General features: G+C 34.7%; 4 protein-coding genes across 4 annotated transcripts; all 4 read right to left on the reverse strand.

Annotated features, from left to right (window-relative positions):
• Positions 1 to 8,972: 8,972 nt before the first annotated feature.
• Positions 8,973 to 9,916, reverse strand: LOC115996316. Its single transcript, XM_031235521.1, has one exon. It carries the CDS (start codon positions 9,647 to 9,649, stop codon positions 9,188 to 9,190), a length of 462 nt encoding a protein of 153 aa, XP_031091381.1. The 5' UTR covers positions 9,650 to 9,916; the 3' UTR covers positions 8,973 to 9,187.
• Positions 9,917 to 17,905: 7,989 nt separating this feature from the next.
• Positions 17,906 to 24,744, reverse strand: LOC116016748. The gene is made up of 6 exons (XM_031257134.1): positions 24,538 to 24,744; positions 24,221 to 24,326; positions 23,567 to 23,611; positions 19,426 to 19,534; positions 19,004 to 19,295; positions 17,906 to 18,404 (listed from the first exon to the last, which is right to left on the reverse strand). The coding sequence occupies exons 1-6, from the start codon at positions 24,577 to 24,579 to the stop codon at positions 18,207 to 18,209; spliced, it is 792 nt and encodes a 263-aa protein (XP_031112994.1). The 5' UTR covers positions 24,580 to 24,744; the 3' UTR covers positions 17,906 to 18,206.
• Positions 24,745 to 30,251: 5,507 nt separating this feature from the next.
• LOC116000411 lies at positions 30,252 to 32,613 on the reverse strand. The gene is made up of 3 exons (XM_031240496.1): positions 31,900 to 32,613; positions 31,302 to 31,451; positions 30,252 to 30,751 (listed from the first exon to the last, which is right to left on the reverse strand). The coding sequence occupies exons 1-3, from the start codon at positions 32,521 to 32,523 to the stop codon at positions 30,470 to 30,472; spliced, it is 1,056 nt and encodes a 351-aa protein (XP_031096356.1). The 5' UTR covers positions 32,524 to 32,613; the 3' UTR covers positions 30,252 to 30,469.
• A 7,305-nt stretch (positions 32,614 to 39,918) lies between these two features.
• Positions 39,919 to 41,178, reverse strand: LOC116010498. The gene has a single exon (XM_031249934.1). It carries the CDS (start codon positions 41,176 to 41,178, stop codon positions 39,919 to 39,921), a length of 1,260 nt encoding a protein of 419 aa, XP_031105794.1.
• Positions 41,179 to 53,457: the final 12,279 nt, after the last annotated feature.

Raw genomic sequence — 53,457 nt, forward strand, 5'->3', positions numbered from 1 at the left:
GTAATTAAGCTAAATATTGGTCGTTGAATTTATTTTTATACTCCGTAATAATTAAAGTTAAATTATTTCTCATTTTTCCATATTTATTTTTGTAATAATATAATACTTAAGTTATATTAAATATAGATCTTTTTAAGATAATTGTAAACAAACAAGTCATATATTATTCAATTAATTAAGTGATACTTTTGCACTAATCTTATAATCAAATAAATGTACATATTCAATATTATATTTTTTTAAAAAAATAATTTTATCTTTAATTTTATTATCTAAATAAATAATACAAAAATTTATCCGTGAATCAAATATGCTTTGATTCAAGCAAAGAAAACATCAGAAAACATAATCAATCCAACTAATTTCATCAATTGCACTATATAATATTCGATGTTATAATTTATATAATTGTATATCGATCCAAATATTCTTAAAATATTATAACAAATTCATTCCGTGCAACGCACGGGCGAAAATACTAGTATTACTAATATTAATAATGTGTGTAATATATATATATATATATATATATATATATATATATATATATATATATATATATAAACAAAAGTGTTGTTTTCCCGCCCATCTTAAAAAAATACTTTTGTTTTGAAATTTCAAACTAGTATTTTCGCCCGTGCGTTGCACGAAATCAATTTGTTATAATATTTTAAGAATATTTGGATCGATATACAATTATATAAATTATAACATCGAATATAATATAGCGCAATTGATGAAATTGGTTGGATCGATTATGTTTTCTGATATTTTACTTGCTTGAATTATAGCAAATAATTGTCCAATTACTTGTGCGATACACGGATAAATTTTTTATTATTTATTTAGATAATAAAAATAAAGATAAAATTATAAAAAAATTCTAATATTGAACGTGTACATTTATTTGATTATAAGATTAGTGCAAACGTATTACTCAATTAATTGAATAACATATATATGACTTATTTGCCTACAATTATCTTAAAAAGATCGATATGTAGGCTGTGTTTGGCAGAGCTTATTTAGGAGCTTATAGCTTATTTTAAGCTACTAATAAGCTATAAGCTTTGTTTGGTAATGCTCTCAAAATAAGCTAGTAGCTTAAAATAAGAGTTTATTTTGAAACGCTACTTCAAGTAGCTTTTCAAAATAAGCTAGTAGCTTCTTAACTTTTTTCCATCTTTATCCTTATTATTTTAAATAAATGACATCATTTATCCTTCCCAATAAAACTCTTTTGGCATTTTTTCTTCAATATGTTTCGTTGTAATTTTAATTTGATATTTGTGTTTGAACAATAATTTTTGTATGAACTAATTTTATGAATTATAAACATTTTTTTTACTTTATATATTTTTAAATATATGTTCTTACTTTATATTTTATTAAATTATATTGATTTCATTATTTATATGTTAATATATAAACAAACCTATTTAAATTTAAAATTATTTAACTTTTATGTAAATGTTCTTTTTAGTCTTTTTACATTTATCAACTTATCAAAAAACTAATTTTACCAAACACTTTTAAGCATAACAGCTAGCTTGACAGCTCTTCAGATTTCAGCTTCGAGCTTAAAGCTTTTCAGCTTTCAGCTACCATTTCAGCTAGGTTTGCCAAACATAGCCGTAATATGACTTATGTAATTATATTAATACTAAAATAAATACGGAAACAATGAGAAATAATTTAATTATAATTTATAATTATTATAAATATAAATTAAACGACTAATGTTTAGCTCAATTACTTAATAATTATTAGACAATTATTATTAAGCAATTACACTAATATATGTGCAATTATACTTTTATACCTTAAGTATATTCATTTTCACCATATTGCATTTAGTTTTTCTTCCTCCTCCATATTTGAATGAATTAATTGTAATTATTAAAAAAAAAAATCTAACAACACATGTTTAATTAATTTTTTTAAAGTTTTCAAAAAGAAGTGTAATTTTTTTTAAAGTTTTTAAATAATTTCTAGTCAATTAGTAATATCCTTTCATAAATCATGCGTTCTCATATTTGAAGTAAAATCGTTTGGTTGATTTAAGAATGTAGATTCACCTAAGGATAAGGCTTTAAATAGGGTAAAACTATGAAGAGATGTATTTACTTTAGGTGTTTTGAAATCTTTTATAAAAAGGATGAACGGTCTATTAACTGAAAGAATGCATAATCTATTCTTAAAAGGCACTAAATTCACCTAAAAGGCACTAAAACATGAATAATAAACATACAATTCAGACCTAAAAGGCAATGCCATCCCAAATAGGTTGAGCCTGGAATGGGCTTCGTGCGAACTCGTCTGTTTGACATTTCTAATCTAGCATAACTATAGACATAGATTTAGTTTTGTTGGGAAAATGGCTAAATGACATTTTAAGTGGTCATTTTGTGGTATAAATATATATGGGGTCCACTTTCGATTTGGGTCGGGTCAAAGTGGATTCGGGTTCTTAGTAGTTAGACGAAGAGATCGATATATTATACGCTCAAAATGGATAATGGGTGAATGAGAAATTGGTTCTCAAAGTAAACGCATTTGAGATGGAATTTGTGTGGAAAAAACTTTGAGTAAGCTTTTGTCCCACCTTGGTTGAGAAAGTGACCTTGCACCACTATATATACAAGGGTTCTTTTATGACTAGTTAACTTGTGTTCATCCCACGTTCTCGTTCGCGGGGTTCCAAGTTTGTGTGCTCAAACGCAAGAATTGTAGTATGTTTTATCCTAGGAAACCTAGACTGCAACGCTCCTATTTGTTTTCCAAGTTTATTCTAACTTTTTGTAGGTTAATTTTCCTGGTTTATTTCTTATTGTGGATTTTTCCATTTTCTCGATTTTCTTGGGTTTTCGAGAATTATATCCAACAGGTTTTTTACTGAAATGGTACCTACTATAGTGAAATTATCAATTCCACCCCGAGTTAACGCATATCTAACGGCAAAACAAACGGAGGACCAAATTAATTAAGATTTTTAATTTAGTCAAGGAGTAAATTGGTAATTTAGCTATAGTCAAGGGATCATTCGATAATTAACTATATATAAAATTATTATATATGTTTCCTGAATTTTGAAGGAAAAATAAAATGTTTATTTTATTTTAATTTTTTTGAAAAATCCAATTTATATGGCAAAAATATTTTTTATGGTAACGTTATATTTAAAAAAAAAATAAAATTGGTGTAATCTGACTCCACCCGACTAATCCTCCATTCACTCCGGAAGACATGTGAGTTGGCATGGGACTAAATCCGGGTTATCCCAAGGATTGCCCCCACAAATAAGCTCATTTGTCACCTGAGCTACCCCTGTTATAGTTATATTTTAAAATTGATTCTTATACATATGAACATAATTATATATTATTACATACCTAATTTAGTAAGTTAACTTTTATTACCTTTAAAATCATCTTTTATATGGTTATATCATTAAGTAATTTCCAAATAAGTTTCCAACATATGCGGTTATATATGCCCAATTGACTCCGAAAAGATTTCTATATAAACATATATATTATTCTTTTTCATTCTAACTTTTAAAATTTATACTGACAAAATAATTGGACAAAGTATTAGACTAGTTGTTATGCCATGGACGCGGGTCCACCTTACAAGGTGGACTCAGGTCGATGTTCACAATTTCATAACTCTATATTCACAATTTCATAACTCTACGTTCACAATTTCATAATTCTATATTCACAATTTCATAACTCTATGTTCAACAGTATCAAAACTTTATGTTCAACCGTATAACACAACTTTTGAATCTATATAATAAAATTATGAATATAGAGTTAAAAAATTGTAAATATTGAGTAATATAATTTTGTATATATTGAGATATAAAATTGTGAATATAGAATTTAAAAAATTGTGAACCTAGAGTTCTAAATTTGTGAACATAGACGCGGATTCACCTTGTAAGGTGAACCGGGTCCCTAGCATAATTTGCTCCAACCCAAACCTTATTGGTCTAACATGAAGGAGTCAAACCCATTAACACAGTTAGATAGTAACAATCCGGAGTCAAGCTGAGATAAGGTGGAACGATGCACTTATCGCAAAGCCCAATGCATGAGAGGAACCATTGAGATAGTTTCCTAATTGTTTATTATAATGTGCGAAAGGCCGAAAGTTATAACCATTTAAGGAAATGTAATTATGGAGAAAACCCATTTGTAACGTACGTCAAACAACACAACCACATACACTTATAAAAATCTGCAATCCTTTGAATTATTTGTGATCGTAAAAATCTGCAATCCTTTGATAACAAGATGGATTATTCTAGTAGAGTTTGCTTTTTCATGCTTCTTGCTGTCATTGGTCTCTATATTGCGTCTAACATAGGTATCAATATGTTCTCTCATCTCTTAAATTTTAAATAAAAATGCCTAGCTTTAACATAGGTCGGCCATGACCCGAGGATCAGGCAGAAGCCTCAAGGTCGGCCGTAGCACCACGGCCTTGACTAGCGCCCTGAGGTCGGCCAAGACACGGGTATCTTCTTTTGTCATTTACTATTTTGTATTCTATTTTCTATCTTTGCTTTTGTCCTTGTTATTTGCTTTTTCAAGTTGGCGTTAGGTCCGGGTACCTCAACCCTTGACCCTTAGCACACCCGTTTGATGATAGGCGAGATTAAGCCCTAGAGGTTAAACCCCATACCCTCCCTAGGGTGTAAGTCATTCTAAGGATGATAAGCGATGTCGGACCCCGTACCGCCCCTAGGGTGTTTAGTCGTCCTAAGTCGAGGCCCTTTGGCCTTCCGTCTAGGGACTCTTCCGTTCAGCAATAGGCAAGGTTGGACCTTGTATTGTCCCAAGGGTGTTTGGTCGTTTTAAGTTAAGGCCTTTTGGCATTTGAACTTAAAGACTCGTCCATTCGACGATAGGTGAGGTTGGACCTCGTATCTTTCCTAGGAGTTTAGTCGCTTAAATGAGGTAGACTAATGTATCGGTTAGGAGGTCGACCTTACAGTAACCGAGAGGTCGGCCGAGAGGTGACTCGGAGGTCGACTGAAAGGTGACCATGAGGTCGGTCGTTAGTTTTCGCAATTTCATCACTTCGCAACAATGTCCCTAGATTTGTTTGAGAGGTCGGCTCGCCGACCCTCCTCTCCTTCCCACGAACAATAATAAAATAAGTATAACGGAATTTTGCTTATTTTATTACAGAATGCAACTTAAGGGGTCGGACCACCTTACAACAGAGCATTTATTGGTAATAGTTGAGCAAGTGTCGGACTTCCTCTCTACGTCTTTACCCTTCGGGGTCTCCAACTTGTAGCTGCCGGGGCGGAACATGGCTGAGAGTATATATGGACCCTCCCACCTCTTAGCTAGCTTGCCTCTATCTAAAGGTTTGCTTGCCTCGCGCCTTCTTAGCACGTAGTGGCCGACCTGGAAGTAACGGGGTCGGGCTCTTTTGTCGTGATACACCTTGACTTGCCTCTGGTAATTCTCGACGCGGAATATGGCAGCTTCTTGCTTCTCGTCAATTAGATGGAGATCAGCCCGATGGTGTTCCTCGTTGCGATCGGGGTTGTACTCCTCGCCTCGACGGGTCGAAATGATGACTTCCGCGGGAGTTCGAGCCTCGAAGCCGTAGCATAGTGTGAATGGGGTTTTGCCCGTTGCCTTTCGCGGTGTGGTGCAATATGCCCATAGGATTGCTTCTAAGTTTTCGACACACGCTCCTCCTGCAACTTCGAGGGTCTTCTTCAGTCTGTCCACTATCGTGCGGTTGGCATTTTCCACTTGGTCGTTCGCCTAGGGGTAAGCCACAGCCACTCCGCTATCGGTAGTGTGCCATTCTTGACAAAACTGTTTGAACTGCCTGCCCTCGAATTGGCAGCCATTGTTGGAGACGATCTGCATCGGTGGGGATCCGTGGCTCCCTGATTCTAGTAATCCTTATATCTCAACTCCGGAATATACCCACTTAAACAATCCTTTTGTGGTTTCTTTGTTTTACCCGGGCACAAATGTTTGGGATTCTGATCTGTTGAGGGACATTTTTTGCCAACGGGATATCCAGCTTATTCTTAGTTTACCTAGTCCTCCTTTGGATATTGACAATTCAATGTTCTGGGCAAGTGAGGAAAGTGGGGTGTATACTGTGAAGAGCGGGTATAGGGTTGCCATGGGGGGTGAGATGAGGGAGAATGGCAATAGTTGGTCGGGTGTGTGGAAGCTGAATAAACCACCCAAAATGAAATGTTTTTTTGGGCAATGTGCACGTCCCGCCTCCTTACTAAGGATGCTTTACTTGTTAAGTAGGTTCATTGTGATTTAGTTTGTGTATTGTGCGAAAAGGAAAGTGAATTTGTTGTTCATCTCTTAGCAAATTGTGACTTTGCACGTGAATGTTGGCATGCATTAAATGATAGTTGGAGTTTGAGCTATGTTGACTCTATTGCTGCTTGGATTGAAGAAATGTGGGATGTTTTGTCTACTGAGATGCTTGTGAAAGTTGTTATGATATGCTGGGCAATCTGGGAAAATAGAAATGGAATGGTTTGGAGGAATGAATGTGTGGACTCCAGTACAATGGTCAGACATGCCTTAGTCTATGCTCAAAATTGGAGCTCCATTCGCGATGGTCTGTCTTCTCTTACCCAATGTACGCAGCTGCTGCCTACCACTTGGGAGCCACCGCCTGTGACTTTTGTTAAGGTAAATATCGACGTAGCCATGCATCAAGGACAACGCCAAATAGGGTTTGGGTGGAGTGTTCAAGATGCTGTTGGCGCGGTCTTGGGGGTTGTGTTGTTTTCTCTTGATGGTCTGTATTCTGTTCGTGAAGCTGAGGCCATAGGGGCAAGGGAAGCTCTGAGTTGGATAAAGTGGAAGGGTTGGCAGCGGATGATTCTTGAAACTGGTGCTCAGGTTGTGACGAACACGGTCGCTCTTGGAGAAAATTTGACGCAATTCGGGGGCATTGTTTGTGAGATTCGACAACTTTTGCAAGAGTTACCGTTGGTTCAGTTTCGCTTTGTGCAGCGGGAGGGTAATCAGACTGCCCATATTTTAGCAAAGCAGGCTTTATGTCATATGGATAATAGTAGGGTCGAATGTCTTGATTATATTCCTCGCATTCTTTCGGCTTCGGTCTGTATGAACACTATGGTTTGAGTAATTTATGAAAGTGTGTTTCTGGTTTTCAAAAAAAAAAATCTTAGTTTTTAATTTGGGAAAAAATACACTTTTGGTCCCTCAATTATTAACAGATATGCAATGCAGCCCTTGGTTTTCAATTTGAACAAATTTAACCCCTCAATCTTTCTAACTTTAGCAAATTTAGTCATTCTTTGATTTTTTTTATTAACAACCATTTAAGTCATGGATATTTTGGAAATTTCACACCCCCTTAATATTTTCCCCAAATTTCTTCCCTCCTCTACCATTGTTCAAGCCTCAGCCTCCACCGAATAACGAATAAAGTGTTGTCTTTCTTAGATCTCTATCTATCTATCATCATACTTACCATTAATTTTACTTTGTTGTGCTAATGTTGTACCTAGTACAGTTAAGTTCTTAGATGAGGTGCCTAGCTAGGGTATGGTAGAAGATGCAGCTCAAGAAAGTAGAAAGTAGAAAGTAGAAACCAAAAACCCTTCCTAGGGACGCTGTTAAGTACGCTTGCAGATGTTCTACAGAATAGAAATTCATTGATCGCAATAGAAATTGATCAGAATCTTCATCAAACAACAACAACATTGAATCAAAAGCCAACTTCTAGAGATTCTCAAACTAGTTCAATACATCATGGTAAGGCGATTGTGAATATTACGGAAGTAGAGTGGAGAAATTTGGCAGAAACGAAGTAGAAAGTTACCGTACGTGAAAACTTTGTGAATGAGAGACCTCATTTAGATGTGATTAGGGTGAAATTTCAGAAGGACTTCCCTATCACAAGCTTGCACACGTCGGTTCGATCAATACAAGGAAAATTCTAATTTGATTCTCATTGGAAGACGATGGCAAGAAGATTTTAGCAAGAGGTTAGGTGCTGATTGAGAACAAGATGGTTTAATTCTCGAGGTAGTCGTCGGAGTGGAATGCAAGAAAAGACCTACCTTCAATTCACAATTCAACACCGCAATGGTAAACGAAAATCCTTGTACGGGCGGCTCAACAATTTATCATCACGGATTGGGAACAAAAGAAGCAGCTCCGGCACCCAATAGTGTCAGTGCAATCGGTACTCTCAGAAGCAACGCAGTAGCGCACGATGGAGGTGAGGCTGAGCAATACCATGGAGGCGAGGCTAAACAATGGCAAATGAGGGAAGAAATTAGGGGAAAATATTAAGTGGGGTGTGGAATTTCTAAAATATCCATGGTTTAAACAGTTGTTAATGGGAAATATCACAGGACGACTAAATTGGCTAAAGTTAGAAAGATTGAATGATCGAATTTGTACAAATTGAAAATCAGGGATTACATTGCATATCTGCTAATAATTGAGGGACCAAAAGTGTTATTTCCCCTTTTAAATTAATTTTTTATATATTTTGATTGAGTTTGAGGACGTATGTTGTTGTCACTACCTACACACATGTTGTGGATTACGGCGAGGATTACGGCGACTACAACTATTCGTCTATTATTTTTATATATATTAGGCTTAATTTTTTTCTAACAAATATGTAGACCTTATGAAGCATATAGTGTGTACATCTTAAATAGACTCAAAGCCTATTTAAAGTTTACAATAAAATATTTTTAATGACATACATATTAAAAAGGTTCTAAGTCATACCAAACTTATTGTAGACTTGGACTTCAACCTAAAAAACATCTACTTACAAACTCAAACGTAGACTCAGATATTAAGTTCTTATAAGCCTAACTAGCTTTTTCCATCCTTAGTAACAATTCATTGTGAACTTCTAACAAAAGTAATAAGTTTAGACAAGCAACTATGAATAATCACATCCCAAGATGATTAATTTATCCAAATTTTATTCATTGTAGCAACACAACACCACATTTCAAATATACATGTGTATATATATATGCACATTTCACATTATTAGTAAACAAGATTCGAAACCTTAATTATTGCGCGCCATAAGAAATAATAATAATAAGGTTTGAATTGTTTTCCTGATCAATTTGGAGCTCGCGAATTCAATTCCATCCAAAAATTATTATTTATTATTGCACTCTAATAGTCCGGCTGCCTCCCCAACCCCAAGCGTGCCTTCCGTTCGCCAACTCTCCACGGCCGCCGCCGTCGGGGCCGCCTTTGGGTACCGTCACGATGAGCTTCCCGTCAACGAACGCCGCCCTAGTTAGCTCCGGCTGCGTGAACGCCGGCAGCCTAAACCGCCACGTGTCCAGCATCATTTGCTCCAAAAACAATGCAACCGATGATCCCTCCTGATGACGACTGTTATTCCTCACCACAATCTTGGTTATTCCGGGATGGATCTCCACCGCGTGGGCCCTCAATCCGCCGCCGTGCTCGGCGCCGTCGCCGATCTCCGCCACGAACCGGAACCGCTCGGCGTTTTCCTCCACAATCACGTCGTCATCGGAGCGGAAAGGCAACTCCAGAACCTTCCCGAACACGTGGGGTAACCTCCTCAGCCTCATCGCGGCGGCGCTGCCATCCATGAAACTCGCCGATCGAACCGTTAAATTAAACAACGAAATTAAAAGGAAATGTTATATATGTTTCAGACGATATGATGAACCCTCGTAGCTTTAATTTATATAGATATGGAGGCGAGAAGAATAATATATATAAGAATTCAGGAGAATCCAAATCTCATCATCAATAAAGGGTTTTCAAAGAATAATAACTTTTTCATATTCTGAAACTAACGATGCCCTGCGTAGCTTCTTCTTCAAGCTAAGCTATTATTCATCAATTCCAAATTGAATACAAAATTGATATGAACATACATATACTTATATAATTCCTATATCTATGATATGAACATAGATATTATTTATAGGAAAATAATGTTTTCCTTATAAATTGTTTCTGACATTTCTGAAATCATGGTGTTTAAGAAGGAGCGGGTTGGGGTGGGGTGAGTGGTGAGGCCGGAGGGCTCTGCAAAGGCATCAGCAAAATTTCAATCTTTATCTAACGCTTTTTGATGGACCAAATTAAAACCTTTTGGGAGAATATTAATTAATTTGCAAGTTTCTTAGTTGGGTACATTAGAGCCGCACACCAATGTTGCTCATTTCTTACTTTTAGCGTGGAAATGATGAGAATGTAATGGAGTGTTTGGTTGGCATGAATTGTAATTTAATATCTATGTAATTGCAAGGAGAAATTATATATTGTTTAGTTGGAGGAATTGCAATTCATCCATACAAAGAAAAGGGAAAAAGAAAAAAATAACATATTTACCTTTGAATATTGTTATCAATATTAGAGTTTATTAACAAAATGGTCTCTCGACTATTGCAAAATTATCAATTTGGTTCTCGATAATTTTTCGTGCCCAATTAAGTCCCTCGACTTTGAAAATTTTAACCAATTTGATCCTCCGTTTATTTTGCCGTTAAACATCCGTTAAATCAGGACCAAATTGGTAATTTTGGTATAGTCATGAGACCAAATTGGTAATTTTACTATAGTCAAGGGACCAAATTGATAATTAAATTTTCACTGAAATGGTCTCTTAACTATAGCAAAATTATCAATTTAGTCCCTTGACTAAAGTAAAATTACCAATTTGGTCCCGATTTTAACGGATGTTTAACGGCAAAATAAACGGAGGACCAAATTGGTTAAAATTTTCAAAGTCGAAGGACTTAATTGAGCACGAAAAATTGTCGAGAACCAAATTGGTAATTCCACAATAGTTGAGGGAACATTTCGGTAATATACTCTGAATATTATTACACAATGACATTTTAGTATTGAGAAAATACTCAAAATGGTCCTCCGACTACGGCCTTTTCTTAATTTGGTGCTTTGACTTTTAATTACACCCAATGTGGTCCCCAGACTATTCAATTTTAAGCCAAACTGGTCTCCGTTTGCTTTGTCGTCAACCTGGCGTTAAACACAAGGGCAAAATGGACAATCCAAGTGCTTTGTCGTTCAAACCAGTTGACCAGTCCATTTCATCCCCAAATTAGCGAAACACTATGCGATTTCTTCCCCAAATTATGCCCTATTTTTTATTTCTTCCTCGTATCCATAGCATCAACGAATTTCTCTAGCCATCAACGATTATCCATTGCCATCGACGAATATCCACAGCCATTGACGATTTTCCCCAACCAAAGACAATATGGTCCGGGTTCCGAACTGCCAAATTACGGTTAGTCCTTGTGTGCTACTTTATATGTTGCTTTATAGGTTAGATATGCTTTCTATGTTTGTTTATTTGTTGCTTCTAGCTTTATATATGTTCTTTTGATGCTTTATATATGTTTGTATATTAAAATGCAAGTGGATGTCCATGTGTTCCTGGTGTGTGCTTTTGTTGAGCAGTGTGTGTTCCCAGATGGATTGGGGACCATTATGTCTGTTTGTTTTATGTGTTTTTGTTCCATTGTGTTGGTATGTATTACATACAAAATTGTTGGTATGTATTACTGTAAGGGGACCACTATCTGGGAACACACACTATCTTTGGGCTGTAAGGGAACCACTGTCTTTATTAAAGTTGTTGGTTTTGGATTGCATTAAGCATTAAACAACTGTCTTTATTAAAGTTCCTTGCATTACTGCCCATTTTACTGCTTGCTTAATACTGCCCATTTTACTGCCTATTCATTTAGTTTTTTTTTGTCTTCTTTCATGTAAAAAATCAGATGACCATGACGAAAGTGACCTATTTACACTTAAAATAAGACATGGTGGTAAAGTACAACAAACTGAATCTCTAACCTATATTGGAGGGCAGTTAGAATATTTTGATTATGTTGATGTTGATGTTGATGAATGGGGTTATATAATTTTGCAAGAAAAAGTTGAAGAATTAGGGTATAATAGAAATGAAAATAGGTTATATGGCCTAGGGGGGAAATGGATTGATTGAGATTCTGTCAGATCTTGAAGCATGGGATTTAATTGATTTGAAGGTAAGTCAAGGGAAATAGAGGTTTGGATAGATAATGGTGAAAACGGGAGGTAAGTTAGTGGTGGGGAAGTTAGTGACAGGGAATTGAGTGGTGAAGAAATTGATGGAGAATTTGATTGTGATTATGAGTTAGAAGAAGAGGGAAGGATTGATGATATTGCATTTGATAAGGCAGTAGATCTTACTGTAGAGTTTTAGGGGGTTGGATCAAGTGCAAATGTGCAAGATAAGGAAAATGAGTGTGCAGTGAATGAGGAAGTGAACTTTTCTAATGAAGGGACTCCACATGGTAGTGATGAGGAAGTTGAAGATGACATTTGGCCACAGTTTAGGGCTTGTGATATGGAATGTCCTAAATTTACTATGGGTATGACATCTGGGACTAAATCTGAGTTTAAAGAAGCCATTGTAAAGTATGCATTCAAAGATGGTAAGGATTTAAAATTTGTAAGGAATGATAAAATCAAATTAGTAGCCAAGTGCAAGCAAAGTGACTATCCATGGTACATAACCCTTAGGAAGAATGAGAATGATAACTGTTGGAGAATTTCTATTTTTAATGATAACCATGATGGGTGTTCTCGGGTGTATGAGAACACAATGGTTAGCTCAAGAAGAATTACAAAGAAGTGGAAGAAAGAAATTGGTAGCAATTCTGAATGGAAAGTAAGTGAGTTTAGAAACAGAGTGGCAACAGATCAAGGGTTCCATATATCTCAAAAGGTGACTTATAAGGCTATGAAATTTGCTAGGGCTAACCTAACTGGAGAAATGGAGGACTACTTTAAAAAGTTTTAGAGCTACTACCTTGAAATCCAAAGATCAAATCCTAACACTACTTCTATTGTAAAGATGAGTGAATTTATAGAAGAGGGAGGACAGAAAAGATTCTTAAGATGGTACATATGTTGGGAGGCTTGCAGAATTGGATTTGCACATTGTAGGAATATTATTGGTGTTGATGGTTGCCACTTGAGGTCTACATATTGGGGTTACTTGCTTACAGCAACAACAATGGACCCAAATGATGGAATTTTTCCTATAGCTTATGCACTTGCTGAGGGTGAGAATAAGGAGTCATGGTCTTGGTTTTTAGCACTGCTTAAACATGATCTAGGTATTTGTGACAGTGAAGAACATAGGTACACATTTGTGTCTGACAAGCAGAAGGGTTTGATTCCAGCATTTCATAGTATTCTCCCCCGTGTTAGTCACAGATTTTGTGTCAGACACTTGTATTTCAACATGAAGGTTGCTGGATTCCATGGAAAGGTAATTAAGGAGACTTTGTGGGCTGCAGCTCGAGCCACAACAGTTAACTCTTTTACAGAAGCAATGAGGAAGATGAAAGACTTGGATGTGAATGCATTTGATTGGCTTGGAGACAAACACCCCTCTGAATGGTCTAGGTCACACTTTGGCACTGATGCTTTATGTGACATTTTAGTGAACAATGTGTCTGAGTGCTTTAATGCCATGATTCTTGATGCTAGGTATTATCCACTGATTAGTTGTTTGGAAAAGATGAGGACAATTCTTATGGTAAGACTGTTTAAGAATAAAGAAGCAGCAACCAAATGGTCTGGCAGAATATGTCCTAGAATCCTATGGAAACTGGCAGTTGAGGAGAAATATGCAGGATCTTATTTGCCTATTCAATGTGATTTAATGCTGTTTGAGATCACTGGAATGCACACTGGAGAGCATCATAAGATTGATTTGGTAAGGAGAAGTTGTTCTTGCAGAAAATGGGATCTTACAGGAGTTCCCTGTAAGCATGCTATATGTGTCATTTGGATGAAGAAACATAATGTCCTGGATTATGTTGACAACTGCTACTCTATTGAGACATATTTGAAGGTGTATGAAGCTTCAATCAAGCCAATGGCTGGGCCAAATGAATGGCCTATAACTCATAGGGAACCACTTTTGCCTCCTTTGTTCAAAACAAGGCCTGATAGGCCTAAGAAATTAAGGAAGACAGGTTTAGATGAAAATTCAAAGGGAAAAACAGTTGCTGAACAAATTTCAAAAGATGGGATCCATATTTCAAGAACACATGTTCCTCTTCACTGCACATTGTGTAAAAAATCATGCCATAACAAAAGAAGGTGCCCTTTGCAACCAAAACAGACTGTGAGTTTTAAATCCTTTATTTCATACTTCAATACATATCATGTTACTTTATTAACCATGATTGCAGACTATGAGTTTTAACTCCTTTATTACATACTTCAATACATATCATGTTACTTTATTAACCATGATTGTTTATTATTACTAGGCAAATGTAAGAGGCAATACACAACAGCAAAGAGAAGTTCCCATCACAAATCAATTATTGGCAGGGCTATTTGAGGTAATTGCATACTTGTATGATGTAATAGGTTTTAGTTGGAGTACTTTGAGTAAATGCATGTCTTATTTATGTAATAGGTTGAAGTTGGAGTTGACAACTCATTCCAAGGACTGCACACTTTAGTAGGCATTCCAGTAGACATTCCAATTGAGGTAAAAATTGGTCTAATGCATTATTTAAATCTGATTACATTGTAATGGTCGTCCTAATTACTTACTTACTTACCAAATGCAGAGTCAGTCCTATAACATGGCAGAAGAAATACCAGTGCAGACAGGACCTGAAGCTTTAGAAGATGAGGGTGACAACAACCTCCCAGCTTCTCCACCCCCTGCCAAAAGGCCCCCTGCAAAAAGGACCCCTACAAATACCATGAAGACTCTTGGTATAAGGAGGAAGTACAGGACAAGGTCTACTATGAATTTCAAATCCAAAGTTGGTGGCAATAGCAAAGAACCAATAGACATTGAATGGCAATGTCATAATCTTAGTATTAAACTATTTTTGAATGGCTATGTAATCTGTTTTAGATACTTGACAATTGATGTTTATTTTGGATTGTGTTTTTTGATGGCCATGTAATATGTTTTGGAATAGCCATGTAATCTGCCCATTTATATATAAGAATGAGCATGTTAGAAGTTGATATGAGTAGCTTAGTTCTATTTTGGATTGTGTTTTGTGAACTTGGCAATTTATATATAAGAAGTTGATGAGCAGCTAACCATTAAGGTCTCTTTATGGGTAAACATTCTGACCAACCAACATGAACAACATTAAACATTAAGGTTTCTTTTATTCATTACATACTGAAAACACATAATTCATGGCAGCAATCTAGGGAAATTACTAGCCAATTCCACAGTACTAGACTTAAGGGAAAACACAAACATTATTACTACAATTACAGTGAAACATATGAACCTAAACCTAAACCAAAACCATCTTCTACTGCCACAATTACAAGTTCTTGGGAGAGTAACATCACCACTGTTGACAATTGCCCGTAACCTCTCAATTTCTTCCTCATTCGGTTAATTATTCTTAATAGTCCGGGAATTATCTTCTTTGATCTATAACACATTGGAGGGTCAAACCATTCTTGAAATCCACAACCAACCCTACCCTGTAAAGATAATTTCTCAACATTATACCATAAAATTAATAATAAAAATAAATAAATAAATAAAAGGATAACAGTTTTGACTAACATTACTTCCTCCACAAACCCAGAATCTCCGACCGGGATTTTCATTGGTCCATGATGTTTGGATACTCCATTGTGACCCACAGTGACAAAAACGAATAGGAACATCTCCATACTTAAATCTTTGCCTTGGGAAGTTTGTAAATGAAGTTGAAGATGAACTCTTTTGGCCTTTAAATTATTTTTCCACATTTTGAATGCAACTTGAAGAGAGAAATAACCTAATTTGAAGAGAAAATTGCGCAATCAGCTGAATTGGGGACGCATATCCTTTAAATTGGAGAACAACACTTGATTTACCCATTTTGCCTCTCTTTTTAACACCCAATTCACGCCACATCTAACGGCTGACCAGTTTGGCTTAAAATTGAATAGTCTGGAGACCATATTAGGTGCAATTAAAAGTCAAGGTACTAAATTAAGAAAAAGCCACAGTCGAATGACCATTTTGAGAATTAACTCTTTTAGTATTTATATTACCTTTTTCCTTTCCATTCCAATAATTCTATTTCTCCTTGTGAAATAATGTAATTTGAATTCTTACTTTATTACAATATTATTCTTTTCTCACGAAATTACAATTTTCCCCCCTTAATTCCTTCCTTCTAACCAAACATCCTATAAATTGTGGTACTTTCAATTTAACTTTTGTTTTCGTCATCATAAATGTCCTTACTCGGGTACATAAGAATCTCAAACAAATGTTCAGTTTAGGTAGATGGCAAAATAGTCCTTCATAAATTTTAAGATAATTATATTTCTAAGATTTGAACTCTAAGAGTTTAAGTTAAAAGTGATTTAATCTTGATTTACAATCTAACTCATCTAAATGTCATTTTTAAAAATAAGTTCAAATTTACATTGGGCATTCTTCCACTCGAAAAACCACTCCATTTTTTTTATTTTTTTTTTGCAAAAAGCCCACTCCATTGAAGATTGCAAATTTTACTGTGGACTGCGGTCCACAAAGCATGGTACTCCACGCATCCAAACGGTGTCGTTTCTTGTAATGAAAAGAAACGTCATTCGTTCCGCGCCGTTCCACAAAAAGTAACTATGTGTGTATAACATATTCAATTTCATTTTATATACACTACAGTTCCCTTTCAACACAACTACAGTTTCATTTCGATATAACTATAGTTTCATTCAATATTATACACCCAAATATGTGAAACTGTTATTCATTTTCATTTTATATACACTATAGTTTCATTACAACACAACTACAGTATCATTCGATATAACTACAGTTTCATTATATTGGACAATATACACGCAAATATGTGAAATTGTTATTCAGTTTCATTTTATATACACTGCAGTTTTCTTTTAACACAACTACAGTTTCATTCAACAGTATACACTCAAATATGTGAAACTGTTATTCAGTTTCATTTTATATACACTATAATTTCATTATAACACAATTACAATATCATTTCGATATAACTACAGTTTCATTAGACAATATACACTCAAATATGTGAAACTATTATTCAATTTCATTTTATATACATTGCAGTTTTCTTTCAACACAACTACAGTTTCACTTCGATATCTACAGTTTCATTTGATAATATAAAAACAAATGTGAGGCAATATCATTTGAGATAAACTGTAATTTCATTTACGGAGCTCCATTAAAATGTGACGGCAGTCATTTCTTTACTTAAAGAAACGGTGCCGTTTTTAAACCACGATCCATAAAACTTTGTGGACCATGGTCCACGATATAACTACTGATTGATGATGAGATGTCTATAAATATTTATAGAATATTAAATAGTAAAAATGTGAACTACTAATAAATAAAAATGAATAGTGTGACGTTTGTTATAAATAGTTAAAGTAGAATGTAAAGTTATTTCTTTATTCATAGAGATTCTTGGAACATACTACTCCATACAAATTATTGGATATAGGAATGTTTTTTTTAACTTACAATGCAATCCATAGGCAACTTGAAATAGAGAAAATGACACTTTTTTTAGGTTTTTTTTTTCTTAATTATTCATATATTCACGTTAGTCCATCAATAAATTAAATACTTATTTTTTAAGAGTAAAAATGTTTATTATTAATATAAAAGGGAGAAAAATTGTCACTTTTGAAATAATTAAGGAACTAATGTGAATACATAATAATTCTGGGAGAAAAAGCAATATAACCATATAATCCAAAGGAGAAAAATGGCATTTTCCCTTATAAATGATTTGCAATTCCTAATCACAATCCATAACAGGTAAAAGTTTTACCACACATTGCCATTGCATATTCAGTAAAGATTACTTAATTTAAATATAAATCATAATCATAATTCATAGCCTCATTGGCTTTACAGTTTTTTTTTTACCTATATGTACAAGCAGCTATCACTCACTACACCAAGCTATCTGCTGAAATCCATTTATTATCTAAGTAGCCTTGTGAATTAACAGTAAGATTTGATAAACCATCAATTCATACACAATCTAACAGTACAAGAAAGTCTTCTTCTGAGTCATAAGCACGTCCAGTACGCCATAAAACAAGTCGGGAGCACCTGAAGTGTCAAGACTGGTTGTGCGGGTCAGAAGTCTCCTGGTGGTGTGTCTGATGCCTGCGGCGAGATCGCCTGTGGCTTCTACCATGTTTTCGAGGCAATGTGTGGGATGCATCGGGGGATTGGTGATGAATCTCATCCACGTTGTCAGCAGGCCCGAAAATACAGTCAAACGGGTCTGATGTTGCATCGTCATCTGCAGTCATCTGTAACAGTATAATAATGCATTCAGTTGGAGGCTTGGAGCAGAACAAGAACTCTAAACTACCTATGAGTGTTAGGTATGAAGTATCAAATAGACTTTTTCAGAAAACACTATAGTTTCAGTTTGCTACACTAACAGGCTGTTTGGTTGGAAGGAATTGAAATTCCTTTCCTACATAATTCTTAACATGTAAAATTACATTGTTTGCTTGGAGGGAATTGCAATTCCCTCATTCCATGGACCTGAAAATCCTACCCCCACCCCCAACACATACACACAAGATTGCAATTCCAAGCTAGATGGGAAGAAAAAATGTGTTGTATGGACAATCCTACCCCTCCCTCTTTACCAAAAAGGGAGTTATTATTATTATTATTGTTACAGGGCATTTAGTTTTTATATCACTTCTTCCCTTTCAATTCCCATATCTACCAAACACTTTTATTCCTGCCTACCAAACAATGAAATTTGATTTCCTCCGTAATTCCCCCCTTATCATTTGTATGCACAATGACAACACATGTGCATAGGTGCTTTCAGATACTACAATGAAAAAAGTATGTTAGTAGAGTAGTGATTGAGTTTTAAAAGGTAACTCACACCGACTTTCTTTTGCTCAAGATCAGACTTCTGGTTGGTTTTTCTTCTGGAAACAAAAGAATCTTCTCCGGCAGTAGGTTTTTTCATATTATTCCCCTCCAAATGAGTTGCGTTCTCATAAGAGTCTTCTACTGTCCTTTGGAAAGAATCCAAATTTGCACTAAAGAAATTCCTTAAGCGCCACCTTTGTTTTGGCATGTCTGATGATGAATCATCGTAAACATTCTCAGAGACAAAATATTTGGAGACAAGTTGCATTCCCCAAGAATCGTGTGGGTACTTTTTCACCATTCTGTAGTATTGGAACACTAAATCACTACACAGTTCAAGAGGGAAGATAAATACTAGAATTGAAATGCACAAAAGACATTCAGAAATCAAAGAAAATAAAAACACGAGGTAAAAACAATTCAGAAACATACATTCCAGCTACTTCTCTTTGCAATCGAGTTCCATGCAGTGAGAGACTCTGTTCAACACTTGATTCCAGGGACTTGGAACATCTCCATAGGCCGAAAGAGATACCAGCAGCTATGAGAAAATAACATTAATATGATAACAGAAAGAAACCTCCATGAAGGAATCATTTTTGGAATCTCTCAAGTGATTTTACAAAGGAAAACATACAAAATATGTACACAAATACTTCAGTATGAACAGATGCAGGGGGAGGGGAAAGCACTATAAATTAGATAGATGCAGCAATAGTTTCATTCTATACACCTCATCTACACATTTTTTTGAAAACTCCATTGCTTGTTTAGCCGCGCAGTAAATACAATCTTTCAAAACTGGATGAAATAGAAATGTTCTATGTTGAAAGGTGATTGTTCTCCAAATTTGACAACAAAAAACTCCATTTTCCGATTCCCCACTAAAAAAAGAAAAAAGAATGTGGAACTTTTCAATATGATGCTTTCCAAATTTTAAAAAGTAATTGAGCGGTCATTTCACTTGCTTTTTCCACATGAAAATCATGTTTGAACCATGTTGTTAAGGCATGACCTAGGCGTCCCGTTGGTGGAGACTGGTGACCTAACGAGCTCGCCTCGCCTTAAAAAAAAAACCTACTAATACGTAGCTGAGAGCCTAAGAAGATGTCTCTCGCATGCTGGAAATGCTAAATTATTGCATAACTTAGTACTCATCGCCTAGGCGGTCGGTGGCACCTCGCATTGAAAGTCTGCCCTAACAACAATGGTGTGAACCACCACACAACCATTGCTCCCACTCCCAGTGATACATCTTTAGGGTGTCGTTATTTAGGAAGTTGATGTGATTGGAGAAGCCTTATTTTAGAACAATTAGAGTACATACTACATAGTTTAGTTATTAGGAAATTACTAAATAGTTATTTAGCTTATTATGCTTAGTTATTTGGAAACTACTAAATAATTATTTAGCTTATCTTCAAATTAGTTTAGAAAGTTTAGTTATTTAGAAACTACCAAATAATCAAGGGAAAAGGGTCAAATAGACCCCTGAACTTTACTCAAAAGTGCAATTAGGCCCTCGAACTTTAAAAAAGTTCAATTAAACACTTAAACTTATCAAAATGAGTCAAATAAGTCTAATTTACCGGTAACCAACAAGTTTCCGGTAAATTATTGACGTTGACCGGCCATTATTACTGTTCACAACCGGAATTTTTAAAAAACAAAAAAAAAAAAAAAAAAAACTGCCGGAAACCGGTCGTCTTTTCCCGGAGAAGACGACCGGTCCGGTCGTCCTCTCCAATGGGAGAAGACGACCAGCAGTCGCCTTCTCCCATGGAGAAGGCGACCTTGGTCGTATTTCTAATGGGAGAAGACGACCAGCAGTCGCCTTCTCCCATGGAGAAGGCGACCTTGGTCGTATTTCTAATGGGAGAAGACGACCAGCAGTCGCCTTCTCCCATGGAGAAGGCGACCTTGGTCGTATTTCTAATGGGAGAAGACGACCAGCAGTCGCCTTCTCCCATGGAGAAGGCGACCTTGGTCGTATTTCTAATGGGAGAAGACGACCAGCAGTCGCCTTCTCCCATGGAGAAGGCGACCTTGGTCGTATTTCTAATGGGAGAAGACGACCAGCAGTCGCCTTCTCCCATGGAGAAGGCGACCTTGGTCGTATTTCTAATGGGAGAAGACGACCAGCAGTCGCCTTCTCCCATGGAGAAGGCGACCTTGGTCGTATTTCTAATGGGAGAAGACGACCAGCAGTCGCCTTCTCCCATGGAGAAGGCGACCTTGGTCGTATTTCTAATGGGAGAAGACGACCAGCAGTCGCCTTCTCCCATGGAGAAGGCGACCTTGGTCGTATTTCTAATGGGAGAAGACGACCAGCAGTCGCCTTCTCCCATGGAGAAGGCGACCTTGGTCGTATTTCTAATGGGAGAAGACGACCAGCAGTCGCCTTCTCCCATGGAGAAGGCGACCTTGGTCGTATTTCTAATGGGAGAAGACGACCAGCAGTCGCCTTCTCCCATGGAGAAGGCGACCTTGGTCGTATTTCTAATGGGAGAAGACGACCAGCAGTCGCCTTCTCCCATGGAGAAGGCGACCTTGGTCGTATTTCTAATGGGAGAAGACGACCAGCAGTCGCCTTCTCCCATGGAGAAGGCGACCTTGGTCGTATTTCTAATGGGAGAAGACGACCAGCAGTCGCCTTCTCCCATGGAGAAGGCGACCTTGGTCGTATTTCTAATGGGAGAAGACGACCAGCAGTCGCCTTCTCCCATGGAGAAGGCGACCTTGGTCGTATTTCTAATGGGAGAAGACGACCAGCAGTCGCCTTCTCCCATGGAGAAGGCGACCTTGGTCGTATTTCTAATGGGAGAAGACGACCAGCAGCAGTCGTCTTCTCCCATTAGAAATACGACCAAGGTCGCCTTCTCCATGGGAGAAGGCGACTGCTGGTCGTCTTCTTGCCTTCTCCGGTGGTTTGTTTTTTTTTTTTTTTTTCTTTTTTAATATTGTCGCCAGAAAATTCTTTTCTCGCTGGAATATCGCCGGAATTTAAAGTAACCGGTTATTTCAAGTGAATAACCGGGTACTGGGTTTAGACGCACCAAAATGACAAGTTCAAGTGTTTAATTGAACTTTTTTAAAGTTCGAGGGCCTAATTGCACTTTTGAGTAAAGTTCAGGGGTCTATTTGACCCTTTTCCCAATAATCAATCATTCTTAGGTCTAGAAATAATTGTACTGCTCTATGATAAAGGGACAATTATTTACAATTTAAGGAAGCAAAATTTTAATCTCAATATATAAGGAACAATGGAGTTTTGGGTCTCAAGTAAACAGAGCGTTTTCTTTTCCTTTTCCAATTGCTATTCCTCCTTATTTTCGGATTTTCCCTTTGTGTTGTTTGCCTAAAATGTGAACTCATAACATTGGTTCCATCGCTAGGATTGGCTGTAACACTGGCTTGAATCCAACACTATCTCAACAATTCAACATATGGATGATCAATAATGACTGTGAAGGATCAATCATCCACGTTGAGTGAAGTAACATCACCCTCTGTTTGTTGAATGCTCAAGGAAGTGGGTATATCAGTTGTTGGTGTTTTCAAATGGTCTTTGAGGAATTTAGTTATTGATTGTTTTAGTTCATCATCATCTTCACCCAATTCTCCAAGATGTTGTTTGTAGAACTTTCTTATTAAGTGAAACTCCTTCACTAATTCCGAGAGAGAGCTGAACTAAAACCAACTGACACCCAAGACAACGGCATCAGAACCAATGTTGCATGTTGACTACATAAGCAAGAAAACACAACGGAAAAAGAACAAAGAATAGTAGTTGGAAAACGAAAAGAAAAAGTTGGGTTTCTTGAGACCCAAAACCCCCTTGACCCTAATATTGGGATGAAAATTCTGCTTCCATTCCAAACTAAGAAGTGTAATAAGCTAAATAACACTATTTAGTAGATCCCAAATAACTAACCTAAATAATACGCTAATAACTATTTAGTAGTTTCCAAATAACTAAACTATGTAATGTAATTGTAAAAAATAAGGCTTCTCCAATTACATGAACTTCCTAGAAATAACCACTAGTCCACCAAGCCCCCATAATGTATCAGGGCAACCACCATCAACTGGCCACAATTGATACAACCCCCACAGCCCCACCCACAACCAGAGAAGACAGAACACTGCCACCCACCCACACCTGCATTAGTTTTTTCTACATGAAGAATAATCCAAATTTCAACAAGCTTCATTGTTTTTTAAATTGGAATACTTACAAATTTCCAACTAAGAAAGTGTTATGTAATTTTGCAAAGCAAATAAAAACTGGAAAAAAATGTTTGAAATGGAAAATGTCCACAAATATACACATGTTTCAGTAAGAAAGAACCTTAAAGTTTTAATATGCTCATGGCCACCACATCTTTATTTTCCTTTTCTATAAGTGGTGTCTAGAGAGGTATAATTAATCTCTCGATTGCATCTACTCATAACTATTTTGAAGATTACATGAATTGGTGCCAGGTAAAGAAGATGGAACCACAAATTTATAAATGTGAAGTCTAACAATATGGACTGAAAATTTAGAACAGTGAAATACTTTAGGTGTTACCTGCTGCGATGTTAGCACGAAAAAAATTATTTAGCCTTCCAGTTACTGCAGAAAAATAAAGGAAAATGAGATAATTTAGCTAGGCAATTCACGAGTTGTATATACTGCAGGTGCAACAGAACACAAAGTAAAATGGTCATGCGGAGAACAATACAAGAACAAAACCAGTTTGTAATTATGTAATAACTAATAATGATATGTACAAGGCTAGACTTAGTTGATTGCACATACGAACACTTCACCTTATATGCCTGAATTCTAGTCTTTGAATCCATTAATCAGTGTAGAGAAAACACAGCAAAGGGCATCAAGTATACAGGATATAACTCATAAGACATTTAATTCTGTGAATGCCAAACAAACAGGGCATGTGAGTGTGACTTACAACCACACATACTTGAACTAATGCAAGCAAACTGTACATGAGTAGACCTCCTACTTATTTTTTGACCCAAAAATGGATTCTAATATTAATCTTCATAGCCAAAAATAAAAGAAGGCATATCCAAGTCTTTTATTCAATGAATAACCTTGGTCAGAAACCAAACATAAGTATCAATAAACAGCCACAGGAGATAGTACATCTAAATACATATGTAGAGTAAAAACCAATTTGACTAGAACTCAAAATTCTACGGTGTTTAGATAATGTACCTAACCAACTAGCAATGGAAGCAATACCCATGCCGATACCCAAATCCCTAATAGCATTGTTCCTCCAAGAATTTAGTATTTCTGCTTCTTCCCTTGTCAGTGACACCTACATTACAATTTAGAGTCAAATGACAGCATTTAGTACCCAAATACAAGAGCCAAAGAGGGGAAGATTAAACACATAAATAACAGAACCCAATCAACACAAGTGTTGAAACACACAAAACCCAGATCAAGAAAAAGCGGAAAACTCCATCCAAAAAATGGAGTGCGCTCACAAAGATTCAATTGTTAAGCGAATAGGGGGTTGGATTAACCTTCTGGAGACGGAGAAGTTCATCGGCTTCTATGAGCGCCATTATCAGTTGTTTTGGTTGGGCTGTGTCAAGTGTGTTAATGTATTTGGCACCGGTACTTGGGATTTTTCAAGTTGAAGAAAAGCAAGCAAGAATGCAAGCGGGTCGGCAAATGAATTTTGGTTCGTTTTCACTTTTCTATCACGGCAAATGAATGGGAAGCGGGTCGGCAATTCTAAGCCTCTAACCTGTTGTCAATCTTGGAAAAGGTACAAAAACCACGGGTATTATTTTCTCAAAAAAAAAAAAATTATTTATTGAACAAATAAGCTAATCTCGTGCGGACAAAATTAGGGACGGAATCAGAAATTACTTCCAGTGAACGGAATATTACAATAAAAGCGATGGTTAAAAACAAAAACAATTTAAAAATATAATCATAAATATTGTTGGATATAGGCGAAAAATAAAACAAATCAAAATTTTTTAAAAATATTCATAACAAAATATGAAACATAATTAATTTTATAAAATAATTCAAATAGAAAACGCACTATAAATTACATATCTCATTATTAATAAATAAATAAATAAATAAATATATATATATATATATATATATATATATATATATTAAAAAATTCATAAAGCTTTGTCGAAGCAATGAAAGGAATTGATCATAACATTTCTTAGCACAAACACACATCTACCAACTAATCAACCTAACCTTCTTTTTTTTACATTTATCTATTTTTAGTTTATATATATGTATTATTAAAAAAGCTATAAAAGAAGCGCCATAAAGACACTATGTTGCCTTCGAGATTCACGCGACTTTTCACAAAGAAATGCACGCATCTACCACCTTGTCTAGCTAATCCATTGTTTACTATATCTGTTTTGATATATTTATATCTAAAACAGATATTATATATACATATATACATACAACGCTATATACGGGGTGGGGGTTGGGGGTGGGGTGAGTGGGGCAGCTGCCTCCATTGCCCCCATTGTAGCTCCGTCCCTTGGCAAAACTATGAGTATTATTGTTTTAACGCTGGGTTAATTGTTACGATTTTTTAACTTTTATAATTCTTTTCAAAACATATTTGAGAAGAAAATGACATTTTCTCTCCTTGAATTATATGTATATAGCATTTTTTTCTCTTTGAATTATTCATGTATTCACATTAGCCTCTCAATTATTTTGAAAGTGACAATTTTTCTCATTTTATTTTAAAGGGAAAATGGTCAAATAAACCTCTAAACTTTACACCAAATGTCAATTAAATCCCTAAACTTTAAAAAGGATCAACTAAACCGTCAAACATGTCAAATTGAGTCAAATACATCAAACTTACCAGTAACCAACATGTTACCGATAAAAATAGCCGGAAAAAGTCACCAGTTTGCCTTCTCCCGCGAGTCATCGGAGATGGCGACCGGCGACGACTCGGTTGTCGCCGTTCGCCGGAAGTCGTCATCACCGGACTAATACAAATGACCTATAATAACTGGTCATTTACCTGTTTGGGGGCTTCATTGCCTCAATTTGACATGTTTGAGAGTTTAATTGGCCTCTTTAAAAGTTTAGGGGTCTAATTGACTTTTGGTGTAAAGTTTAGGGACATATTTGACATTTATCCCTATTTTAAATGGACATTTTTACCTTTAAAATAAATATTTCATTTATTTTTTTCTCTAACAAATTATTACTTATATGTAGGAATGACTATGATTCGGTTCGAACTAATTTAACACTGTTGCAACCGAATAGAAACCGTAGGGACGATTCTGGTTGCGGTTCATAACCGGATCCGTCAGTTCTAATTCCGAACTAGAAAAAAAATAAAATAAATGTAGAATTTGAACTATTTTAAAAATTAAAATTTACCAAAATAAAAAGTTTGAATATGCAGTTTAAGTCGAACTGCTAGTTCATTCTGGTTTATCATTTCCTGAAATCATGAACTGGACCTTGCTTTTTCTGATTTTCAACCGATGTGACTACTTTAATTTTGCACCTTGTTTTTTACACTACATATTTTGTCTAGGCCTTTTTTTAAAGAAATCTAATTTGGAATGCGTACCTAAGACTCATTTTTCTTTGGTAACATTCTTCTTGTAACTTCAGATTTTGAGAACGGTAATTGTTCATTCATAGAATGTCTACCCCTAGGCCAGCTCTTGTGCCTCCCGGAGCGAACGTGGGTGGGCCTGGACCGTTACACGGACAGAGAAAGACCTCGTGAACTTACCCCAAAAGAAAACACATAATTTATTAATTGAAGGCACACATGTGTAAATTATGGTTCGTTTCCAATCCAGTTTTGGTTCTGAACCGACGGTTCTCGATTTCAGAAAATGGCAAACCGAAACCGAAATCCACTAGGAAGGTTCCGGTTCCAGTTTGATCCATTGGTTCTAATTGATTTTTAAAAAGTCAAAATTCAACAATTATTTATTTTTTTGAAAGTCTTTCATTATAATTTTTTACAATGGTTATATCAAATATTTAAACTTTAAAGTTAAATTAAAAATACGAATAATTGTTAAAGTTAAACTTTAAATTGTTATATAAAGCTTATACTTTAATCAAATAATTGTCACTTAATATTTAATCAAATAATAATTATTTAAAATTTAATCAAATAATGATTAAACTTTAAATTGTTTTTTCTTACAAGTTGGAACGAGAACTGGAACCAAAATCGTTTGTACAGTTTCGATTCCGATTCGCTTCCTACAGTACACGGTTTGATTCGAACTGGACGATTTGAACCGAACTATGATCATCCCTAAAGGCACATAATATGTTAACTTTATGTCTACATGTATATAATTTTTAAATCGGGATTTACAATACAAGATGAACTTTGTCAAGGGTAGAATAATTGGTTATTGTAAAGGGTCGGGCATTATTTTATTTGTAGCAAATAATATAGGACTCATTAACCAAGCGCCTTATGTTCATATGATATGTAGTGACTCTCCCATATGGGAGGTCATGAGGTTGAGCCTTAGTGGATGCAAATTGACTCTTTGTGCGAGTATGGATTATGTATTTAAAACAAATTAGTAATTATGTTTTATGTTATGAATTTTTGTATCTTGTGTTGTGAATTATGTGCCTATGAATACAAATTATTACCTAAATAAGATTTGAAAAATATGTAAATATGTAGCACGTGTATGTGTGGACCCTGGTCCATGATATAAATTGCCCAACCATTCCGACTTGGCCCACAATAGTAGTTTTGTTTATGGGTTGAGCAAACCAAGTCTACAAAGTAACAAGGGTGACCCGGGTCCAAAAATAATTTGCAATAAAGTAACTATATTTGGGGCAACGTGAATGTATTGTGTTACTGAGTTTTTTTGAGTAGACTCTGTTACAATATAGTATCTGTTCATATTGGCACAAAGAGTCAATTCTACTTTCTCAACCTACTGAAACACAAAGAGTCAACAGTTGCCTCCACTAAGGCTCGAACCCACTCCCATCATTCATGTGAGAGTGTAAACCCGGACACCTGGTGCGATTAGACCACAAGGTCTTTGGCAGTAGTACTCAAAAAATTCCTTTTTTTTTTGTTTTAAATTTATATGTGACAATTCATTTTTAGTCCTTTTTTTTTCAAAAGATTCCCCTTTGGTCCTAATATTATTATGACATAACTATTTTTGGTCCTCTATAAAAAAAAACAGTTAAATTTTATAAAATACAATGGCATTTAGGTCTTCAATTATGATTTTTTTCAAAAAATTAAAAATAAAAATATAACGAGTCAACTCACTTTGTACAAAAAAAGTCCAAAATGTCATTGTATTTAACAACAGTTCAATAATTTTGTAGGCGAATGACAAAAAATTGTCATGCTACAATAATACTAGGACCAAATGGGATTTTTGAAAAAGAACTAAAAGTGAACTGTCACATATAATTTAAGGACAAAAAATGAAATTCACTCTTATTATTTTATTACTTACGGAGTAATAACTTAGAAAATGTTTTCTGAAAAATGGTTAGGCTCAAACCAACAACCTCTCATTTGGGAGTGCAACTTAATGCCACTAGACCACAAGGTCTTGGCATGAATATACTATTTGTTACATAATAATAATAATAGTAATAGTAATAGTAATAATAACAATAATAATAATAAGTGGTGTGGTGATTGTTGTTGGGGTAGTAGTGGTGATGATGGTGTTATGGTGGTGGTAATAATAATTCAAAAACTAGCTTGAAAAGATATGATGGAAAAGATAAGTATATAAAAATAAATAATTTAGAAAATGTCTTCCGTCTGGGTCACACTTGTGTGAGACCGTCTCACGGATCCTTATTCGTGAGACGGGTCGGGTCGGGTCAAAGCACCATGCAAATGTCATACTTATATGTGCAAATGTCATACTTATATGCTCAAATATAACACTAATCAAGAATACAATTTTTGTTACTTATAAGAGAAAAAGTAATACATTTTTCATAATAAGTAATGTTGACAACTGCCCCTTATAAAATAAGGGCAAATATAATACTTTTATGATAAAATGTAATACTTTTAAATCGAAATGTAAAAGTATTGTATTTTCCCTTAAAAGTATTACATTTACCCTTATAAGTAACAAAAATTTTATTCCTGATTAGTATTGCATTTAAGCATATAAGTATGACATTTGTGCATATAAGTGTTACATATGCATATTGACTCGACCCCGACCCGACCCGTCTCATGGTGAGACGGTCTTACACAAGTTTTTGCCCTTCCGTCTAAACATTTAGAAAATTTTGGGTTCAAGTCTGTGCTTCCCCATTTGGGAGAGCCACAAAGTGTCATTAAGCTATAAGCTACTTAGCTTGGCATTCAACCTCTTGAGAAGGAAAAAAATATATCTAATCAAGTGCTATATATAAGATTTATTCTTATTCATTTTCATTGAGTTTTATGAACTTTGTATGTTGATAAAATTGTTCATCTCAATTTATTAAAAAGGTAAAAACTTGTGTGAGACTACATTACGGATTCTTGTCCGTAAGACGTGTCAGGTCAAGATGAAATATAATAGTTATACTAACACATGTAATACTAAATCAATGATAAAATGTTTATTACTTATGAGGAAAAATGTAATACTTTTGAAAACAAATGTAATACTTTTATATTTTGATGTAAACTTTTTTTTTTCATAGAAAAATATTACATTTCTTTCCCTTGATAAGGGCAAATTACTTATAAGGAAAAATATAATATTTTTTTTTATAGAAATAGTAATACTTTTACATCAAGAATATAAAAGTATTACATTTGTCTTAAATAGTACTATTACGTTTTCCTTACCAGTAACAAACATTTTGTTCTTGATTTAGTATTACATGCATATTGACTCGACCTGACCCAACTCTTCTCATTTCCCACACACAAACCTATTAAAAAACATTTGTCATTACCATTGTGTCGTCTACGGTTGATAGAGTACGAATGCCAGGTTTCTGTTTGATGAAATGCTTCAAAGGATGCTATGAGATAAGGTATTGTGATTGATGGATATGAAAAATTTAACCGTAACTCACTACATAGGGTTCTTGAAAACAAAGTTTTTTTTTTTATCCTCTTCTAACATCTTCTTCTTTACTGGGCTGTCTGGGCATCATTTTATCATGCTAATCATGGGGTGTGATGAATCAAGCTAAACAGTTTGTTGAGGAAATTTTAGCAAGTTTGTTGTGGTCTAGATGAACAGCAAAACAAATGAATATACAAAAAGAATACAACACACCAGATGACAAAGCTAGCTAAATCATTGTATCTAAACTCAACTTTCAATAGCTGAAGAAACACCAAAACAATGAGAATTGGAGAAAGGATGAATAGCTAGCTTCTCTCATGAGGAATGAGAATCAAATTATATTTCATATCATGAGAAGTTACAGAGAAAAGCATTTTTCTTAGGTTGGGACATGAAAACTCTTCCCTCCTCTGAGATGGCTTTTGAAGGGAGACAAAAGCCAGAAGAACTCTTCCTTCAACATTTCAAACTCTCTTGTGAACCTGAACTTGAGGAACTCCACAACTGCTGAAACAAATCTGGCGTTTTCCCTCATAGGGCTCTCATTATATTCAAGAATCCAGGTGTTTGGATCTAACTGCACAGCAGAAGAACTCCATTTCCTTTGTGTCCATGAACTATTAACATTCATTATTCTGTAACTTGTTTCTCCATTAGACCACTGTTACAAAAAAACACATAAATAACGAAAGAGTTGTTGGTTTTTCTGTATAAATATGCTATATATATTAAGGCCTTAATTAAGTGATGTAAGTTGACTAGACTTATTAAGTAGTTTGGTTAGACTAAATTATTAGAAATTGATAGTCATCTAGACTTTGCCTAATATAAAGCATGTATTGATGAGATCACACAATCTAAGGTTCTAAGTCAATATGAGACAAAAACGTTCTAAGTCAATATGAGACAAAAACGGCTAACGTTGTAGAACTGCTTCCGCATTCACTACAAGGTCATGTTTTCCTCGAAAATTTTGTATTAAGTTAATCTTACACTACATTTATATCTAACTAACAAGAGTCACATAGATTAGATAAGAACATAAATTGTTTCAAAATTAAGAGTATATAGAAATGATTAACCCCTATATTCAGTTAATTTTTACACTACATTTATATGTAACAAGAGTCACACAGATTAGATAAGAACATAAATTGTTTCAAAATTAAGGGTATATAGAGATGATTAACTCCCCCAAATTAGTTCAGTACCTCAGTAAGTCTTCCTGATAATAGAGTAAAAGATCTTGAAGAATATCCTGCAGTGAGCAATCCAGCAGTCTGCAGTGGCCATCCCCAAATGCTCACTTCTTCTGAGATGGATTCGTATAAGGTGCATCTTGAATTCAAAAGCAACCCATCCTATAAATCCAGTCAAACCATATCTAATCAGCAAAATTGTAGAAACATAACAAAATTTTTGAATTGTTAGAAGTTATAACAAGTAGCAAAGTCGCAACTTCATTTCTTTATACACCCGTATCACATTTTCTAAAGTCAGGGTATTGGACTTGGCTTTTTATAGGTCTCCGCCCAACAATTCCCTAGCCACATAGTGCTACTCTTACTGAGACTCGAACCCAACCCATGACTCAAATACCACTTGTTAAGATAACCGCTTATTACTACTTCGCGAATGCGCAACTTTATTTCTTTATAAACTGTCATCATATTTTTGACAGTTTGGGTGTTGGATTTAGCCTTTTATCGACCTCCGCCCAATAATCTCTTTAGCCACGTGATGATAGACTTGGCCCTTACCGGCCTCCGCCCGACATGAATGATCTTTGAAGAAGCAGAAAGAACAGACCTGGTTGACTTTCCACTGAGAATAGAAAGAGCTGCTGCAGTTTGACACTTCATCATCTACTAACTTTTCCATCTCATTCCTGAAGAAATTCAATCTTTCATTCAAATCATTTGAAACCCATGATTTTTCACTCAATTTCCTGACAACATCCAATGACAATTCCGGCTCAAAAACCCCAGAAACCACACTAGAAACCCCATATTCCACCACAAACACCAAGCTTAGCCCTACCAAGAACCTCACCATCACTGCCCCAAACCCACATTCCTTCTTCTCCCTCTCCACTTCCTTTAAAAAACTCGCGCTTGCGCTTGAATTCGAGGGAGGAGACACCGGAGCAGATGGATTCCTGCTCGATCTGGGCGTCGAAAAGCTGGAGGGATCGAACAAAACGGGGCTGCGAGGATTTCTACGGGCCTTCGCTGCGGAGAATTTACCGAGGGAGTTTCTCTGGATGGTTTTGGGCATCAGATCAAGGGTGGCATTGATGCTCGCTATGCAGATTTCACATTTGCAGTTGGCATCTTTTCGACATCCGGGAAAATAGCAGCTGTCCCTGGTTTCAGAATCTGTGGTGGTCGATGATTTTACAGAAGAGGAGGGCGTTGAATCGAGTGATTTCATGGTTTCTTGTGAATGTTTTGGCTTTTGGTTTGCTTGGTGACTGAAGAATGAAGAAGATGGAGGAAAACTGTGTAGGATTTCAAATTTGAATCTAACGGTCGAATCCGATGAGATGGTTCAAATATTGCACGGGTCGATTTTATTACTAAAAGATCCGCCCAATTTGTTTTCAAGATCCGCCCAATTTTGATTTTTTTTTTTAAATACTTTTAATTCTTTACAATGTAGTTGTTGATTATGTTTTATATTTTCTCAAATATTTTCAAATCAAAGAATCTAAGTCCCGCCCACGAAGATTTGAATCTATTACCATCCATGCATTTATAATGGTAACCAGATGTCATCACACTACATGGTAGTTGATAAACAACCCAATTTTGATTTTTTTTTTTGAAAAACCCCAATTTTCATTTAGTTACAATAAAAATCAATTTTAACCTCTTATTAATAATTTGATTAATTTCTATACGTTTAACCTTTTTTCAATTATTGTTAGTTTTAGATAATACTTATTGAACCGAAACAATATTTGTGCCTTCATACTTAACAGCAATATATAAACGAATGATATGGTTCAAGAGTCAAAGTTTAGGCTTCAATCATTATAGTCCTGATCTAGTTAATGTTGACAATTTTTTTTTTAAAATTAGATATTGTTCCGTGCGATGCACGACCATATATAATAGATATAAATATTTTACAAAAATTATTATTCGTCATAAAATAGAAATACATGTAATAAAAAAATAGAATCATGTAATATATTTTTAAATAGATGTCTTAACTCTACTTCTCAGCCACTTCATCCCCTAACTTTCTTCTCTTTCTGTTTAGACCCCAAAAACAGATCCGCCCAATTTGTTTTCAAGATCCGCCCAATTTTATTTTTTTTAATACTCCTGATTCTTTACAATGTAGTATATATTGATTATGTTCTATATGAGTTAATTACCGATTTGGTCTCTCGACTATTGAGATTTCACCACTTTGATCCTCGACAATTTTTCTTACCCAATTAAGTCATCGACTTTGAAAAAATTAACCAATTTGGTCTCCCCATTTATTTTACCATTTGATATTCGTTAAATCGGGACCAAATTAATAATTTCACTATAGTCAAGGGACCATTTCAGTCAAAATTAATTACCAAAATGGTCCTTTCACTATTTAGATTTCACCAATTTGGTCCTGATTTAACGGTTGTTTAACACCAAAATAAACGGAAGATCAAATTGGTTAATTTTTAAAAGTTGATGACTTAATTGGGCAAGAAAAATTGTCGAGGACCAAAGTGGTGAAATCCCAATAGTCGATGGACCAAATCGGTAATTAACTCTGTTATATATTTTCTCAAACATTTTCAAATCAAAGAATCTAAGTCCCGCCACGAAGATTTGAACCTATTACCATCCATGCATTTATAATGGTAACCAGATGTCATCACACTACATGGTAGTTGATAAACACCCCAATTTTGATTTTTTTTTTTGAAATCCACTCCAATTTTGATTTAGTTACAAGAAAAATCAATTTAAACCTCTTATTAATAATTTGATTAATTTCTATACTTTTAACCTTTAACTTTCAATTATTGTTAGGGTGTGTTTGGTTGGTGGGTTTAGGTATAAGGAATGGGTATGAAAGTGATTGCTTGTGTTTGGTTGATAGGTTTTGTGAATGCTACTATGGGTTTGGAATACCCCATTAATGAGAAAACCCATACCCTTATTAAATAAGAGTTTCATCCCTCTTCCTCCTTTCTTCCCCAACAATTAATAACCATTCCCATTCCACCCAACTACCAAACATGCTAAATACTTTCACCAAAACCCATTACCATTACCAAGTTTTTGATACCCATTCCGATTCCGATTCCCATGTGCGAACCAAACGCACCCTTAGTTTTAGATAATACTTATTGAACCTAAACAATATCTGTGCCTTCATATTTAACAGCAATATATAAACGAATGATATGGTTCAATAGTCAAAGTTTAGGCTTCAATCATTATAGTCTAGATCTAGTTAATGTTGACATTTTTTTTAAAATTAGATATTGTTCCGTGCATATACAATAGATATAAATATTTTACAAAAATTATTGTTCATGATAGAATAGAAATACATGTAATAAAGAAATAGAATCATGTAAATATATTTTTAAAAAGATGTCTTAACTCTACTTCTCAGCCACTTCACATCCCCTAACTTTCTTCTCTTTATGTTTAGACCCCAAAAGCATTTCCCATGAATTTTGATTGCCACTAGACCCAATTAGCTCTCCAATCTCCACTCTTTTGCCCAATTGACTTTGGGCCCAAGCTCCATTCCTCCGTTCATTATTGCATAGACCTTGGTCTACACCGCCATGTGGACCATAAATAAAAAATACATTTTTAATATATTAAAAATACATTATTTTTATACATAAAGTACATTATTTAAGTATTGAAAGTACATTATTTTGTATATACTATGAAATAATGTACCTTCAATACAAAAATAATGTACTTTTAGTAGGGGTGAGAATCGATCGGTTTCGATCAATTTTCGATCGGTTAAATATAACCGATAAAATCTAGAATAAGAATACAAGAGAGAGGACAACCTAAATAAAAATGCAGTAACTATTAAATGCAAAAGTGCAAAACCTTGTCCACATATATGTTCAAATGAATTTACGATTGAAGATCATTCAGGGGAGCAGTGGTCCAGTGGATTACATATTTACTTTGAGGGCTAAATTTCAGCAGAATGAATAAATTAAAGTTGAAGCTACAATGTTCGATGGTTCAATTTCTGTACCCAAATCTGGAAATGAAACTAGTGAAGATGTGAGGCTTCATATTAGCTTGCTAGTGGACATAGAGAAGAAAAAAGGGGGCAAAGCATTGGAGTTTGTGTGCTCAGCCTGGCCAGATTCTCTGGAAATTCAGAATGTATATGTTTTCAGGCGAGAAGGATTGCAATCTTCACAACCATATTTGGTATTTTTGTAGGAAAAAAAAATGGGATGAGGTTAGATTATTATTTTTCCTTTCGATTAATCTTGGGTTTTTCGGTTGATTTTCGGGTTTCTCTTAAAAAACTGATAACCGACCAAATAATCGAAATTTTTTAACCTTAATAACTGAAAATTGAAATATTCGAGATGTTGGGGGGTTTTTCGATCGGTCCGATTTTTTTCTCACCCCTAACTTTTAGTATAATAAAAATGTATCTTATATTCATAGTCCACATAACGGCTATGTGGACCATGGTCTACACAATAATTTGCCCCATTCCTCCATCACTATTATTGATCACTATTGTTATTTTTTAAATAATTTTTTTATTTTTAAAGGGAATTAGTATTTCTCTCGTGAGTTATATGCTTATAGTGTTCCCCCCTCCCCTATGAATTAATCATGTATCCACATTTGCCCCCCTCCCCCTCCTCAATTATTTTAAAAGTGACGATTATTTCCCCTTCACTACAAGAATGAAGACATTTAGTGACAAAACGTTTGTGACACTTCATAATTTAGTCACAAATAATACCCTTTTTGTGACCAAAAAAATAATTTGACACTTTTGTGTGGGATAATTGTGATAACATTTTTTTTTGTCACGGGTAATATGATAATTGTGACAAGTATTTGTTATGAATAAGTTGTCACTATAACAAGAATAATAGTGTCATAACATACGTTGTCACTATTTTTTGTCACTAAATGCATGTGCATTTTGGCGGCATTATAATTATGGCGGGAACGAAAGTAATTGTGACAAAATATAATATCGACACATATTTTTGTACATTTTGTGACAAATAGTTGTTCGTCACTCTTGTTTATAATATTTGTGACAATCTTTTTTTTGTCAATAAAATTACAATTGGGTAGTATCATTAGAAATGATAAGCAATTCTGAGGAAAAATATTGTTGTCACTAATATTGTTACTTTTTGTGATGAAATTGTTACAAATATTTGTGACGATCTATAATTTCGTAACCAAAATTACTAAATTGTGACAATAATTGTTTTGATTTCAAGTTTTTGTACTAATATATGATAATTGTGACGAGTAATTAGTTGTTACAATTACTTTGTCACTATAATTAAATAGATGAACATTGTGTGAAGTTATGTTGTAATCAATGTTTGCCACTAAAATTGCGTTCAAGTTGGTGTCAAATAATTTGATGTGAACTAACTATTAAATATTGTGGTCACTTAAAATTCAATTACTTAGTGCCTCTTAAAAATGAATGTAATTGTGAGAATACATTTTATATACTCATTTTTAAACGTTCTTATGTGACAAATAAGTTTCACTATCACTTATTTTACTAATATGTTATCTAAATATTTTTGGAAATAAAAAAAGTATATGTTTAGTACGAACAATATATTTCAAAAAGATTTATTAGAATTAACCATTCAAACTCAAAATATTAGAAGTAGAGAATTCAAAAATTATAAATAACAATTCATATAATACTCAATCATCATTAGCTTCCTCATCTTCCGTTGTCGGAATCTCATCATCATCATTAATAAAAGCACTTCCATCACTATCAGTTTCATCGATCTTCTTCAATTCGATACTCATGATTAATATTTGATGAGCTTACTTCAGCAGTTGTAGCATCCAAATTGGGCCTATGCAATACTGTAACATTATTATTGTCCTCCAAATTAGAACCGTGTAAGCCAAAATTTTCATTTTCTTGAATTGACATGGTTCATCTTCTAAAACATCATCAGGGAGATCATAGAAATCACGAGGCTTTGTCTTGACCATGGTTGAAAAAATCGCTAGGCGCTCCCTGGGCGCTCGGGGAGCGCCTAGCGCCTAGGACGTCTAGCCGGGGATTAATCGGCGCTTAGGCGTCCGTGTATTTTTTTATTTTATTTTTTATTTTTTAAAAATTTGTTTAAGTATTTTTAATTTTTTAAAGACTAATAAATATAAATTATATGCCAAAGGCCTTGTGGTCAAGCGGCACCCGGTGTACACTCCCATGTGGAAGGGAGTGGTTCGAGCCTCAGTGGAGGCATCTGTTGACTCTTTGTACTTCAGTAGGTTGAGAAAGTAGCTATGAACAGATACTACATTGTAACCGAGTCAGTAGAACTCAAAAAATAAATATAAATTATATAATACTTTAATAGTTAATACTAAAATATTAAATATTAACCTAAAAAATATAAGTTTGTACAATTTAGGATTATTTCGCTCAAAACGATGTTGTTTTGAGTGAAATAACCCATTAAAAAAAAGAACAATAGTTAATCGACCGACTAGAAGGCCTAGTCGGTCTAGTCGACGCCTAAGCGACCTAGGCGGTGCTTTGGCGGCCTAGGCGGAGTTTAGGCGGCCTAGGCGGTCGCCTAGCCGGCCAGCCGCCTAGACAACCATTTAATGTGATATGCTAGGCGGTAGACCAGCGCCTAGTGCCTAGACGGGGATTAATCGGCGCCTAGGCGGGATTTTTGCAACATTGGTCTTGACAACAGCATGCCAATTAGGCTCCTTAATATCACTTACATAGTAAACCTGCTGAGCTTGAGAAGCTAAAACATGGTTCATCAGTTTGTAACTTCTGTGTAATATTAACCATAGGAAACCCAAATTTGTCAACTTTGAATCACGTTTTATGATCAACATCCCACCAATCGGCCTTAAATAAAATAACATTATTTCTTCCCTGGTAATTTAACTGTATGATATCTGCTAATACACCAAAATAATCCAAGTTACCTGTACCTGCATCACCTTTTACAAGAATTCCACTATTTTGTGATTTTAGTTGAAAATCCCTGTCTTTTATATTAAACCTCCAGCCGTTGATAAGTATGCTTTTGTATCAATAAATACGTCTGTCTGGCCCATAAGCTAAATGCAACAATTGATCAGTGACTATTTCACTTCCTTCATTATGTAATTCATTGACCTATCATGAATAATAGTTAATAAAATTTTAAATTAAGTCTGTAGAAATTAAAAGATTATATGTACAAATAGATTTATAGTACTCACATATTTTTTGAACCACAAATAAAATTCAGTTTTGTGTCTTTTTTCTACATTTCTCGGATCATCACTCATTAGTATTTCTTTATGCATGCTTTACATGTAAAAAAAAATAGTAACAAGTAATATGATATATATATATAATATATATATTATATATATATATATATATATATATATATATATATATATATATACACATAGAATCACTATTTAGAACTTAAAGAAACTTATTTGGCAAACTCTGTAACTTCTTCACAATTTTCTACTACATACATTCTAGCTTCGGGCCATCCAGTTAAAGTCAACTCAATCTATTTTGTTCCAAGCAAAGGCTTACTAGCTTGTGAAAAAACTTGTAACCCAGAGTGACAGGAGGCATCACTTTCCTCATAATTTCTCCCAACATGATTAAATGTAGTTTTAGATCCATGCAAATATCTAGAACAAAAATGCAAGCATTCTTGTACAATATATGCCTCAGCAATTGATCCTTCTTGTCGTGCTTTGTTTCTCACATATGATTTCAGTGTACGCAAATATCGCTCTATTGGATACATCCATCGAAATTGTACTGGTCCATCAAGTTTAGCCTCACTCACAAGATGAATTGTTAAATGCACCATTATGTCAAAAAATGAGGGAGGAAATATCTTTTCTAACTTACAAAGTGTAAAAGGAATTGATTTTTCAAGTCTCTCCAAATCATCAATATGCAAAACTTTAGCACATAACTCTCTAAAATATGTGCACAACTCAATTAAAGCTTCACACACCTCTTTACCTAGCAAACCGCGTATAGCCAAAGGAATATATCTATGTAAAAACACATGGCAATCATGACATTTCAATCAAAAAATCTTACATTCAGTGATATTCACACGTCGAGATATATTGGATGAATAGCCATCTGGAACTTGTAGATCATTTAAGAATTGACAAAATTTTCGTTTTTTTTTTCTTTAGATAGTGTATAACATGGAGGGTGAAACACATACTTGTCATTACCTGTGGGAGTTGCATGAAGCTCAGGATGTATACTCATTAATTCTAAATCCAAACGAGTGTGTATAGTATCTTTTGTTTTCCCCTCAATGTTCAATAAAGTTCCAATTATGTTATCACACACATTTTTCTCAATATGCATGACATCAAGATTATGCCGTAACTCAAGTGTTCTCCAATATGGGAGTTGGAAAAAATTACTATTTTTTCCCTACTTTAGTAAAAGAACATCTCCGCGTTTCCTCTTCTTTGGATTTTTACCGAAAGTCACCTGTTTAACAAAAATTGTAATGTAAGAGAACAAAAATTGACAAGCATTGGACTAATAAGTGAAATAACACATGAATGCGTAAAATAAACTAAACATCACCTAAGAAAATTCATTGTACTGTGCAAGAATATCATCCCGTGAGAGTTGTTTTGGTGCACTACGATTTTCTTTGGTACCATCAAATGCTTTACCATTTTTTCTCCGAGGATTCTTAGTTGGTAAAAAACGATGTTTACCAAGATAGCATGTTTTATGCCCATTGGGAAGCCTACGAGAAGATGTTTCAAGATTGCAGGTAGGACATGCCAATTTTCCTTTAGTGCTCCATCCCGATAAATTACCGTAGGCTGGAAAATCATTTATGGTCCATAAAATAGCTGCATGTAACTGAAAATTACTCGTTGAAAATGAATCATAGGTCTTTACACCTTTCTCCCAAAGGTATTTTAATTCATTAATCAGTTGTTCTAAGTATACATCAATATCATTTCCAGGAGCTTTAGGACCAGGAATCAAAAGTGACGTCATGAAATAAGGATCTTTCATACAAAGCCATGGTGGGAGGTTATAAGGAACTAATACAACTGGCCATACACTATAAGAGGTGCTCATATTTTCAAATGGATTAAAACCATCACTTGCTAAACAAAGTCTAACATTACGTGGGTCTATTGCAAAAGAGGGATGCACAACATCAAAACGTTTCCAAGTTGGAGAATCAACCGGGTGTGCCATAGATTCATCATTACATAACTTTTCTTTATGCCACCTCATGTATTTAGCAATAGTAGATGACATGTACAATCTTTGCAAGCGTGGAATTAAGGGAAAATATCGCAAGATTTTCTGTGGAATTTTTTTCCTACAATCATGCTCATTACCCATTCTCATGGCTTTCCCATCATTCTTCCATCCATGTTCACCACAAGTTGGACAACAATGAGCATTCGCATACTTATTTCTATAAAGTATGCAATCATTTACACAAGCATCTATCTTCTCATAAGAAAGACCTAAATCTTGAGAAATTTTCTTACAATCATAAAATGAGTTGGGAATTTTGTTACCTTTAGGAAACCATTTTTTCATTATTTGAAGCACTCCATCAACAACATTTGCACTAATCCCATATAGACATTTCCAATTCAATAGTTCAACAATGAATGACAACGTGGAAGATTCCTCACAACCAAGATATAGCTCTTGCTCCAATTCTAACAATAATCTATAAAATTTAGTAGCTTCTTTATTTGGACTAGTAGGATTACCTCTAGGACCATCACCTCCTTCATTTTGACCATTAAATTGGCCAAAAAACTCTGTGTTGCCATGTCCAAGATCATCTAACATATCTCGCATTCCATCATTAGTATCACTTGTATATCTCTCATCATCATCATCATCATCATCATCATCTTCTTCTTCTTCATAGTGTTCAAAATCTTCTCCATGATGGTACCACTGCTTGTAATCTTTGTTTATCCCATTTAACATTAAATGTTCATAAATGATTTGGTGTGCCCTAAAAATAATGTTTCTGCATTTTTTACATGGACAACGGACATCTCTCCATTTATCAAGGTTTTTGAACGCAAATTCAAGAAAGACCTTAACTCCTTTTTCATACTGTGGCAATGATCTATCAGAAATTTCCATCCAAGTTTCATCAATGGCCATTATCCTAAAACAAAAATTATAAAAAAAAAAAAGAAAAATTACCAATGACCTAGTATAAGAAATAAATAAATATATTTACCCGACTCTTTGTTCTTTTAGAGTTGATACCATACAAAATCTTTTCTCAATTCAAGATATTAAAACTCAACTTTTTGAACTTTATTGCCGATATGATCTTGATCCATTTCTTAATGATATTCCTTGTTCTAGTAAAATAAAATAGGTTTGAATTGCCAAAAGGAAGATGGAAGGCAGTTTTGTGTGCTTTATTTTTATTTTATTTTTATTTTTTTTATTTTTTAGTTATTGTTCGTGTGCCTTCAATTTTTTTTTTTGTGGTTTTAACATTACAATATTTTAATTCTTAGTATGCTAACAGTGTTTTTTATGTTGTTTATATTTTTTGCCATGACATTTACTAGTAATAAACAAAAGTTTATCCTTTGCCCACTTGGAAAAAAATTTAAAAAGAAAATTATGAAGAGACTAGAAATTTGAAAAGCAACGCGCTTTCCATTGCTATATATATATATATATGTGTGTGTGTTGTTTTCAAAAAAAAATGTGTGTGTGATTGTGTATGCATCAATTGATTGTATCCGATCATCCATTAATATAATGGCTTTGGTTGATGAAAGTATCCAACTCCCATTATCATCACCTCATACTTTCAATCATCGAAAACATAATGGGAAAACTGACACAAAGGATTTAATAATTTGTAATTTCGAATCAATGATTAATAAGTTTTTAAAGAAATTAATTGTTATATTAATTTCCGTTGAAGTGAATCCTCTAAAACAACTTATGTATTCATTATCTTCTAAGCAAAACTTTGTTGTAAACTTAAAAAATAAATATTTTACAAATTATTATTGATTTTAATATTCAAATAAAGAAACTATATAAGTATTATCTGTGCATCGCACTGGTAATTTACTAGTAAGTATATATACCACATGTGTATTTTATGTTTTATCATTGATTTTAGGATGTTTCTTTCCATATAGAAAATATTATAAACTGTTATAAATACTATTAAATATTTTACAAAGTCAAATCCTTTATCTTGTATTAAACAAATCCTGTATGTTTGCTAATGAGGTGGATAGTGTATATATGGGTGAATAATAAAAATAGGAACCACAAAATGGTCCTCACAAGTTATTGAAAAAAAAAATTTAACCCATAAAATAGCCATCAAAAGTTACATAAGTAAACTCTCAAATATTATAATTATTTATAGCTTCATCTTTAATTTTATTATTTAAATATATAATATAAAAATTTAATCCGTGCATCGCACGGGTAATTTACTAGTTACAATTATTCTATCAGTGCATGTGAATGTCAAATTAAAAAGTCATATATGTGTCAACAGCATGTTCTTCCAGATGTACTTTTTTTTTTTTTTTGAATACTACTAACTCAGTTACAATGTAGTATTGGCACAATGAGTCAACAGTTGTCTCCATTGAGGCTCGAACCCACTCCCATCATCCATGTGGACACCGAATGCCACTAGACCACAAGGTGTTTGGCTCCAGATGTATACTTAATACATAGGAAAAACTGTGACACCAATCAGGTTTTCAATGTTAGATTAGACATTTACAATTTCTGTTACAATTTTCTAACATAAATTGATGCATTGAAAAATCTAAACAAATAATTTTACAATTGCCAGAATTATGTATAGCAACTGTTGCTAGTTCTTTCTTTGAACTAAAAAAAATTCTTTATTCAGTTCTTTAAACCCAAAGAAACATATCTAGCGCCTGGCGAGTTTCATCCATTTTTAAATTGGCATTCTTTTTTTTTTCTTTAATGGATGTGAAAGACTTTGAAAGTGGAAAACAAAGCCAATGCTTCTCTCACCAATTCTTAGGCAAATTATACCATGGAATTGGATCCATCTTACATGTGAACTATGATTCAAAATGACATTTAAATTATACGATTATTATTCTTTTCGATACATAAAATGTATTATTTGAGTGTTGTAAATACATTATTTTGTATATTATCAAATTATGTACATTCAGTACACAAATAATGTACTTTTAGTATATTGAACATGTACTTTGTATTTATAGAAAATATATTATTTGAGTACTGAAAGTATATTATTCTGTATACTATCAAATAATATGGGTTCAGTACACAAATAATGTACTTTTACTATATTAAAAGTGTACCTTTTTTTAATTGTAAGCATTTTTTTGGACCTAGCGTCCCAAGCAATAATACTACTATTTTCTTATCATATTCTGTATCTCTATATCTGATTTATGGTGGACTCGGTTATGATAAAACTATTAGAGGGCAACAACTTAACCATAATAGAATTAAAGGAGCCTAAAGAATTACTTCGTATAAAAAAAATCAAATCTTTGTAATAATTTAAAGATTTTTGTATGAAGAAATTCAAATTTTTATATATTATTAAAAGGAAAATAGTGCTAATTCAGGCAAAATTTGAAACTGGCACAGTAAATAATTATAGCACAAAATGGACGTAAGCTTTTGAAAAGAATAAGAATACCAAAAATAGATCTTACAATAACCTAACCGGATAGCAACGATAGCATTGAATGTGTCACACGATTTAGCTCAATTGGTTCAATTGATCACCTTAAAGTCTTACTATACCAATAATATGGAAGCTTAAATCTCACTGGGAGTCTGAGCCTAAAGTTTATTAGTAGACCTTAGTTGATAAGAGAAGATGAAGATCGGATCATCATTAAGAGACCTTATGAAGAGCCTTTGTACTGTGACTAAAAAAAATCAAAATGATAAAGACAAGATTTTTCAACTTTCATGAATCCGTTTGCATTACCACAATTGTAACACTAGTATCTAAATCTTTTTTAATTAATAACAATTTAATACTAATTTTTTTGTCAATTTTACCATTTGACTCAAAAAATCCCATCCCAATCCTACTTGTAAGTACTAGATCTGTTGTCAACTAATTTAATAGACAAGTCAAGTAAGATAGGTCTGCCTTTTTTTTTTAAATAAATAAATAGATTATACAAAATTACACACAAATTTTAACATTGATAGATTATACAAAATTACACACAAATTTTAACATTGATAGTTTATAATAGATTACACAAAATTACACACCAATTATAACATTGATAGATTATAATAGATTATACAAAATTACACACAAATTTTAACATTGATAGATTATAATAGATTATATAAAATTACACACAAATTTTAACATTGATAGATTATTTTGCTGGCATGGTTTTGATAAATTACATTGACTTAAAAGCCTATTAAGTGAGAGGACCATCACTTTGTGCCATAAGAAGCCCATCATATCATATTAGGTGTAACTCACATAAAGCGGCTGACAAATTGAGTTGCCTGTGCAGACAAATTGAAATTGCTCTACTGATTGTATTAGTGTATAGTAGTATGAAAAATAGGACAATTTTAGTCAAGTTAGTGGGATAGGTGATGTAAATGTAATTTCACACTTCAGGTTACGGGAGTGATAAAGTGATGTAAATGTAATTTCACACTTCAGGTTACGGGAGTGATAAAGTGATGCAAATGTAATTTCAAAGAAGGGCTTTTATGTCTTTTAGCATGCTTTTTAGTTTCAACCGGATTGTAACAACATATAAATAAAGAGCAGTTGCTCTAAGTCAATATAACAAGACAGTATGTTCAATTCAAGCCTTCTCTCTTGCTCAAGTCTTTTCTCTCTCAATCCACTACTGCCCGCTTAGTTCATCACATCCATTAATATAATGGCTTTGGTTGATGAAAGTATGGCTTTGGTTGATGAAAGTATCCAACTCCCATTATCATCACCTCATACTTTCAATCATAAAAAACATAACGGGAAAAGAGACACGATGCATTACAAGGTTCTTTTGATTGTGAACTACGTTTTCCTGTTGGTCGGCTCCGTATCTTCGAACTTGCTTTCCAAATTCTACTTCGTCCATGGCGGATCAAGCCGATGGGTAGCCACTTGGGTCCAATGCGCCCGCTTCCCGCTGCTCATCCCCGCCGTCTACGCCTTCAGTTCCACCGAGCGGCGGCCCTTCACCGGATTCAACCTCCGGATCTTCTCTCTCTCCGTCGTCATTGGCCTCTTGCTTGACATCAACAACCTCCTTATCTCCTGGGGCACATCCTACCTCCCCGTCTCCACCTCCTCCCTTATCTCCTGGATTCAACTAGTATTTTTCGCACGTGCGTTGCACGGAATCGATTTGTTATAATATTTTAAGAATATTTAGATCGATATACAATTATGTAAATTATAACATTGAATATTGTATAGCGCAATTGATAAAATTGGTTGGATCGGTTATGTTTCATGATGTTTTCCTTGCTTAAATTAGAGTAAATAATTGTCCAATTACCCATGCGATGCATTGATAAATTTTTTATTATATATTTAGATAATAAAAATAAAGATGAAATTATAAAAAATTCTAATTGAACGTGTACATTTATTTGATTATAAGATTAGTGCAAAAGTATTACTCAATTAGTTGAATAATATATGACTTGTTTGTCTACAATTATCTTAAAAATATCGATATGTAATATGACTTATGTAATTATATTATTACTAAAATAAATATGAGAAAAATGAGAAATAATTTAATTATAATTATTATAAAAATAAATTTAACAACTAATGTTTAGCTTAATTACCATAATAATTATTATGTAATTATTAGTCAGTTACACTAATATATGTGCAATTATACTTTTATACCTTAAGTATATTCATTTTCACCATATCGCATTTAGTTTTCTCTTCTTCTTCCATATTTGAATGAATTGATTGTAATTATTATAAAAAATCTAACAGTCCATGTTTAATTAATTTTTTTTAAGTTTAGATAATTTAAAGTTTTCAAAAAGGAAAGTGTAATTAATATTTTAAAAAAGTTTTTAAATAATTTTTAGTCAATTAGTAATATCATTTCCTTTTTGAATTTGCCAAATTTCTGTTTCCTGTTTCATTAGGATTTTTTTAAAAATATTTTTCAATCAATTAGCAAAATCAATTTTCTTTTCTATTTGATCTTTACTATTTTTTGGATGGGAATTTCACAAAGGATGATTTTATTTTTATTAATCGTAGTATAGATAAGTATTTGAATTATTATTATTGGTGTAAATAATAATTAATAAATTATTTTTTTCTTATAAAATTACGTAAAATTTGTTTCCATTATATATTCTCACAATTATAATGGTTTAATTATTCTCAGAATTTGGTAAATAAAATTTTGTTACTAATTAAACTCTGTAACTTCTTCACAATTTTATAGTACATACATTCTTGCTTCGGGCCATTCAGTTAAAGTCAACTCAATCTATTTTGTTCCAAGCAAAGGCTTACTAGCTTGTGAAAAAACGTGTAACCCAGTGTCAGAGGAGGCATCACTTCCCTCATAATTTCTCCCAACATGATTAAATGTAGTTTTAGATCCATGCAAATATCTAGAACAAAAATGCATGCATTCTTGTATAATATAAGCGTCAGCAATTGATCCTTCTGGTCGTGCTTTGTTTCTCACATATGATTTCAGTGTACGCAAATATCGCTCTATTGGATACATCCATCGAAATTGTACTGGTCCATCAAGTTTAGCCTCACTCACAAGATGAATTGTTAAATGCACCATTATGTCAAAAAATGAGGGAGGAAATATCTTTTCTAACTTACAAAGTGTAAAAGGAATTGATTTTTCAAGTCTCTCCAAATCATTAATATGCAAAACTTTAGCACATAACTCTCTAAAATATGTGCACAACTCAATTAAAGCTTCACACACCTCTTTACCTAGCAAACCGCGTATAGCCAAAGGAATATATCTATGTAAAAACACATGGCAATCATGACATTTCAATCAAAAAATCTTACATTCAGTGATATTCACACATCGAGATATATTGGATGAATAGCCATCTGGAACTTGTAGATCATTTAAGAATTGACAAAATTTTCGTTTTTCTTCTTTAGATAGTGTATAACATGGAGGGTGAAACACATACTTGTCATTACCTGTGGGAGTTGCATGAAGCTCAGGACGTATACTCATTAATTCTAAATCCTAACGAGTGTGTATAGTATCTTTTGTTTTCCCCTCAATGTTCAATAAAGTTCCAATTATGTTATCACACACATTTTTCTCAATATGCATGACATCAAGATTATGGCGTAACTCAAGTCCTCTCCAATATGGGAGTTGGAAAAAATACTATTTTTCTCTAATTTCCAAGTAAAAGAACATCTCCGCGTTTTCTCTTCTTTGAATTTTTACCGAAAGTCACCTGTTTAACAAAAATTGTAATGTAAGAGAACAAAAATTGACAAGCATTGGGCTAATAAGTGAAATAACACATGAATGCTTAAAATAAACTAAACATCACCTGAGAAAATTCATTGTACTGTGCAAGAATATCATCCCCTGAGAGTTGTTTTGGTGCACTACTATTTTCTTTGGTACCATCAAATGCTTTACCATTTTTTCTCCAAGGATTCTTAGTTGGTAAAAAACGATGATGACCAAGATAGCATGTTTTACGCCCATTGTGAAGCCTACGAGAAGATGTTTCAAGATTGCAGGTAGGACATGTCAATTTTCCTTTAGTGCTCCATCCTGATAAATTACGGTAGGCTGGAAAATCATTTATGGTCCATAAAATAGCTGTATGTAACTGAAAATTACTCATTGAAAATGCATCATAGGTCTCTACACCTTTCTCCCAAAGGTATTTTAATTCATTAATCAGTGGTTCTAAGTATACATCAATATCATTTCCAGGAGCTTTAGGACCAGGAATCAAAAGTGACATAATGAAATAAGGATCTTTCATACAAAGCCATGGTGGGAGGTGATAAGCCTCCGAGATACCCTTAAATTAAGCACATATTAGGGTGTTTTATCACGTTTATAGCATCCTTACATGGTGAATTATGCTCATAAATGCTTGAAAATCACTAACCGACACACAGAAGCTACTTTTAGCCTAAAGGAGGTAAAACAGGAGTCCCGAGAGCAAATAGTAGCAAAAGTTGAGCTCAAAGAACGAACCAGGCAAGAACGGAGCCCCGAAGGACGAAACTGGATGGCCATACGCGTGTGAGCGTGCGCGGAAATAATCCAGTAAGCTCCCACGCAACTCACACGCGTGTGGATGGCGAGGAGACGGTGCTGCGCGAATTTTCGTCTAGGGTTGCTTTTCGGAGACTATTTAAACCCCTTTGATGAATTTTCAGAGGAGGATCCCAGAAATTTAGTTTTCCCTTTCTTAGTTTTTCTTTTGGAGAACTTTCTCCATTTTTCTTAGTTTTTTAGATTAGATCAATCTCCATTGTAGAAGACAACAAGCTTGGATTGAAGATCTTCTTCTCTCTAGGTGATCTCTATTTCATTTCTATAATTTTAGTTATCTTGTTCTTAGATTAAATTGGCTTTTGTGTTGAATTTCATATCATGAGTGGCTAGTTTAATCTTGGGATTTGGATTGTGTGATTGAATGTTGCTAGTGTGATGATCTTATTTCTATATCTTGGATCTATATGTTTGTGTTGATGGATTATCTATTATTGTCTTTTGATTGTTGTTTTGCTGAGATCTTGTTTGGATCTGGCCAATCTAGATGAGAGATTGAGCTCTTGACTCTTTCATGTCTTTGATTAGAGTTAGGATTTGAAGCTTTACACAATCATAGTTCCTATGGACTTCTTAAAAAGAATAGTAGGATAGTGTGTAGCTTATGTGTTTGATAAAATGCCTCTTAGAGCTTTGGATGCTTTAAGGCATTCTTTAGTCAAGAAACCTTAGTACACAAGGATGGAAAAGGTCTAAGACAACACACTCTTGAATAGCCAATATCCTAGCATTCCCCGATCCATTACCTTAGTCACACTACAATGCAACATACATGAACACTATCCAATCCCTACCCCTTTTATATATTTACAAATCTTTTTACTTTACTCTACTCTCTTGCACTCAAACCAAACCAAATGAACTCTTTCCACTCACAATCCACTCAACTCCACACTCGAATCCAATGCATGACCCGATCAAAGTAAACTCCCGAACACTTGACACACCTCCACGTCCTTCCTTCGAGACCGACACTCGGGGAGTCACTGACTTTCCGTTTTAGCATACAAATATCTTTTGACGAATCATCCCACTCAATACTGCATCCTTCAAAATGGCGCCGTTGCCGGGGAAGGCAATAGGTTGTCATATGTTTTTGTTTACTTTGATTGCATGAATGCTAGATTTGAGCATGTTAATCCATTCCACTTTATTTTGTTTTATTTTTATTTGTTTTTGCTACTTACCCAATTGACTACTTCTAGTCAATTGTGGAATTTCTGTTTCGTTGATAATCTTACTAGGTGAATGCACACGCGAGCAAAAGGAAATCAAGGCTTACTACCCTACATTCCTGAAATTAATAGAGCAACTAGAAGGAAAAATACCCAAGGATCACAAATGGCTTCATCAAGCGCAACAAGAAATCCACAAGGAAGAGGAACAAATGTACCAAATCCACCCCAGTTCCAATTAATCCACAAGTACCGATTAACCATGAAGAACCAATTTTGGAAGAACCACAAGCTAACAGAGCAAACAATCAAGAGAACAATCGTGAAGAAGAATACTATGGAAACCCTTAAGAACCACAAAGATCAATTGCAGATTACATGACTCCTGATTTCAACATACATAATTCGATCTATGTACCGCCAATGGAAAACGTCAACTTTCACGTACACCCAACTATTCTCACACTGGTTCAGAACAGTCAATACTCGGGATTACCATCTGAAGATCCCAACGCACACATCACAAGGTTCATACGAGCATGTGGGATGTACAGACAAGAAGGCGTTAGCGAGGAAATAGTTCGATTCAAATTATTCCCATTCTCAGTTATAGGAGAGGCAGCACGATGGTTGGAAAGCTAAGACGACAATCATTTCAGATCATGGCAACAGTTGCATCGAGAATTCATGAACGAGTTCTTTCCCATTACCAAAACCATGAGGATTAGAAGGCTAATACAAGAATTCAAGCAAGGAAGGCTTGAAAGTTTGGGAGAGGATTGGAGACGATTCAAGGTTCTTAAAAGACAATGCCCACAAGATCTGATGCACCCATGGGACATGATTAGCTCATTCTATGGAGGGCTGACAGATGAAGGAAAAATGTTGCTTGACTCATCCTCCAGCGGTGCCTTTGTCTCCCTAGCCTTACAAGAAGCTGAAGAACTAATTGAAAGAATATCTAAGAATACATCCTGTTGGTATGACCGGAGAGGAGATCATGGAGGCATATATGAAGTTGATAATCCTGTGGCGAGCGAGGCAAAAATAGAGGCGATGAATCACGAAATCAAGAAGCTACAAGCTATGGTAGAAAACATGGAAGGAAAGACGAAGCCCTGCATGGCTTTGGCACTTTACTGTAACATCTGTGGAGGACCTCACGATACAAATATTTGCACTTCTCCGTCTGCGCATCTGAGCAAGTCGAGGCGGTAGATTACCAAAGGAACTCCAATTTCAATGCTTATGGACAAACCAAAGATCAAATAACAATTGGAAACAGGGAGAGGGTTGGAACAATAGCAACAATGATGGATATCAAGCGAGAGGACAATACAACTATGGAAACAAGCCCGCATATGGACAGAATGATAAGAACAGACTGATGTACAATCAAAACCAAGGAAATGGAAATCAAATGACCCAGTACAAGCCACAATACAACTCTCAACTTGACTTTACTCAACAAAGAAGGGATGATATCCGTGAAGTAGATGAAAGGCTTACAATAACGATCATGGAACTCAAAAATGATCGAGCAAATCTAAAACAAGAGATTACTCAAGAGATTCGACAAGAAATTTCTAGTCTTAGACAAGAGTCTAAAGCTACACTTAAGACAATTGAGAATCAAATCTCTCAAATGTTTAAGATGATGTCGGATAGACACTACGGACAACTCCCAAGTAACACTGAGAACAATCCGAAAGAGAGAGTCAATGCCATCAATGCCAAGGAAGAAGAATACATGAAATGTGATCCAATGGATGCCATCTGCGGAATATGCCAATGTAAGGTAGAAGACAAGAGAAACGAGACTACCTCTTGTAGTCCCACTCTTGAACTAAAGCATGCAAGAATAAATATGATGCAAGTAAAGTAAAGAGACATAGAGATTTATATTGGTTCGGAGATGGTGTAATTCTCCTACTCCACTTCTTCCTTTCACTCCAAGGAAGATTTCCGCTATCTTCAATCACCCAGATACAATAGTGGACAGTGCCAACCCGACACTTCCCGAGTGTTCTTGCACAGAGCTACACTCAATCCCGAGCGCCTCGCACAAAGCCACACTCCCGAGCGTCTCGCACCCAGCTACGCTCCTACACCAAGTGTTTTGCACCCAGCTACACTTAGTCTTCCGAGTGTCTCCACACCAAGCTACACTCCTCCGAGTATGTCGCATAGAGCTATACTCTCGAGCGTCTTGCACCCAGCTACGCTCCCGAGCGTCTCGCACAAAGCTATACTCAACTTGGATTTCACAAGCCTCACCTGCTGCTCTCCTTTTCTCTACACACAGTAGATATGGTTTTACAAAGAAGTATTTTTCTTCTTCTCTCTAACTTGAATTTTTCTATTCAGCTCAATACTTGCCCTCTCCAATTTTTCTTCTCTCCTTTTCTCGAAAATAATAGCTCTATATTTGCTCAAATGTTGTGATATGGAGAGGTGCTTGTCTTCAAATCTTGCATGGAACATCATGTAATAGGTTTTGATGATACCAACTGTTAAGTAAGAATCCCCAAGTCTCGATACATAGGCAAAACAATGTAAGTTCGATAAGTAAACTAAGAGCGAAAATACAACCGGGTAATTTGAGCTCAACTCGGGAAATATTTAAGCTTAAGGTAAACTTGTTTGAACAACTTAGAAGTTTTCGTGTTGTAAGCAAACAGATAGATCAGAAGCAGGCACGAGACAACTCTGGAGGAATAAGGGTCTACGAGACATCAACTAAGTCTCGAGACACAAGCCAAGTTCGAGAGGTAAGGACCTCTCGATATACCTATCGAGTTCGAGACGTAAAGAATATTCGAGAGATAGACCTCTCGATACATGGGATTGAAACATCAAGTGATCGAGACATCTTATATGGTCTCGATAAACCGGCACTTCTCCAAGAGGCTGAATGTTAGTCAACATGTGCAGACAAATACTCTAAGTTTGGAGAAGAAGAATATCATGGAGATAAAATATTGAAGAGGTGCTGAGCGGGAGGTTTCAAAATGNTGGAGAAGAAGAATATCATGGAGATGGAATAATGAAGAGGTGCCGAACGTGAAGATTTCAAAATGGGCGGAAATGGATGACACGTCAGATTTCCACCACAAACGGTCAAAAGGTGCACCAATGCTGAAGTGGTCTGATTCCCTACAAACAAGGAATAATGGGAATATAAAAAGAGTAACTTTTACCAAAAGACGAAAGTGGAGCATGGACTCAAGAAAAGTGAACTATGGAACATTCACTACAAGACAAAGAGGTTCAAGTTACAAGATCACCACTCCATGAAATATGCTGAAAATATGCAAGACCCATGATCAGCATGGGAGACAAATTTCAAACGGAATAATTTTCCCTCCAACGGAATTATTCCTCTACTCTCATATATAAGGACGTAAAGACACAAAAAAAGGAAGTAAGAAAAAGAGGTTAAAAAGGTTAACAAGAGGTGTCTGATAAAACGTTCTAGTGCAAAGTGCTTAACTTGGGATATCATCCTGATATTCAATACAGCGAGAGAACACATCTTAGTGTTCGAAGAGAGTTACAAAGCTAAACTGTTATACATCCAGAAGGTGACCAAAGCTGCTCTACATCAA

This window comes from Ipomoea triloba, chromosome 1 (genome assembly GCF_003576645.1).
Source record: "Ipomoea triloba cultivar NCNSP0323 chromosome 1, ASM357664v1".
In the NCBI taxonomy this organism is placed as follows: Eukaryota; Viridiplantae; Streptophyta; class Magnoliopsida; order Solanales; family Convolvulaceae; genus Ipomoea; species Ipomoea triloba.

Excerpts from the sequence above, each read along its gene's own strand:
- LOC115996316 (XM_031235521.1), bottom strand. The coding sequence starts at position 9,649 with ATGGATGGCAGCGCCGCCGCGATGAGGCTGAGGAGGTTACCCCACGTG.
- LOC116016748 (XM_031257134.1), bottom strand. The coding sequence starts at position 24,579 with ATGGCGCTCATAGAAGCCGATGAACTTCTCCGTCTCCAGAAG. Across the intron at positions 24,327-24,537 it reads AACTTCTCCGTCTCCAGAAG|GTGTCACTGACAAGGGAAGA; the intron begins GTTAATCCAACC and ends ATTGTAATGTAG. Across the intron at positions 19,296-19,425 it reads CAAAGAGAAGTAGCTGGAAT|AATGGTGAAAAAGTACCCAC; the intron begins GTATGTTTCTGA and ends CCAATACTACAG.
- LOC116000411 (XM_031240496.1), bottom strand. The coding sequence starts at position 32,523 with ATGAAATCACTCGATTCAACGCCCTCCTCTTCTGTAAAATCATCGACC. Across the intron at positions 31,452-31,899 it reads CTCAGTGGAAAGTCAACCAG|GATGGGTTGCTTTTGAATTC; the intron begins GTCTGTTCTTTC and ends CTGGATTTATAG. Across the intron at positions 30,752-31,301 it reads TATCAGGAAGACTTACTGAG|TGGTCTAATGGAGAAACAAG; the intron begins GTACTGAACTAA and ends TTTTTGTAACAG.
- LOC116010498 (XM_031249934.1), bottom strand. The coding sequence starts at position 41,178 with ATGCGAGATATGTTAGATGATCTTGGACATGGCAACACAGAGTTTTTT.